The sequence below is a fragment of the Juglans regia genome, chromosome 11, assembly GCF_001411555.2.
Source record: "Juglans regia cultivar Chandler chromosome 11, Walnut 2.0, whole genome shotgun sequence".
Classification (NCBI taxonomy): Eukaryota; Viridiplantae; Streptophyta; class Magnoliopsida; order Fagales; family Juglandaceae; genus Juglans; species Juglans regia.
The window spans coordinates 19126795-19198883 of NC_049911.1; the positions used below are offsets into that span (position 1 = coordinate 19126795).

The 72089-nt window shown below is 37.2% G+C and overlaps 1 protein-coding gene and 1 non-coding gene across 2 annotated transcripts; both read right to left on the bottom strand.

Annotated features, from left to right (window-relative positions):
- Positions 1 to 8949: 8949 nt before the first annotated feature.
- LOC108982156 (probable E3 ubiquitin-protein ligase ARI8) lies at positions 8950 to 47327 on the bottom strand. The gene is made up of 15 exons (XM_035695500.1): positions 46829 to 47327; positions 33875 to 33999; positions 33509 to 33614; positions 33303 to 33393; positions 29921 to 30093; positions 27077 to 27181; positions 26794 to 26882; positions 13371 to 13478; positions 12999 to 13089; positions 12763 to 12852; positions 11659 to 11706; positions 10900 to 10971; positions 10731 to 10830; positions 10527 to 10653; positions 8950 to 9656 (listed from the first exon to the last, which is right to left on the bottom strand). The coding sequence occupies exons 1-15, from the start codon at positions 47048 to 47050 to the stop codon at positions 9383 to 9385; spliced, it is 1821 nt and encodes a 606-aa protein (XP_035551393.1). The 5' UTR covers positions 47051 to 47327; the 3' UTR covers positions 8950 to 9382.
- A 23401-nt stretch (positions 47328 to 70728) lies between these two features.
- Positions 70729 to 70835, bottom strand: LOC118343891. Its single transcript, XR_004797678.1, has one exon. It is a non-coding gene; the product is annotated as a small nucleolar RNA R71 (small nucleolar RNA).
- Between the last annotated feature and the right edge of the window lie 1254 nt (positions 70836 to 72089).

Here is a 72089-nt window from a genome sequence, read left to right on the forward strand (position 1 = left end):
ACTTTAAAATATATTTCCAATTCTTTAAACACTTTCTTATAAAATGAACCTTTTACTAATATATTTATTTAATTAAAAACTAACCTTTAAAAAATTTAAGCCCAATAAAACTGTTGTTGAAATAAAATAAGATCAAGCCTGATTTGAAATACAAGTCCATTAAAGATCATTAAAATCTAAAATAGTTGCAAATTCTAGCCCATAAAAATATTACTACAAGAATCCATCTACGTAAGCCCATCATACGCACATGAGGGCCTAGGCCCATAAAAAATCTAAGGATTGCTTCTAGAAACAGAAAACACGGCTAAGCCAAAAAGGAAAACAGAGAGTTTGAGAGAGAGAGAGTCTGCGATGAACTCACCAAGAAGGGGCTGAATACGACGGCGGCTCTGGGTGGTTGGAGTGACCGGCGACGCGACTGGGGGTTTCCTATTATGGTGCGACACCGAGTGAAGGAGAGAGAGAGAGAGAGAGAACTGTAAAACTGAAATCAAAAGAGAGAAAATTGGCGGTGAGCTTACCGGGAAAGAGTTGGTTCGACGGGGCTGCAATGGTTGGCGTTTTCTGTGGCCGAGGAGAGGGTGGTCTGCTGCTGTGGCCGCTGGACAGAGAAGAAAACTCAAGCACAAGTGAGTTTCTTCGTATTTTCGTGTGTTTGAATCATATATTCTTTATGGGATTTAAAGACGATGGGGTGGATATATGATAGGATTTTTTTTTTTATGAGAGTTGATCTCCTACTAGGACTCGGATTTACACACTACGGGATGAGAATGAGTTTGAGTTTGAGTATGAGGTTAGGGTTTCAAATTTGAAACAAATTGGGATGAAACTAACGGGTTGGTGGTTTGAAGTGTTTAAATCTAGAGGCTAAAAAAATCAGAGATGAGGTTTGGTGGGCTAGAAGGAAAATAAACCTTAAATTTCAAACCACACTCTAGTAAATATAATCCGATACACTTTAGATCCATATTAAAACAAAACTCTAGCAAATTTTAAATAACAATTATAATAGAAATTATAAAAATAAAGTAAATATAAATTTTGATAAAACTATAATAAAAATTTAGGAGGAAAATTACTTATATACCCTAAAACCAAGACTGGTATGTTACAAGACGTGGGTTGCGAACAGAGCAAGGGAGAGAGGGAGAGACTCGGGCTGTTGGGCTAGGCGTGGAGGAGAAAGGGGCTTCGACGGAGAACTAGTGACGGCGTCGAGGTGTGGGTGGTGGCGAACAGCACCCCTAGCTGCGGCGATATAGAGAAATCTGAGAGAGAGGTGAGGCCAAATTCGGGGGAGATCGGCGTCCGCTGGAGGGGAGGAGAAGGAGGTGGCCAAGGAAGTGGGGTCGTTGGTGACGGGCTGTGCGCAGCGAAGGCTTGAGGGAGAGGAGAGATTGGGGAGAGAGAGGGGGGAGACAGCTGGAGGGAAAGGAATTAGGGGAGTATCGGGGAAGGGTGGGAAAAATAAGGCGCAAGGGGGAAATATTGAAACCAAACTATTTGCGGTGCTTTTATGTCGCCTCAAATAATCATTAATTGGATGCAAATAAGTTGACAGGTCTTTTGCGGTGACAATATGGCTTTTTACCACCAAAGTTTTCGCCGCAAAAAGTATATATTGTGGCGATTTTCTTGTTCAACGGAAAGAAAATGCTACTACAGTAAAAATATTTTTGTGCAACGACAAAAATCACCGCAAAAAGTGAACAATGATATTACATTGGAGATATATTGAATAAATTAATGGCATTTAGCTAAACACCACCACTAATTAAAATAGCGGCATTACTACAAATGCCGTTGCTAATACGTTGTCAGTGCATTATATAAATTGGCAACATTTATTTAAATGCCACCAATAATATGTTGCGACAAATTGAATACATTTATGGCATTTATCTAAACACCACCACTAATTAAAATAGCAGTGTTACCATAAACGATGATGTTATTACATAGACGGCGCAACATATAAATTGGTGGCAGTTATTTAAATGCCACTAATAGTACGTTGGCGACACAATGAATAAATTAATGGCATTTATCTAAACACTGCCACGAGTACGTTGCCACCGCATTGCATAAATTAATGGCGTAATGTAAATGCCGCCATTAGTTCGTTTCCTGCACATTTTTTAAATTAATGACATTAATATAAACGCTGCTAAGAATACGTTGCAAGTGCATTGCATTAATTAACAGCGTTTAGAACGCACCAATAATATGATATAACACAATAAAAAAACATAATATATAAATTAATAATAAATATTATATATAATGGGTCATTATTCATATAATAAAAAAAATTACAAATCAAATCACATGAAAGTTCTTCATGGATAATTCTCTATGTTAAAGGAATAATAGATGAAGTGGCAAATGTCCTTGGGAATGAAGCGGATATATATATATATATATATATATATATTTATATATATGTTAAAGGTTTTAAAGAGTAATATACGTTGAAGGAAATGAAGAGTAATATTTGTTAAAAGGAAATGAAGCGGATATTTTGCTGCAAAAAGAAAACAAGAAATCAATACAACGTGCACATTGCTTAAAACACCAGATTCACTAATGTTCTTGCAGATGTGTTGTACAAAAATACAGGACTAGGATCTACTTTTAACTTCTGTACGTTAAAGATATTTTCATGTAACACTTACAATTACTATCATTCTCTCTCAGATCCAATCATTCATTCTTGGTTGCCTTTTGGCTTCTTTCAAGCTAGAAAATAAATCGGATAAAAGAAGCAAAAATTAGGTTATTAATAATAAATTGGAATTTAGGCATACATGTTGATAAATTCTGAGAATCAGTAATATGCTAGATGGCAAGCATGGAATAGATCCAAACTAATACTACAAATTGTTTATTTTCAGTCTAGATGGGAATAGAAAACATAAGCCCTCACCCTCCATTTCTTTCTAATACATAAATTACCTATTTACTTCGAACTTGTTAACATAAACATAAAAAACAAATACAAACAATAAAGAATTTAGAAATCGCAACATAGGACCAACCATTTAATTTACCTGTTCAATGTTTTTCTGACCCTAGTGAATGCATTAAGAAAACATTCGATTTGTCCCCCCGCTTATTAGCATATTCTATGGCTATTCTCTCCCTTTCAGCCCTTGAGATGTAGGAGGTTCTGACCCACCATGCAGTCCCCTAGAAAGTTCAACAAACAAGCATGAACATGAAGAAGCAAAGCTTGATGAAGAGCATGGACAGATGAAAAATGAGAGAGGAGTTACGTCTTTGTAACAATTTCTGCAAAGTCCATGAAAGCAGAACCAAACAGGGGCTGTTCGACGAACTCTCCATGAGAGCAGCTACGAAGCAGCAGCAAGGTGGCGTGGAGGCGGCAATGTACTGTGGAAGGGAGAAATATTGTGATGAGAAAGAGAGAGAGAGAGAATGGAGAGAAAAAGCATGATGTGAGGGAGTTTACACATAAAACGACGTGGGAGTTACGTACGGTGGTGCTGAACATCAACTAGACGGTGGAGGCTTGCTTTCCGGCATCTTCTGTTGATGTTTGCAGTGGCGTCATGGCCCAACTGCAGCAAGACATGGCCCTTGATCTGTTTGGAGAACAATGCTCTGTTCTTCTTACTTAAAATAGAGGCTGCAAATTCTGTACTTATATGCAGGTGGTTGTTGGTTCGTGGCGTTTCACATGTGGCTTCCGATGTAGCTTTCCAAGTGTAGAGGGTGGTGGCATTGGTTGGAGGGACTTCCATTGTGCATGAAAGGAATCGGCTGCATTGGGTGGTGGTCATACTCAGTTGTGATCTGTCATGGCTCTTCTCGTGATGCAGCGGCATGGAGCATCGGAGATGAGATAAGATGAGATGAGATGAAATTAAAGTTAAAAAGTTGAATAAAATATTATTAGAGTATATTTTTTAATATTATTTTTATTTTGAGATTTGAAAAAGTTGAATTGTTTATTTTATTTTGTATTGAAAGTTGGGAAAGTTGTAATGATTAGATGAGATGTTTTCCCAAAACAAACGAGCCCTTAAGTTTTCATTAGTTTCTGTATGCTATAGTTTTAGGGAAATTATATATGTGCAGTGGCGAAACCTCTCTGTAATTGAAATGTTAATATAATATTTTTTATATTATATATAATTATATTATATATATAATAATATTTTATTATATATATTATATAAAAGATAATGTTATTATAATTTTATGTTAATATATAAAATAAAATCATTATAATCTTAAACATGAATATTTATTTCATCATATGCTTTAAATATAATATATATATATATTAATAACATTTTATCACTTAATAAGTTCTCAATATATTCCTTTTGATAAATTATATTAGTAAATTAGTAATACTAATATACATTAGTATGTAATGTATATTAATTATAATTTATACTTTATGGTCTTATACTAATGCTCTAATACTATTAGTAATATACTTTAAGTCTATATATAAATTATTATATAAATCACTATAGTATTAGTATAATACTAATATCACTTATGATACTATTAACCATAGTGATATAGTAATACTAAACTATTAATGATATAAACATATTATCAACACCGTACTTTATTGCCAATCAAAGATCACTATGGTGCCAGAAGTGCAATTTTATTTATTTGAAATAGTTAGAATTTTTAGAATGTGATATGATCTGCACCATTAGACTTAGATGAATATTTAGGATTTTATGGCATAATAAACTCATTATCAATTTTCAGACGAAACTCTTGTTTGAAAATGTGTTTTGCTTATTTTGAGACCCTTCGGAGTTGATTTTTGATAAAAGAATTGCACAGTTAGGCTAGTGTGTATATGTAGAATTGAAAAGTGTATAGTTTATTTTCACTTTTCTCGGAGTGAATAGTAATCTCAATAGTAGCACCAAGTGTAGTGTTTACAAAATCATAGTGTGGAATGTCCAAATTAAGATAAAAAAATTTTATTTGGACACATTGCAAGATCTTAACCATACTTGGTGAATAGTATTGGACATTTGGCACCAAGAGGAACCACGAGATGGATTGTGAAGGAAATCAAGGTGTGACATCATGCCACTTAAGCAAAACCTTATTTCATCCAACCATCTAATTTGTGCTAAACCAAATAGGGTTTAACCCTAGTGAAACCCTAAATACTTAGAATCCAATTGAAACTCCAAAAGCTTGGTTGAAACAGAAATCCTAAACAGTTTCCCTAAACCTTAAAGTTGGCCTCCAAACCCTATTTGATCCAATTTCTAGCATTGTTTTTAATTGCTTGATTTAATTAAATCACTTCCACATGCTATTAATTCCTTAAATTCATGTTATGACATCACTATCCAGCCCTTTAAACCTTGGAAATTTGATTGGGTCAAGAAAAAATAGATTTGAGCTTCATAGCATCTCAAACCCTAACCAAACCCTATTTGAACCCCAAATGAAGCCCACTTATTTAAGGCCCATGAATTTTGACTACCTTGGCAAAGCTTCTTGATGAAGTTTTCACCCACCCATGGCAGACCATTCACTGCTCCTAACAACCCCAAAGTCGTGCATGATGTGAAGGCCAAAGGCCACCTCACCACCACTCTTCTCTTGGAAGTTTCATTGGCTAAAAACCACTCACTATTTGCACATTTTTGTGACCTAATCACCATCCATCAAGGTTTCACTCAAGCCCATACTTCCCATTTCAGAAGTGTATTAGGCGTGCAAGTCATCCCTTCACTTACTTCATCCCTTTTCATTTCTGTTCTTGGAGAGAAAACTTTTAGAATCTCTCTCGGGCAGTTTTCTGAGCCTTTTTTCGTGCCATTTTTTAAACCCTTGTAAGTATTTTCTCACAATTCTTCCTTCATGAAAGTTGTTCGTATATTAGTATAGTTTTCGTGGATGCCTTGTTTGTCTGATTCCATTCTTATTTGATTGGTCAAAAGTTATTTTAACCATGAAGAGGTCAATTTGGGTGATAAACTTGATAATGTGTTATATTTTGGAGTTTTTGACCAAGCTAATGGACAAATCTTAGTCTGAAATTTTTATGGAGTGTTGTCAACATGTTTATATGAATTTGTTTTGGAGATTAGTTACATAATTAAAGATTTTGATGAAATATTTGCTTAGATCTAAAAGGTTAGAAACTGGAAGAGGAAAAACAGTTTCTATTTTAAAAAAGTTTGGATCTGTTGTGGTCTATTCTTACTCCATTGGCTTTATTATTTTTGTTTGATGATTATAAGACTTTTATATACATGTTAGGATGCCTGTTTGAAGAATTTAGGTGTTTATTTGTGAAGATATGATTTTTATGCAAGAGAATACTCAGTTAGGTCAAAAGTTTGATGTTTTTGGCTAGATCCATGTCTTGGTTTCTTTTTAACCATGTGATTTTAAGTTTAATGCTTGTATCTACTTTAGGACATATTTTTAATCCATATGATGTTTTTGGTTTGAAGATTTCATCAGGGTATGTATCGGATCAAGTGTTTGATCAAAGCAAAATTGAGAAAAAATTTTGTTTTGACTAAGTGTTGGAGCCGAGTACTTCAAGTAAGATTCTGTATTTTTTTCTAATTTTTATATGTTGATTCAAAGCATGTTAGTCCTTAGGAATGTGTTATGAGAATGTTAGAAGAAGTTTTTGAATTTTTAGAAATTCTTGGAGATGTTTGGAAAAAGGTCAAAATAAGGGTTTGTATTTTAGTTAAAAAGTTTGGATCTTTTTACTAAAAAGTTTTGTGATTTTGTGAAGTGGATTTTTGCTGGTTGTGTTAAGCATACTTCTAAGTATAGGATGTGATGATCTATGTTGCAATATTTTGGTTTATGTATGAGCGTTGAAGTTGGATAAAATTGCAACAAAAATCAAAGAAAAATGGCATTTGGAAGTTTCGGCCTTATGATGTTTTTCATAGTTATGTTTGGTTTTAATTTTTTTCAAGTTGATATTTGAGTTTAGGAAAAAATTTAAATGAGAAATGTAAATTTTGGTGGTTTTTGGGATTAGGATGTAAAATCCTTAAGTTAAGGGTAATATGATGTTTTTTAACATGAAGAAAGTAAAATGGTAATTTTATTCTAGTTAGCTTTTTTCATATTTCAAAGTTATTAGTGATAAAGTTTTCTAATATTTAGAACTCTTCATACAGTTTCTCATGTTTTTCCTTGTAAAACACGATGATCACTTGATATGAACCCGCATTGGTTCCCATAATTACTGTAAGTTAGCTTCTAACTTACTGTTAGATTATCGTGTATGTATGTTGGTAAGGAAACTACTATTTATATACTTATGTTATCCTATATACCATGCTACATCATGTATGTCTATTATGCATGTTATATTCTGTCACGACATATGTATTTGTCACATAATATATTCTGTCACGTAATGTTTATCTATTATACAATATACTTGTCACGTAAGGTAATCTGTTATACATTATGCCATGTCACATAATGTTATCTATTACACGATATGTTATGTCATGTAATGTTATCTGTTACACGTTATGCCATGTCATAAAATGTTTGTCCGTTATATATTAAGTCATGTCACGAAATGTGTCTATACATGTGCCTTGTCATCAGATGTTTGTTTGTTACATGTTATGCTATGTCATAAAATGTTTGTCTGTTACATGTTATGTCATGTCACAAAATGTTTGTCTGTTTCATGTTATACAATATCATTCATCTCACGTACATGTCACATACATCAGGTCATATGTCATTTCACTTCATGTCACATCATGTCTCGAGTACAAAGTGTTTCAAAAACAATATTTTCATCTCAATCAAATCAATTTCAAGTTTTAATTTCATGCATTATTAATTCACGTTCAATTCGAATTCTTATTATCGGTTAATTTATACTATGGTCAAGGAATATATGATTTGTTTGGTATTGTGGTCAAGGCATTTGCGTTGCCTAGTACTACAGTGAAGGAATATAATCTGCCACAAGTACAAAAAGGATAATTCATGGTGAAGGTGTAAGAGCTACCTGAGTATTCTCATTTTCTTAATCAGAATGCATAATGTCAGTTACACGAGCTAGCATTTCCAGTTTAGTCTAGTCCACATTTAGTTTAGTTCAGTTCATGTTTAGTCTTAGTTTAGTTCACATTTAATTCAAATTCAATTCATGTTTAGTTTCCCGTCGAACTTTATGTCATGTTTAGTTCACGTTAGTTTAGTTATTCTCATGTCAACTCAAATGTCAGTACACGTCTTGTTAAAACGTTAAGTCATGTCAAGCTTTTTTATGATCATGTATGCATTCATGCTTTTATTGATATGCATGTATCTTTAACCTGTATGTTAAGTTATCTGTTAACTTATTAAGATTTGTAATCAAATCTCACTTAATAGTCTTTATTACCATTTCCCCCCAAAATGATAGACAATGTGTCAGGATCTGGAGAATCCACGCATGAGAGATTGGACGAGGTCAAATTAAATGTGGAGCAGATATATAGATGATGGAGCCTAACCCCCATTTTATGGACGTCAGTTTGGATATCATAGTTGAGTTACGTGAACATCTCAACGAATTAGTACAATAATTTTTATTTCCAAACTATAATTATGGAGCGTTATATCCAATACTCTATATGTTATAAACTTGTTGGATAAGAACTGTAACTTTTTGGATACTAGCTATCACATGAATTTTATAAAGCATGTTTATTTTTAAGATATATTATTTCTGGTACTTAGTATTGTTGAAAGAAAAAAATTATCCGTTGCGAATATTGCATATTATTTAATACATATTAGATGCATTGCATCCTTAATTATCATTAACGAGAACATGTAACCTTATGTTGCATGTCCCGACACTTCAAATTCCATCAAATTCCAAGCCGAATTTGGAGGCATCACATGGTATGCGCTGAATGGGATTTGTAAACGAAGATATATAGTAAAAACATTTATTATATTCATACAGGGGCCAATTTAACTTATTGTCCCCTAGCTAGTTCATTCTTACAACTGCCGTGGAGCCTTAGAGCTTGCTACAGCTAGAATTACAGATGAATGCATTTGCATGGATCCTGATATAGCCACGGTACAAGTTAGACAGCAAACAGCATAACCTATATACAGCTCATAATCCAACAACACAAGACACTGAGACAGAGTACCGTTATTTCTCGTATTTCCATCCCACCCTTACTTTTAACATGCTTCCTCGTGTACATAATTTCAGAGGCGAGTGACAAAATGACCAATAAAAATCCTCCTCCATGAAATTCCGTCAAGGCTGATTCACCATCACAACCGCCCAGCCAGCAGAGGCAAAGCAGATATATCTGTATCCGGGTGGCATAATTTGCCCAGACTACGAGGTTCACCGGCGCTGATGGCACATCAGGCAGATGGAGGTTGACTTGACATTTGAAAATGTGCAATGTTCACAGGACCAACGGCCTGCATCATCGATATTTCTATTGGAACTACTTGATCTTGATGTAGTACCCTTGCCCCTCCCACCTCTCCCCTTACTGCTCCCACCTCCCAAGCTCTTTGAGCTTGTTGTCATGCTGCAGGCACCATGGGAGTCCACATCCGACAGACCATTTTCCAGAGCTCTAACTAAATTCTCAAAGTAGTTCCGAGTCACACTGTTTCAATAGAAATTATAAGACAATCAGTAACATGAAGAGCTACATTCAAGTAAGACTTAGACTTCGTTTGGATCATAAACTCATCTCAACTCATCATTACAACTTTTTCAAATTCCAATACAAAATATAATAAAAATTCAACTTTTTCAAATCTCAAAATAATAATAATATTAAAAAATAATATTCTAACAATATTTTGAAGTGGTTTGGATTTAAAGATGAGTTGAGATGGTTTGTGAATAGTAGAATGAAAGTTGAATTATTTATTATATTTTGTGTGTAAATTTAGAAAAGTTGTTTTGAAATTTGAAAAAGTTGAATTGTTTATTATATTTTGTGTGGGAATTTGAGAAAGTTGTAATGATGAGATGAGATGAGTTGGGTTGCGAATACAAACGAGGCCATCATCTCAACTCAACTTAGTTTAATATCCAAACACAGCCTTAGGCAAAGTAGAAAGGATGGTTGAGAAAAGAAAATCAGCCTCCGACAAATTAACAGCTTCTGAATTCTAATGCGCCAAGTGTCTCACTATTCATGGAATGCTGTGATGGGCTTTTGACTGACAATTTAGAGTGAAAGATGAGTTCAGAAACCAGACCTGACAAAAGAACAGTGTTGTGGCTTTTTACTACCTAGGCTAGGTGGCATTTCCAAAGCTAAATTGCCATTTTCGACTCTTTGAGTGATAAAATTTCCAGAACTTATCTAACACCAGTTACACCACTAATACCTTCACCCTACTCAGCATCTTAGCTTAAAACTTTACAATACCATCAAGTTTTACACAATCCGAATTAAGTTAATTCTTAGCCGAGGCATAGTATCCAGACAAAACCTCTAGTAAAATTTTCTGTAGAAAGTCACCTGGTCAGTCCAGCAAGTTTTGTGCGGAACTCATTGAAATCCTTTAATGGACCCTCAGCATTGAGGTAAACTTGTAGCTCCTTCTCTGCACATTGATGAAGTCGCTCCAACCCAGACTCAGCTTCACCTGCATGACAAACAGATTTTAAACAGGACGGGGCAGGCAGAGGTAAAGTCTGCTTCAAGCTGGAGGAAGTGACGTACCTTGCAAGTACTCAAAGAACTGCCTCTTAGCATGTTCATGCTCAGGTAAATAATAGCCGTAGGCATACGTCCATTTCAGAACTCGCCTACATTCAACTATCTGCATACACAGCATATTTGATGATGAAGAGTCCACCTTCTGTCATACAATGCAGAATTTATGATATACCTGTAGCCAGGCCTCCGTTATGAACTTCAGCTGTGACACAGGTTGGCACTGTATGTCGCTCAGCTTTTCAAGCTACAATATTACAAGGACATCAACATTCCTCAAAACTCAAAAACAGAAACAATGAATACAGGAAAAATGCTGCAACCCCCCAACACTATCCAATATCCATAGGTTGCTAAAATTAAAGATTAACAGTCTCAGGCAACGACACTTTCGTGCAAAATTAAATAACATCTGAACAGAAACTAAAGAAAAACAAAGCAAAAGATCACATTCACAGCCATGCAGATACCTGACTTGGGTATTGACATCATACACAAACCAGAACTAATCAGGAAAATATCAAATGGAGGAGTATTTCAAGAATTGATTTTAATAGAAAAAAACATTCAAGAAGGTTTGAATAGGGTTGGAGAATAACTTGACCTCAGTTGTGATTATATCTTAAAAGAAAGACAAGACTTCTAAAACATATATATACAGTTTATCAGTTGAACTGACTATTCATCTTGTATGTTTTTAATCATAATATTCATACGATGATTAGTTATTGACTTCTCATAAAAAAAACGATTAGTTATCGACCAATGAAACTGTCACCTCCTCAGATATACATGCAGATTTTCTTTTTGAGGAAGGCTTCACATTATGTGGAAAGTGATGCTGTCATAAACCCACCTATTTTAACTGACATCAAAATAAATCAACGTTACCAGCTCACTGGCCAACAAACTGATGGTAATCATTTTCGCTTACATGCACAGCTTGCATCTGCTGCAGGTCTGCTAGTGCTTTTTGCCTAGACTGCAAACAGAAAAAATAGAAGTGAATTACTACATGATTTGTTTTTCAATGGTGAATACAAACTCTATACCAGTATGTTTCAAGTTCTCATATTAGTTACAACCAATGATGCTAATGCAGCTTTGGAAATATATTGCCATAATATATATATATATATATATATATACATACACACGCGTGCGCGCACACATATAAAGATGTGTTGATTAGGTAATGTCGAATACATGGAGATTGGTATTCATTGTGTACCGGTCTCAAGATCTTGGGGCAATGGGACTTTGATTAATCAGTGTCCAGATTTTCATCTTTTCCCTAGGCGTATATTTGAATATTTAAAGCAACTACTTAGACGTGAGAAAATAAAATCATATCAAGAATAAACCAAAAGGATCTAGCAAGATTTTGATTAAAAACAAAAATAATTTTTGTCATAAATGAGAGTGTGTGGCAACATTGTCTAATAAGAATAGAGACCAATTAAACCAAATATATGCCCACAAAAATAATTTTTCAATGATACACAAGAATACACTAGTTGACAGAATATACCATGTTCCCAGCCCCAAATGATTTTTACAGAGTACATCGAGGTTAGTACAGGGCAACTCAACTCCGTTTCCTATATGCCTTATGAAGGCAATAACTTTTATAGATCAGGGTTAGCACAGGGCAACTCAACTTGGCCACAATGCATCAGTTACTATGATCCATCTATGTCATTCCACTCAATCCAAACAATAGTAAAATTAGGATTAGATCCTTCATATTGAAAAATGATAATACATTAAAAATAGCACTTCCCAAATAGACTTTCTACCAATGAGATGAAGGCAATGATGATAAACTTGCAGCACTTCTTTCTCACAAATGGAGAGGGAGAAACAATGCAAATCAGGCAAATGTCACGACCTACACATGATGTTTCGTAATTTCTGGCTTCAATCCATATTAGAAACTGACATTTGTTTTTGACAAGTCAATTTAGAAACCAAGTATTGCAAGCATATGGATACCAATTGTCTCAATATTGCTTCAATTTGACATATTAGCACATACCGATTGGTTGGTTGCCCATCTTTCATAATAATGAGTATACCTCTCTAGGGAGTTCTTGGCCATCTCCCTTCGCTTTTCAGCTTCATCATACTGCAGGAAACAGTATAGATAAAATTCATCAAGCATTCACTAAATGTGCTCTTTGGTAGTAATGCCACGACATTTTATAAATACCAATAGGAAAAAAGCAAAAGTAAATATATAAAAATAAAAATAAAAGGACAATATAAGTATACCACTCCTTCTTGCTTTGCTGTTTCATAGCGATTACATGCATAAAAACCACCAGTCCTCTCACCATGGTCTGACCACGCACCAAGGCAAAGCCTGAAAGAATAAATAATAAAATAAATGTAGAAAAAGAAGGGACACAAATTTCATGCAAGGCATATTATGACAGAGAGAACATATGCATAAAAAAGAACATAAGGCTTTCTAGTGCCACAAGATGCTGAAAATAAAACACTTCCATTAATATTTAATATCAAGTGGATAATATCCCCGGAAAAAATAAAAAAGCAATCAAGTCCGCACTTTGGGTTATAGTGATTCTGGAAAGATACATACAGAATCAAGACAAGAAAACGATACAAAGTTTGAGACCTTACCAACAAAACTCAAATTTACAAGGTGGCGTGCATGTGATATGCATACAGCCTTGGTTTTTCTCAATTGGCCGCTTGCATTTTGGACAAGGCTTGGAATTCGCCAATATCCTGAAATTCATCAAAGTCATAACTTATCACGCCTGGAAAAAGTATAATCAATACTGATAACCAAAAAAAAAAAAAAAAATTGAGTAAAAATTTGTGCAACATAACATGATCCAAATACACCAAGTTGTAGGATTTTCTCTAAAAAAAAAGATGAATTATGAAAAAGCAACAAAAGGAAACATTAAATAATCTTATCATTAACAATCAAATGATGGTAATGCACTCATTTATTTATAAGAAATCATCAATATTTCTAGATTCTAATTTTATGTGCTTATTTTAACCTCCTATGTAAGTTACTCCCGTAAGTGCACCATTCAACTCATCATGCTGAGAAAACGTTTTGGGGATGCTACCTAAGTTCACATGGAGAGCATCTAAAAAAAAGAAGGAAAGTCCTGAAGGCTAGAAATAGAACAAGAATGAACGGTCATCTAAAGATGAAAGGAAAAAAGGAAAAACTATGAGAATTTCCACCGTCCTCTCACAGTCCTCAAAACCCCGATCATTTATTTCCCTCCAATGTATCACATCGAATAGAATGGAATCATTCTCCATAATGTTTCACTATGAAGATTACTAGCCTGGCCTTTCAAACATGCCAAGAAATCCACCACTTGACAAGGCATAATCCAATTTAGCCCAACATGTCTCAAATTCCAATCATTCCTTTCCCTCCAAATGATTGGAATCTTTGGAGGGAAATAATGGAACCTTTTTCCATCATGTTTCAATATGAAGATTACCTGTCTAGCCTTTCCAATATGTAGGGCTGAGCAAAAAATCCGACAATCCGACTCTGAATCCAACTCCGCTCCGGGTCCGCTCCGACTCCGACTTGGAGTCGGAGTCGGAGTCGGAGTCATTGAAGAACCAACTCCAACTCCGCTCCGATCCACCTCCGACACTCCGCCTCCGCCTCCGCCTCCGACTTGGCTCTCTGACTCCGCCTCCGATTTTATACATATTTTATAAAAAATATGTTTTTCTATATATTAATCATTTAAATTTTATACAACTATATCTTATATAGTTAGTTAAACTCAATAATACACTAGTTAAATAATAAATTTATACTATAATATATAGACTAAATTGACTAATAAACAATAATAGTTTAGTATATGACTATATGTAAATATCATACTATTACAAATTTACAATATTACTACCATGTTACATGTAAGTTGTAATACTAAATTACTAATGTATAAATATAATAACATATAATACTAATGTATATATATGTTGGAAAATAGATAATTGATTCCCTCAATCTTTGGTATATTAGGAAACCTATATATTTGTATCTTTGACTTTCCTAGGATTAGGGGATAACCATTAAGGAATCCCACTGATATAGAAATCTGTTTTAGGAAGGAAAGTTTCCTATTTTATTTCCTTGTAATTAGCTCTGTAAATCAGCCATGTAATGGTGCATATAGTCCGTGTAAAGGCTCCAATTGAATAATACAATTGATTCATTTTTTCCCACATGGTATCAGAGCTTTAGGCTCTTTTCTGGGATTCTTGGCCTTCATTGCCGTGAATCAATGTCTGAAATCAAAGTATCCAATACTATGGCACAATCTGAGGACACCATTTCACATCAGTCATCCGGTGACCTGCAAAACATTCAGGCAGCATATAGGCTGAACGGAAAGAACTACTTGAAGTGGTCCCAATTTATTCGAACCTATTTGAAGGGAAAGGGAAAGCTTAGCCATCTCCTAGGGACTGGACCAAAGGAAGGAAATCCACGGTATGATGCGTGGGATGAAGCAGATTCTATGATTATGTCATGGTTATGGAATTCGATGAACCCAGAGATTAGCAACACTTGTATGTTTTTATCCACAGCTAAAGAAATCTGGGATGCGGTTCAACAGACGTACTCGAAGGCCCGTGATGCAGCTCAAGTATACGAGATCAAGGTCAAGACCAGTGCAACTAGACAAGGAAATAAAACTGTAACCGAATATGCCAACTTGCTGAAAAATCTGTGGCAGGAACTTGATCATTACCGGTGCATAGAGACTAAATGTGCATCAGATGCTGCCATCTTAAAAGGTTTTATTGAAAAGGATCGAGTCTACGACTTCCTCGCAGGACTCAACGTAGAATTCGATCAGGTCAGGGTCCAAATTCTCGGCAAAGAAGAGGTACCATCTCTCAATGAGACTATCTCTCTGATTCGTGCTGAGGAAAGTCGCAGGGGAGTTATGCTGGAACCCCAAGTTCTGGAAGGTTCAGCCATGGTGACTAAAACAGAACAACAACCAATACAAGAGAACATGAAGAGAGATCCATTGAGAAACTCGGGACGAGATAACAAAGATGCCCTCTGGTGCACTTATTGCAAGAAACCACGGCATACTAAACAAAATTGTTGGAAGCTGAATGGTAAACCACCAAGCAAAGAATGGGGTTATCAAGGAGGATCACAGAGGAATCCAAACCAGGCCTACTTCACCATGACTCAACCCACAAATCAGCAACATCAAGAAAATTCCCAAAATTTGGTTGAGCTCAATAAGGAAGAGATTGAGAAATTCAGGGGATTTTTGGGATCATTGGAGAAGCCTACTGGTGCATGTTCTCTTGCACTCTCAGGTGAGTTCTCTATTTCTCAAGGATTAAATGTCTCGGATGAACCTATTAGGAATCTATGGGTTATTGACTCAGGAGCCACAGATCATATGACTCACTCTTCACTACATTTTAACACTTATACCCCATGCCCAAGCAATCGAAAAATAGCCGTTGCCGATGGTTCTCTCACTACAGTAGCTGGTCTAGGGGATATTCGTGTCAATCCATCTCTTATCCTAAAAAATGTTCTTCATGTCCCCAAATTATCCACCAACCTAGTATCCATCCAAAAACTAACTCAAGATATTAACTGCAACGTGGTTTTCTATCCCTCTTACTGTGTATTTCAGGACCGGGATTCGGGGAAGAGGATTGGACTTGCTAGGGAGAAGGACGGGCTCTACTATCTTGAGGAATCAGGCATATCAAATATTTTCAGGAATAAATTATCTCTGTCACTGTTATCGTCATCCAATAGAGACAGCATTTGGCTTCATCATTTTAGACTAGGGCACCCATCATTTGGAGTTTTAAAAACTATGTTTCCTTCATTGTTTAAAGGGCTGAATTCTGAACCTTTTTTCTGTGATGTATGCGAGTTTGCAAAACATAAACGTGTACCCTTTCCAATAAGTAATGAGAGAAGTTCAGTTCCATTTGCTTTGATTCATAGTGACATATGGGGACCCTCCACAGTTCCAAATGTTTCAGGTTCACGATGGTTTGTCTCTTTTATCGATGATTGCACTAGAGTCTCTTGGATCTTTCTCCTCAAAAACAAATCTGATGTAAGCAGTGTGCTCCCAAATTTTCATAACATGGTTCAAAACCAGTTTGGTGTTAAAATCAAAAAAGTTAGATCGGATAATGCACGGGATTATTTCAATCGTATCTTATCTCCTTACTTCCAAAAAGAAGGCATTATCCATGAATCCTCTTGCATTAATACCCCACAGCAGAATGGCATTGCTGAGAGGAAGAATGGTCATTTGCTAGCCACAACCCGAGCCTTCCTTTTCCATCAAAATGTTCCAAAAACTTATTGGGGGGAGGCTGTACTCACAGCTACATATATCATCAACCGACTGCCATCAAGGGTGCTAGGGTTTAAAACACCAATGGAGACACTTTCTCAGTTTTATCCCGATCTAAGAATAACAAATCATCTCATTCCACGAATTTTTGGTTGCACGGCCTTTGTTCATATTCATAGCCATCAAAGAGGAAAACTGGATCCAAGAGCAGTTAAGTGTATTTTTGTGGGGTATTCATCAACCCAAAAAGGGTACAAGTGTTATCATCCACCTACCAGGAAGTTCTTTGTTTCTATTGATGTCACCTTTGAGGAGCAAAAATCATACTTTACTCAGCCTTATCTTCAGGGGGAGCCCTTGTCATTCATTGAAGATAAGGACAGAGATTTGTTTTTACTTGAGTTACCATCGAATCCTTCAATTCCTCAAACCTCAAACTCAGCCCCTGAATCTGTTCAATCCCCTTCCACAGTCCATGAATCTGTCCAATCCACTTCCATACTTGCTGAACCATCTCAAACTGTGACAGAGAATGATGAATTTCGTGACTCTAGGAGATTTGTGCAGGTTTACTCAAGACGAAGAGATCCGGACCCTAATCCTGAGCAAAGTCCAGCTTCAACTCCAGATCTTGAGAATGAGGTAAGTCCCGATATTTCTCCTCCATCAGCTCATGATCATGATCACGATCATCCTATTGCTATTAGGAAAGGCACAAGAGAATGCACTAAACACCCATTGTACCCTTTATCAAAGTTTGTGTCATTTAGAAAATTCTCACAATCACATAGGAGTTTTCTAGTCAGCATAAATACCATTCCTATTCCTAATACTTTATCTGAGGCATTATCTAATGAGAATTGGAGAAATGCTATGAATGAAGAGATGCAGGCACTAAGAAAAAATCAGACATGGGAAATTGCAAATTTACCACCCGGGAAGAAAGTTGTGGGATGCAAGTGGGTGTTTACAGTGAAGTACAAGTCAGATGGTTCCTTGGAGAGATACAAGGCCAGACTAGTGGCAAAAGGATACACGCAGACCTATGGGGTTGACTATCAAGAAACATTTGCTCCAGTGGCTAAGATGAGTACGGTAAGAGTGTTGCTATCACTAGCTGCTAACTTTGACTGGTACTTGGAGCAATTCGATGTAAAAAACGCCTTTCTTCATGGTGAGTTGGAGGAAGAAATATACATGGATGTTCCTCCGGGCTTCAAGGGAAATCTGAAAAATAATAAAGTGTGCAGATTGAAGAAAGCACTTTATGGTCTTAAACAATCACCAAGGGCTTGGTTTGGAAGGTTTACCAAAGTAATGCTTGCCACTGGATACAGACAAAGTCAAGGAGATCATACACTCTTTGTTAAGCACTCAGATGTAGGGGGAGTCACAGCTCTTTTGGTATATGTTGATGACATAATTGTGACAGGAAATGATGAAAATGAGAAGGAAGCCTTGAGAAGGTGTCTTGTCAGAGAATTTGAGATAAAAGAACTTGGAAGACTAAAGTATTTTCTGGGAATTGAAGTAGCTCATTCCAAAGAAGGCATCTTTATTTCACAACAGAAATATGTAACTGATCTTCTAAGGGAGACAGGAAAGTTGGCATGTAGACCCGTCTCCACACCAATCGAGCCAAACCACAAACTTGGAGAGGCAAATGAAGATTCAGCTGTAGACAAAGAAATGTACCAGAAACTGGTAGGAAAACTTATATATCTTGCTCACACACGGCCAGACATTGCATATGCCGTGAGTGTGGTTAGCCAATTTATGCACAGCCCGAGAGAAGTTCACCTACAGGCAGTGTACCGTGTACTACATTACCTAAAGGCCAATCCTGGCAAGGGAATTCTATTTAGAAGAAACACCGGATTGATTCTTGAAGCATACACCGATGCTGATTATGCAGGCTCACCAGTTGATAGGAGGTCTACTACAGGTTATTGCACTTTCCTTGGAGGCAATCTTGTGACCTGGAGGAGTAAGAAGCAGAATGTGGTAGCTAGATCAAGTGCGGAGGCAGAATTTAGGGCAATGGCTCAAGGAGTGTGTGAATTACTATGGCTCAAGATAATTCTAGAAGACCTTAGAATCAGATGGGAAGGACCAATGAAATTATTTTGTGACAACAAGTCAGCCATCAACATTGCTCACAATCCTGTTCAACATGATAGAACAAAGCACATTGAAGTGGATAGACACTTCATAAAAGAAAAGTTGGATAGTGGATTAATTTGTACCCCATATGTGTCAACTAATGGCCAACTCGCAGATGTACTCACAAAAGGGCTTAGCAGTGCAGCATTCCAAGGACTTATCTTCAAGCTGGGAATGAAGGATGTATATTCACCAGCTTGAGGGGGAGTGTTGGAAAATAGATAATTGATTCCCTCAATCTTTGGTATATTAGGAAACCTATATATTTGTATCTTTGACTTTCCTAGGATTAGGGGATAACCATTAAGGAATCCCACTGATATAGAAATCTGTTTTAGGAAGGAAAGTTTCCTATTTTATTTCCTTGTAATTAGCTCTGTAAATCAGCCATGTAATGGTGCATATAGTCCGTGTAAAGGCTCCAATTGAATAATACAATTGATTCATTTTTTCCCACAATATAATATACTATAAACACTAAGATGCATAATAACATCAACATGTAATACTAATGGATAAACAATAATCTATAAATTTAGAATAACATATAATACTAATGTATAATAACTAAAGTATTATTCATATAAATTTTATATAACAATATCTTGTATTAATTATATTTTTTGACTTAATAAATTCTCAACATATTCCTTTTGATAAATATATTAGTAATACTAATATACATTAGTATATTAATTATATTTATGGTCTAATATTAATACTATTAGTAATCCACTTTAAGTCTATATATAAATTACTATATAAATCATTATAGTATTAATTACTAATACTATATTACTATATGATACTATTAACTATAGTGATATACTAGTATTAGTATAAATTAGTATAGTGATTTATACTAATAGTATTATATAGTTATACTAAATTAAAATCACTAAAGCAAATACTAATATATAGTTATGCTAATTACTATAACTAATACTAATACTAATATAGACTATAATTATAACTTATAGTATTATACCTATACTAAATCACTATAACTTATACTAATATAGTTAGACTAAATCATTATAACTAATACTAATGTAGTTATACTAATCATTATAACTATATATAGTATTAATAATAACTAATACTAATATACTAATACTATTAGTGTATTACTAATATTTATATATATTAATATATATATATCAAGTATAAGAGATTAGAGATTTAATATATGTATAATATTAAATCACAAACATACTAATAGTATGATACTATAGTATTAGTAATTATACTATAAGATATAGTAATAGACTAATAGTATAATATAGTAATACTATATTATATATAAAATAGTAATACTATTTTTTGAATCTTCATTTCATATACGGTGCCTTTTTTTTTAATATTCATATATAATAATATATATATCATATATTTTTTGTGAGTCTTCATATATATATATAATATAATTAAAAATAGATTCATAGTAATTATAATAGTATACTATAGTAACTATATGGTGCCTTTATTTTTAATCTTCATTTCGTATACGGTGCCTTTGTTTATTGTAGTGATTAGTTGGATGTGGATATGAAATCATGGATGATGGGAGTACATGTAAAAATAGGATTTTCTTTTTATTTTTAATTTTTGAATGTATGTTTGTATGTTACTTATTTTATTTAGTTGTATTTTTTATTATAATCAAAAGTTTAATAAGTGGGTCAAATATGAAGTTAAAAAAAATTAAAAAAAAAACAGTCCAAAAATCCAATTCAGCTCCGACAAGTCGGAGTCGGAGGTGAAGCGGATTCTCTACATCTCGGAGTCGGAGGTCGGATTCGACCTTCGACAAAGTCAGAGCTGGAGTCGGAGGTTGGGCCCTCCGACTCCGAAACAGTCAGTGATCTAGTTTAGCCTAAATAGACTGGAAATAGAATTCCATAAACTACTAGCAACCTCATAATGAAGCAAAATGTGATCCAACATTTTCCCACTCTTTTTACATATACAAACAATCAATCACCAAAACATGTCACTTCCTTCAGTTGCCAAAAGTGAGAATCTTCCCTAAAGTGGCAATCCAAAGAAAGAAACCACCTTATAAAAAGCTTTATTCTGCAAAATATTCTTCCAAAGCGCCAATCATTTACTGCTCCTATAAAAAAGGAAAACAAATTATCCGACTTTTGAGTATCAATAGGGATCTCTAGTAGATCACTGCAAGACAAACTATAACTTTACCCTTGAATCATCTCCCACCTCATATCTAGTAAAACAGGAAAACTCCCCCCAATTCCTCCCAATGTTTTTCGAAAAGTCCAAACCCAAATGTCCCATTAATCTTGAGAGAATAATCCACCTACACAAACAGCCATATTTTGCACCACCACTAACTCCAAAGACACCCTCATAATTATACCATTTTGGACTCAATTGGACATATTTAATTTTTGGATCCCCCTCTCTCCAGCCAAGATCCCTTGACCTCATCAAGAGACTCTTTTTTTATAAGAAACTTTATTGAATGAAACTAGTCGAAGCCTATGTACAAGGAAGTATACAAAAAAAGCACCTAATTACATTCTAGAAACCTGAAAAGAAAATAAAAACTCATGAGCATTCCCTCGAACAATAGCTGAAAACCACTGCAGCAAAGAAGACAAACAATTTCCAGAAATCCTCAATAATTCGCTCATTGTCGTTGAAGCACCTCTCATTCCTTTCCATCCATAGACACCACATTATACGCAAAGGAATCATCCTCCACGCCGCTGCAAACTGAGAGCTACTGTGCTGCCTATTCCAACATGCTAGTAGATCCACCACTCTCATTGGCATAACCCAACCCAGATCTAATAACAACACCAACCCATAACTCCCCAGCCACCTCACAATGTAAAAGTAAATGATCAATCGATTTACATTTTTCTTACACATGAAGCACCACTTCATAACAATCTTGCCACGTTTCCTCAAATTGTCAACCATCAAAATCTTCCCAAGTGCGGCTTTCCAAGTAAAAAAGGCGACTTTAGAAGGCACAAAAGCCCTCCAAATACTCTTCCACAGAGAAGAGAATTGCTGCTGAACAGACAACACCTTATAATAAGATTTAACTGAAAAGTTTTTGCTCCCCGTGTGTTTCCACAACATTCAATCCCTCTCATTTCCTCCTATATTAAAAGAACACAAGAAACTGAAAAAATCTGCAATCTCATCAAGTTCCCAATCCCGTACATTTCTATTGAAAGTAACATTCCAATGCACACTCTCATTTCATTAGCACGACTCAACAACTCTGAAACAGCAGCCTACTGATTTCCAACCAAGCTGAAAACAACGGGGAAAACATAATGAAGAACTCTCTCACCACACCATTCATCGAACCAAAAATGAATTCTTGCACCCTCTCCAACCCCTTTCTAATATATTTCCATAAGCACACACCATAAGATCCCCTACCCTCCTTAGAGCATTATCCCCACCAATCACATCCATACTTTCGATCAATAACCTCTCTCCACAACGAATCCCCTTTCATTTGATACCTCCACAGCCACTTCCCTAACAGTGCCTTATTAAAATTACTCAAATTTCACATCCCCAAGCCTCCATTCACAATCGGACAGCACACCCTATGCCAACTCACAAGATGGAATTTTTCTCCTCTCCCATGTCACCCCACAAAAATGCTCTAAACAACTTCTCAATCCGGTTTGCCACACCAACCGGTAATGGGAATAAAGAAAGATAATAAGTGGAAGATTGGAAAGGGTGCTTTTAATAGGGGTTAATCTTCCTGCTTTAGATAAAGATATAGACGCTTCCAACCCAACAATCTTTTCTCAACCTTTTCTACAACACCATCTCATATATTCTTTACTTTGAATGAAGACCCCAACGGAAGCCCAAGATATTTCACTGGAAGAGAAGCAACTTTGCAGCCCAAAAATCCGCTCAATGGTTAATATTCCTCACATCTCTCACCGGTAACAATTCCGACTTGCCCAAATTCACCTTGAGGCACAAGTCAACTTCAAAGCACAATTATACAGCCCTTAAAGCTTGAATCTGTTCACTGTCAGCATCACAAAAAATGAGTGTCATCCGCAAATAATAAATGGGAAATTGAAATAGCACCGTTGTTATTATTTCCCACTGCGAAACCAAAGAGAGAACCCCCCTACAGCAGCCTCTACCATACGACTCAATGCCTACAACACTAAAACAAAAAGGAAGGGGGATAATGGACCCCCTTGTCTCAAGCCCCTCAAACTCTGAAAAAAACGACAAGAGTTGCCATTAACTAATACAGAAAACCACCACCTATCCCCAAAGCCACATCTTCTTAGCATATAAAAAAGAAAATCCCAACACATATGGTCGTATGCCTTTTTTCATGTCGAGCTTGCAAAGAACCCCCGGAATACCTATCCTCATCCGGCTGTCCAAACACTCATTTGCAATCAGAACCGAGTTCAAAATTTGACGTCCCTTAACGAAATCATTTTGAGGTTTAGAAATGATTTTATCCATCACCATACTCATACAATTAGTTAACACTTTCGAAATAATTTTATAAATCCCGGCTATCAAACTAATAGGACGTAAATCCTTCAACTCTTAGGCACCAGCTATCTTAGGAATGAGTGCAATAAATGTAGCATGTAGGGACTTCTCAAACTTATGACAAGAATAAAATTCTTGGAATACCCGCATAACTTCTTCTTTCACTATATCCCAACACTCTTGAAAAAAAAAGCCATAGAGAAACCATTTGGACTCGGAGCTTTATCTTTACACATTCCACTCACCACCTGACACGCCTCATTTTCTTCATAAGGCCTCTCCAACCAGCTGGCTGCACAGAAATCCAGCTGGTCAAAATTCAGACCATCCAACTTAGGATGCCACTCCTCTGTCTCGATTAGAAGATCTTCATAATACTGCATAATGTGATCTTGAATCTCATCAGGAGAGTGAAGCACATTGGTACTGGAATGAAGTACCTCAATGGCGTTATTGTGCCTATGTGAATTAGCCATCTTGTGAAAAAACTTAATGCATCTATCCCCCTCTTTCAACCAAATCACGCTTGATTTTTGCCTACAAGAAATGTCTTCCATCAACAAAACCTTCTCAATTTTTGTCACCACCTCATTCTTCCTTAACCATGATTCCTCATTTTCCTCCCCATCCTCCAAATCATGCAAACTCATCCCAAAGCAGATTTTTCTGCACTTCAGTATGCCTAAAGACTTCATTATTCCACTTCTTTAAATCAATGAATTCTTCTTACTTGTCAAAAAAAAATCTCATGTGATTATCAGAAAAAGTGCCATCTACAGACAAGAAGCCAATAGAACTGTTTCCTCAATTAGAATTGTCCACTATGTGAGAAAATATTGTACATGTATCATTTTCCTTTAGCCACATTGTTCGCAATTTTTTTCTTGAACTCACCTCCTCCAAAGAGTGATTCCCTCTTCTACTAAAGCATCCAAATTGCTAACCTTGTTAAGAAGAATTTCTTTTGTTCTTCCCATGCTTCCAAATACCTCCTCATTCCATATTTTGAAATAAGCTTTCAATACTTGAGTATGAAATCAACTTTAGGGGCTCTTCAAAGAAGACTACTAGAGTTTCACCTTTTCCACAAAACCCTCAGTTTTCGGCCAATATTCACTTAAAACTCCTTTTGTCACCAAAAATATGTCCACAATCAAGAAGACTGGGAAATTGATCTGAGCATAGCCTCAATAAACTACTCTAGGAAACTACTAAAAATTACCCTTTCTAATCTTGGGATATGTGGAATTGGTCAATTCTAGACCAACATCTCAGTTATTTGACCACGTGAACTCGCCTCCGACCAAAGGGACATCAATGAGATTTTCTTCAAAGATAGAGTCCGATAATCCACCATAGCTGGAACAAGTTTTGCTTCCACTCTCTCTCACTAGGGCACTAGGGAAAGGAGTACCATTGAAATCCCCGCAATACACCATGGCAAGTTCCACTAACTCATCAAACCAACCAAATTATCCCATCAATTCCAACATATCCAAAGTAGGGCCTTAAAGACCTGCACAAATCAATTATTTCCACTATCCTTCTATCCCACATAAGTAGAATCAACACCAACCGACAAGCTAAGAATTCCACAAACTCTATGGTACACCATGCATCTTATGCTCCAGCGTAGTTTCCTAAAGACAAATGATATAAACCTTCAACTTCCTCTACTGCTTGATTTGAGACTGAACAATTATACAAGAAAGTTGAATGGTAAATTCATTATGGATAACACCATCATGAATAAAAAAACAACTTAGATGACCATCTCAGCGCTTTTAGTATTGGCTTATTAATTGTCATCTTAATAAAAAGACCAAAATACCAGGCCTATGTGGGGGGTGTAAAAAATATTGGTTGGGCTGAGAAAACCAACCAAACCAGCTGGTTTTGGTCAGTCCAGTACGGTCCTTGGATTGGACAGGCCGGTCTGTTTAACCTTCAAGAAAATTTCAGTCTTCCATACGGTCCCAGGGTGGAGTTTTTCCACTCTGGACCGGACTGGACCGACTGAAATATATGATTATTTTTATGATTACTTTTATAATTATTATATATGTTATAATACAATTTTTATGTAACAAAATGGAACTCGTTACCAAGTACATTTATGATATTTTTTTGTAACCTAATTATTTATGCTTAGATATTGATATAATTCTAACTTAGCTACTTAAGTAATCAAAATGTGAATTGTCACTGTGTTTTTTTAATATTTTTTGGATTGGACTGAACACCCCGATACTGGACCAATAGAAACAGGTCTGGTCCGGTTTATAGTTCTCCACAGTCGATCTTGGGGTGGGAAAGTGGTGGACCGACTGAATTGATTCAGTCCAAAAATACATTCTAGACTGACTGAACCGGACCGATTACCCCCTACCTATGCCTTATCTAGAGATAGATTAGTGTTTTAAAAGCAGCTCCCTCATGCCTTAAGAAGCACTTATAATTGTATGAAACAATCAAAGGGTGAAATGGAGTAATATTTTCTTAAAGTTATATTCCGATGGGTCTTGGTAACTTACAAAAAAGAAAAAGGGTCTCGTTCTGCTATTCATTTGACTCTTCTAGATCTTTTCTTAATTCTTTAGATCTCCAGATTTTTAGATTTGGATTAGTATATATTTCTTTATACTAGTGTTCCCTTCATATACTTAAGCTTATGCCCCCCTTACCTTCAGCAATTTCAAATATATTTTATTACTTATAAAATAAATAAATGAACCCATCATGCCTTTGTGAATGTGGCAAGGGATTTGCCTAGGTCTTGCAGTTCCCATGGCAGTGCTTGGACTATGACTATCCCTCCTCCTCTTTGTCCAAATGTGTCCACCATACCCCGACATTCATGGTTTATTCCAATCCAAAATCTAGCGGCCCACAGGAAGATTCCCATCATTTAATTACTCCTCTTTTAATGGTTCCTTTTACGAACATTTAAAAAGTAAATTAGAATGCAGAAAAGGACCAAGCCTTTGTTCTATTACCAGTTCATATTTTCAGATTCAGCACTATTCTTCAATATCCACTTCGCCACAGTACCACAATCGACTGGACGATGAGCTTCTTCAGTACACTGCAAGGTCAAATTCTTATCAGAAATAATACCAGAAAAAAAAGATGACTACAAGTATGTCACTGAGAGAACTTACATTTTCTTAAACAAACAAAACCAACAAAGAGATAAATAAAGAACTCAGAAAGAATTATAACACTTACTAAAAACATTTCAATTAAGACATAATAATAAATCAACTCAACAAAACTTACACTCCAGCAAAAGCTATATGAGCAGCGGCAAGTAACATCATAGCTTCCACTGCCAACAATAAAATCCACAGCATAATCACACCCTGGAGCTGGACACCATTTGGTCTAAAAATAACCCATATTATGATTAGTATGAATAAAATAAGTAAACCACACAGTTGATTGAGACAAATTTGAGACAAGCTTAGTGTTTCTAAGCAAAGTCACAACTCACGACCTCAACTGCAACAACTAGGGAAGTGGTAACAACATGCAGAAATGATGACACAAATCAAAGCCAGATAAAAAAAGGGGGAAAAGAAGAAAGAAAAACATCTCAATTGCGACTTTTTTGTTGCTGATGAATTCAGGTTCAAATGACGAATTACATGAAACAATACATCAAAGTACTCAGGGAAGACCTTTACAGATTTGCCCAAGCATAATGAAGCAAACTCTGAAAGCAACAAGTCCCAAGAAAGATTATTTATTAGACGGATACTTGCAACATTGATTCAAATTGCTCCAGCTACATACTGAGTGCCTTACCAATTTTGTTTTCTATATGAGGAAGGCAAAGATTTTTACTTTTCCACACTATTCCTCTAAAATGTGTATCATTTATGAAGGGTTCAGTGTCAATTGTAGGCCATAAATACATACTCGACAACATGTTTTAACTTACTTCCCCCACCCCCCAACCCAAAAAAGAGAACGAATAGAAAATTGGGGGAGAAGGCATATATTAAAAATGTTGGAAGATATCTATATAGTATAAAAAGGACTAGTCAAATAATCTACTTGGGGATATAAAGGATACCTAATCAAAGTTCCAAATTTAAACTTACCTTCCTATTTGTCATTGTTATGGAGACGCTTAGCAGAATGATTTTTGCCTAGGTGAACAGTGGATTTATTGATGGCTTCTCAGTTGGCAATCCTACTAGGGGCTCCATTAATATATCTCACTTATTGTTGCAAATAATACACTGATCTTTTGTGAGGCATAACAAAACCAAATTCAAGCATTAAAGACATTATTACTTTGTTTTGAAGCAACATCAGGGTTGAAAGTAAATTTTTATGAATTAGAGTTGGTGTCAGTGGGTAATGTTCGCAATATCCGGCAGTTGGCTAATACTCTTGGATGTAAGCTTTCCTCTCTTCCCATAATTTACCTTGGTCTTCCCATGGGGGCAGCCGCAAGGTCTATATCGATTTGGGAGACAGTGATTGAGAAGATTGAACATAGATTAGCAGGTTGGAAAAGATTGTATCTTTCAAAAGGTGGCAAGATCACTCTGATTAAAAGTACTCTTTCTAATTTGCCAACATACTTTTTATCTATATTCCCCAATCCCAGCAACTGTGGCGAACCGCATCGAGAAACTTTTTCGTGATTTTCGATGAAGTGGGTTAGGAGATGAATTCAAGTTTCATCTAGTCAAGTGGGATAAGGTATGCTCTTCAATCTCCTCTGGTGGGTTGGGTATTAGAAAGTTGAAGATTTTCAATTTTCATTCGAGCCTTACTTGGTAAGTGGATGTGAAGATACAACATGGAACCAGAAGCCTTATGGAAGTCGATGATTGAACTTAAATATGGGTGATAGTTCAACTAGAGGGAAGTCTAAAGGGAGGTCATTGTGAAGACGGGAATCAAGGTGTTGGGCTTGGTGTTCGGGTAGAGTTTTAGTTCTACGGGAAACAAGGGATTGGGGTCAAGACTGATGTACATTGGGTTGGTTTTTTTATGGGCTTTTTGGGTCATTAGGGGCTTGTCGGGTCATTGTGGGCAATGTGTTTTCTTGTATACATTTAGTGTACTTGGTTTTTGCTTTTGATATATACAATATTTTTACTTATAAAAAAAAATATAACACATTAGAGGAGGGTGAGGGATTTTTTCTAGGCACACTCGGCTGGTGTTGAGTAATGGGTCTAGAACAAAATTTTGGACTGACTGGTGGTGTGAAGATCACGTTCTGAAGGATTCTTTCCCTTCAATTTTTAGAATTGCATGTGAGAAAGATGCATCAGTGGCTGATTGTATGAAGGTCTCTGGGGACCTAGTCCAATGAAACATGAATTTCATCAGGGCGGCCCAAGATTGGGAAGTTGGCAACATTGAGGAGTTTTTTGGTCTTCTATACACCATGATACCGAGAACAGAAGGCGCTGACACGATGTGGTGGATACCCACCGGTAAAGGTATATTCTCGGTCCGTTCTTTTATAAGATTCTCACACAACCACAGAACAATGAGTTCCCATGGAGAAGGATTTGACGAAATAAGGCGCCTCCCAAAGCAACATTTTTTGTATGGGCAGCAACATTGGGTAAGATCTTGACATTGGACAACTTATGGAAACAAAGGGTGATCATAGTATAGTGATGTTGCATGTGTAGGAAAAGTGGTGAAATTGTGGATTGCTTGTTGCATTGTGAGGTTGCTAGAACGTTATGGAATGAAGTGTTCAGCAGGTTAGATCTTGCTTGGGTGATGCCTGCCACAGTGATTGAGCTCATGGCCAGTTGGACCAATCTACAAGGTCTCCTACAAATCTCAGCGGTGTGGAAAATGGTTCCGATATGTATTCTGTGGTGCCTATGAAAGGAGTGAAATGACTGGACGTTTGAAGACAAGGAGCGTTCATTTGAAAAACTTTGATTGTTTTTTGTCAGCACTCTTTTCCTATGGGCCACAACTGTAGATTTTTCGTGGCCTCAATTTTCATGAATTTCTAGTTTCTATTTCCTCTTTCTAAATAGGTGTTACATTTTGTATACCATCTTGTGTACTTGGGCTATGTCTATTAATATCAATATAATCCTTTACTTGTAAAAAAAAAAAAAAAATCCTTACCTTCCTATTGTCTTCAATATAAGATCTGATGAAGTAGCGAGAATACTTCTCCTTGTCTTCATTAGATGCTAACATATTAATCATGTCTTGACCAACAGCAGCAACACAAGATGGATCCGGGCATCGCAACATCAAACATCCAGGACCATCATTAATGGATGTGCTAATATAACCTGAAGAAGAAAACAAAAAGATTAAAATTGAAAAAAAAATAGGCGACGGGAAAAGAAATTGAAATGAAGTCGACATTTGAGATGAATTCCTAGACGGCTATCAAATTATTCAAACGACAGCAGTCTTAAATGCAGTTCAGTAAAATATATTGGTGTTCAAAATTGAAGTTTTCATCTGCTCAATGTTATACCTCTCTGCCATGTATCAATAATTGAAACTAAAAAGCCACTTTTGCTTCCCACAATTAGATTAATAGATAAAAATTGAGATAGGCTAGGAACCGGACGTGGTGCTATATTTACACCCTCCAATAGAATTGTGACACATACTTTTCAAGAAGTGTAAAATAGAAGCGGATGCAGGTAATCAGTTCCCGTGTACCTCTCTCTCTCTCTCTCTCTCTCTCTCTCTCCTCCGAAGTTCTGATGTTCGCTCGCTCTCCTCGAGCCAAAGCTCTCAATTTCTCTCACCTCTCAATTGCGCTCCCTCTCTCTCCCCTCAAGCCATCGCAGCTGGTTCTCTCTGTCAAGACCGAAACGCCACACTCAGTTCTCTCTCTTTGCATGGGTTTTGTTGCAGTATATAAACATATGCCAATAACCCCATCAAATCAACATCGCCATAGTTGTCAAGGAAAAAGCAGTCTCGGCCATTAGCTTCCAGCACCGACGCACAGGTCTCTAAAAATAAAAATAAAAAGCACTGGCGCACATCCGCTCACAGCTCTCTGTCTTCATCTCTCTTCGGCATTGGTTGGTTGAAAGCGAGGGAATACTTCTGTTAACGGTAAATTTTTCTTCTGGGTATTCGCTTATTTGGTTTGATACAGTGTAAAGGTTTCTTCTTTTTCTAGTTTGTCAAAGATTTACCAAGTTTATTTATGTGAGAATTCATCATGGGATTGGTTGATTGTAGGGGAGAAAAGTAAAGGATTTAGGATCGGTTTCAAATTACTAAAAAGAGCAGGATTCTTATTATTACAAATTTTTAATATTATTATTATTTGAAGATTTGAAAAAATTAAATTGTTTATTGTATTTTGTGTGATAACTTAAAAAATTGTAATAATTAAACAGATTGAGATGAAACCAGACAAAATGGTTTTTATTCCAAACTTAGCCTAAACAACCCACCTCTATCTCCTCACATTGATTTTGCGTGTCTTTTTTAAGTTGTTGCTTGGATACTGTTGGGAGTTCTTTATGCCATTGTAGACTCATGTCTGCAGAATTCTCTCTCTCTCTCTCTCTCTCAACACCTCTGATTTTTTTCTCTCTTCCTGGAAGGGCGTAAAACACATGCACACCACATTTGGAGATCTGTCGACCGAAAGGGAAAAGGGCTGGTTTTGCTCCTCTCAACTCGTAACCACTGTGAATAATGTAAACACCCTACGTGTCAGTTTTCTATTGAAGGAAAAGAAACTGACAGGAAAAACTTATCGGCAACAGGGATGCCCAATCTAAAGAAGGATCCAAAAAGTGAATTGAATGTTAGATGCCATGGTCATTGGGTGACTCCTATCAGGCTTTTCGGTGGGGTAAATGAACTTGAATCAACTCTTCGTGTCTCATCTCTTTTCATGCAGATGGCTCGATGTTATTCTTTTGCAGATGACACATTGTTATTCTGTAAGGATGATCCAGAGCACTTCTGACATCTGCACTGTTTGTTCCTATACTTTGATCCCATTTAATGGTTTAAAGTCAATTTGGCCAAATCCTGTCAGCGGTGTGTATTAATTATATTAGGGTATTGGCACTATTCTTGGTTGTAGGGTGGCGCCATTGCCCATGAAGTATTTGGGTCTCCCTCAGTGGAAAAACAATCGACAAGGGCGGGGGAATTTTATAAGTACATTAGATTTCAGGTAAGAGATGGGTCAAAGTTATATGTTGACATGATAAGGAGATCAGGCCCTAAAATTAGTTTATCCACAATTGTTCCGCACCTTCTGTTGTAGGGAGGCTTCAGTGGCTGAGTTTAACCAGCATACAAATGACATTCCACAATGAAGTATCCCCATTATCAAATCAGTATAATCAGTATAGGATTGGGATGTGGATTCCACCTCTTCACTTCTAAAGCTCCTGTATTTTCTCAGATTGAGGGAAAATTGGAAGAATAGTGTGGAATGGATTCATTCTAGATCCCTTGGAAAGATAATAAAATGACCAAATTCAACAACTCACGTTTTTCAATAACCCCATTCATTGAGATAGATTCCCGATGACCATAACCATTTAAATAACACTTGTTAAGATCTGAACAACTCTAATTTAGCTACCTCAACTTTTAGCACAATCATGAACCCTGTGGGCTGCAAGTAAAGCTCATTTTGACAATTGCGTAGGCCAACTGCAAAACATCCTCCCTCACCGAGCAGACCAACATAAATCACAAGATTATACTTTAAATTATTAATTTTTCCAGTTTTACCGCTTTCTCAGTTCCCAAAGTAGCGAACCCTTTAAAAAGAGAGACATGTTGAAAGATCAACTAGTGAAATCATTGTACAAATAAGCTGACTGCCATTAATAATATCCAGACTTGCTAACATCATATCACAGCTCATCATTGTGACATTCCAAGATGATTAGTAATTGAGAAGGCTAGCAGGATCCTATGCACAAGAAACGAGGATATGCAAGCTATGCTTTACATCTTATTTATAATGCATTTGACACTCATAATTCATAGACACCAAATAATTAAACTCAATTTTTCAATTTTTTCTGTAGAAGAAAATAGATTTTAAAAACTATTAGACTTTGAAACAAATTTAAAGGCCACATGCATTTTTCGGATGAGAAAAATCAAACAATAATAAATCTAGATATGATCTTTTTTAGATAAGTAAATCTAGATATGATCTTTAAGAAAGAAAGAACACCAAAATGTGATATTCAGGAAGATGGATAAATTATAATGGAGGTTGAAGAAAAGAGGGAAACATCTTTAATGGTATCATTCAAAACGAAAACCTAAAAGAGAATTTTGTGACTGGAAGTCCTTGTGAAGTAGTAATAGGCTGTTGGGAATGCAAAAATCCTACTGGTCTGGTCTTTAGTTAAAAACGTATCTGCACTAACCAAATTACTCGAACTGATGGGAGAAGCAACACTCATCCCACACTTTTCCACATAATTATAGTAGAGATGATAATTCTCATGGAAGTTATGTAGAGTGATAATGTAGTAGAACAAACCTGCCCAGCATGAATTACAAAATGGGTGACCACAAGCAACCGCCTGAATCCTATCACAAGGATAAGTATCAAAGCATATCCCACAAGTCAGCTGTCAATGCAAGAAAATATATAAGAAGAAATTTATGATGAACAAAGTAGTGAACATCCCAGCTTTCAAGTAAAATGCCCACAAACTTGATTCACATAAAGTATGGACTGCTCACTTCTCTAGCATTTGGATATTCAACAACTGGTCTCTCCAATAAGCCAACAGCCCTTCGAACCTTCTCTTCATCCACAAACCACTCATCATGCACTTTACTAACACTCCTGTAAATACAATGGATATAAAAATTCATAAGAATATCAGGGTACAATACAAAGCCCAATAACCTAGGGCATATTGTATACAAACAATATGCATAGACCATGCAAGGTCTTTGATAATAAACCAAGGGTAAGCTTTACTTGTACACTTAGACCTATAATTATAACTAAAAGCAACTTATAAATATGATTATAATGTTCTTCCAAAAGAAGTAAGAACCTTATAAAATAAGATCAGCTTTATATCAGTCAAGGCATTTTACCAATTATAGTAGCGGAGCAGTATACTAGCTGCAACCTTTGAAATGGAAAGCACAGTGGCTACCCTCATAATATCATCCTCTTGTCGTTGGTGAATATCCATTTCACTCAAAATGGTATAGTTTTGCTACAACAAGAAACGAGGCACACTTAGGACAAAAATTTTAAAAATATAGGAAGCAAATAAAATACATTTCGTCTTCTTGAGTATGCATGCACACACCTATATATGTTACTTCTTGTGGGAACCATGGTGTTAATAAACAATGAAATAGCAGATGATACATAGATCCACAGTAAAACCCAGATATGTACACTTTTTGATTGATGATGACCTATAAATTACAATGAAGTTCCACGACCTTTCTAATTTCAGTTTTGAATCCCAAGAGTGGACCATACCCATGACTATAGTGGTACATGAACATAAAATTATGGTCTGACATTCTACAAAGTAATTGCGGCAAACAAACACAGCAGAATTTCTTTTGAACCTTGTGTCATTAATACTGCAAGCAAAGTGCTAACACATTTCACGTAAAAAGGTAGATCACCTGCTTTGAAATGGAGAAAAACAGCAGATCACCAAATATCATTTCAGATAAGTAACATCCGCAGTGGAATTCCAGTAATACCATGCATCAAAATTACGTACAAGAACACGACCTGACTACCTGAGTTCACTATCATCTACAATAGAACGTTCCATAGTAAACTTCACATCATTAGGAAATTCCGCTCAAGAAACACTTTTTGAAGCAAGCAGCCATGAAATTCATAAGCACTCAATATAACATATTCCTATTCCACAGTTCAATGTAATTTCACGTTATCACTAAAACATATTCCTTCTCTCTCTCTCTCTCTCTGCACTTGGTTCCGATGAAATAATTCATCTTTTTGGTGGAAGATTTCTCATTTAATTGCACAGTTAGACTAGTAAATGGGAATCAAGCTGCGTACACATTGAAGCCAAGGAGCTGGAGTTGTTGGCAATGGAAGGAATATCGATGCCCTGTTCCACATGGGAGAACTGGTGTGGAGATGATAATGAGGATGCTGAAAACGTAGGCACAGTCAGTATGTTCAAAGGATTTAGTGAAGTCCTCTAGGGTCGAAAAAAGAATCTTCATAGTTCAAAGATGTTCCAACTGCCATGGTTGATTTTTGGACCCAGAGGAATATGGAGGTGGTGATCGGAGAGGCCTCATCATCATAATGGTGGCACAGATTGTTTTGGGATGGAAACAGCTCTTGAATGAACTTCAACCAGGAGCGGTCTTCTTCCAGAAACGGTGTGGTTGCAGAAATAGGGTTCAGGCATCCGGGAAAGCCCATTATGGAGCTGTATGGCAAGGTAAAGTTGTTAAATCTCTGGAGCTAGAGACGGTAAACCCTCAAGATGAGGTGCCTGTGGCATCATGGAAGATAGATTTTGCCCTTGCTGGCAGAGCAGTGTATGGGTGGGGCCCAGAAAATGCCCATTGGCCAACGGGCAGTGTTCAAGCCTGCAAAAATCCAATAGGAAGCATTGGTGCAGAGGAAATGTGGAGCCAGCTTGATGAAGGAACACAACATGATATGGACATCCAAGGGTATCTGGATATTTTTTTTTTTTTTATATAAGTAAGAAGTAATTTTATTAGAAACGAATGTATAGACGAAGCCCATGCACATGGGAAGTATACAAAAGAAAGCACCTAAATACAAATTCTAGGAAACAGAAAGCAACACCAGAAAATCATGAAAGGAGCTCCGTGAATCATTAAAGCAGAAAACCAAAACAACAAAGAGTGCACAAAGAAATTCCAGAGTTGCTCCAAAGTACACCCCTTGTCATTAAGGTTGTGTTTGGGTAGTGAGAAGATCTCAGATATTCTGTGAATAGTAGTGAAAAGTAATAATAAAATAATAAATAGTGAGAATACTCCACCACCCAAACTAGCCCTAAAACGCCGCTCATTCCATTCCATCCAAATGCGCCACATAAGACAAAAGAACCATCTTCCAAACCGCGTCCACTTGAGAACAACCATAAAGCCCATTCCAACACACAAGAAGATCAACCACTCTCAAAGACATCGCCCAAGCCAAGCAGATTCAACAAAAATTGCCATCCAACAAAGCCCTTGCCACCTCACAATGCAAGAGTAGATGATCCACAATTGCCCCTTTCTTTTTACACAGGAAACACCAATCTATAACTATAAAATCCCACTTCCTTAAATTATCCAATGTCAAAATTTTCCCAAGAGAGGCAGTCCAAATGAAAAAAGCAACTTTGGAAGGCACAGGAGACCTCCAAATACACTTCAAAGGAAAAGGAGGACTATTCTGAAAAGTCAACAGCTTATAGTACGAACGAACAGTGAACTTTTTACACCCCTTGGACTTCCACAACATCCTAACCTCAGCATTACCACCAAGCCTCAAAGAATATAAAAAGCTGAAGAAAGCTGAAACTTAGGGTAGGTTTGGGGGGTGAGATGAGAATTTTGTGTTTTGTTTTGAAGTTTAAAATATTAAGTTTTAATATTATTATTGTTTTGGGATTTGAAAAAGGTATATTGGGATTTAAAAAAGTTGAATTGTTTATTATATTTTGTATGGGGATTTGAAAAATGTGTAATGATGAGATGAGATGAGATGAGAATTTTGTGTTTGGTTTGAGGTCCCAAACCTGCCCTTAGTCAATCTCCTAATCCTGAACAGCTCTAGTTAAGCCAATATCCCACTGAGTCGAGCCATTAGAACGACAAAGCAAATCAGATACAGCAGCAAACCAATCTGAAGCCAATCGAAAGATGGCCGAAAACACACTATTGAGGTCTCAATCACCAAACCACATGTCAAACCAGAAACGGATCCTAGATCCCTCTCCAAGAGACACGACTAACAAAACTCTCCCAGCCCTTTCTAATGAACTTCAAAGACCCACACCATAAACCCCCCCAAACTTCATTAGAACACCCAAGCCCCCCCCCCCCCCCCCAAAACCAAAACCCCCCCAAAAAAACAAACACTTCCATACTTCCGATCAATGACCTCCCTCCAAAGCGACTCTCCTTCCGATTGATATCCCATAGCCACTTCCCCACTAAAGCTTCCTTGAAAATCCTCAACTTACGAACCCCCAACCCTCCAACTGAAATAGGAGAACAAACTTTATTCCAACTAACAATATGGTATTTAGTTCAATGTTTTGAATACCGTACCGGATGGCGTACCGGTCAAGGCACTGGAACGAAATATTTCGGTACCGGTACCGTTTCGTGTACCGTTTCGGGATAGTCGATATATGAATAAATTATATATATAAATATATATAACATTTATATTCTAAAATAATAGTTTATATATGAATAAATTATATATAAATACATACATATATATAAATTATAAATTGTCTAGTATAAATTGGGGGTCAAAAAATGAACTTGTAGTTTGAAAAAATGGAAGAAAAAAAAAATGAAGGCCGAAATTTAGGCCGGTACAGGCCGAAATTTAGGCCGAAACGGCCGGTACCGGCCGGTATTTAAACCGGTACGAAATACATGTATTATCTGTACCGGCCCAATGGCCGGTACGGCAAATATCGGCCGTACCGGCCAGTACGAAACGGATTTTAAAACTTTGATTTAGTTTCCTCTCCCATACCACCCCATAAAAAAACACGAAACAACTTCTCAATCTAGTTGGCCACTCTGCAGGCAATAGAAACAATGATAGAAAGTAAGTGGAGAGATTGGAAAGGGTACTCTTAATTTATACTTGTCTCTTTTGCCCCTCCTTGTTGGTGTAACTTGGTATCTTGTGAAGCTTCAAAGGGGTTCCATGTAGGGAGAAGTTGGCGATGAGTTTAAGTTGCACCCAGTCAGCGATCAAAGGTCTACACTGCAATATTGTCAGGCAGTTTGGGGATTAGAACTTTTTCACACCCAGGCCAGATATCTGGTGATCTTTCGAATTGTAGGCCCACGGGCCTAACTATTTCTTTGCTCATTGATTTATTGTTGCATATGGGTGAGTTTTAATCATTGATTGGATTTCGGATTTCATATATGCCAATGAAGGCAAGTCTTCAACAAGAAAACTTGCCTGACATGATCACTAGACAGTTTAGAAACTTCCTAATTTGTCAAAGAGCAGAATTTCTCATTTCTAAGCATATTACTCAAGTTTTTGACAAATTAATGACCAAGAATAGATTAGGAAAGTTTGTCTGATTTAGAGTTACGGAAATTACCAAAACGAGGACTTGGGACAGATTAGAAAGTTCTCCCAATCCGTCACGGCAGCAGAATTTTGAATTTCCCTAGCATATTAGGATTCTTTCATTGGCAACGGTTGTCCGGGAACAAAGTCTCGACTGATCCCGGGAGTGCACAAGCCCTCGGTAAGCAGTTCCCACAAGTGCACTTCGGGTCATTCAAAAAGAAATTCCCCTAGTTCGATGGCTCCTAGAAATTGTTTGCACTCAAGGTTCGAACTTTAAACCTAGAGGGAGCATACCACCAAGACCAAGGCTCTTACCATTTGAGTCAGCCCTTAGGGGTTTCAGAAAGTTGAGGTTGACCAGAGTTTTTCAAGCTGTCGCCACAGCTGCCAGCAAGTATATTAACTCCATTAAAGGCTGCCGACTAACAGGGACTATATTAGGAAGTCTCTTCCACCAGATTTTCAGGAAAACCTTCCTCAAGTCACACTGAAGCTCTCATATTCTTCTCCCAATCAAGGCTGCTACATATGCCCAACAAAACCATAGTATATCTCTAATAAAAGTTTGATATAAGGGACTGCCAGGATCATACCAGCAGCCCCTATGCCCATATATCCCCCCTTAGGTCCAGAAACCCTAAACTTTTGTTCTACCTATGTGAAACCCTAGCTGCCGCCCCTTTACACTAACCCTAGCAGCCTCTTAAGCCTTATTGACCAACAAGGCAGCAATAGAGAAACACCCCTTGCACCTTGATCTTCATAAGTCACCAAGAGAAAAGATCACAGCTCCTCTCATCCATTATGCCGCCACCCTCTTCTTGCATACACAAGAAATCCTCCTGCCAATTAGCCCCTGCCACCGTAGGTAAGTTGAAGCCTCCATAAGCATCTTCTTGTATCTGAGTGCTAGGTTGACCCCCCCCAAATCCTTATGCTTTAGGTTGCCGAGAAACAGGAAATATTTTTTTTTTTTATATAAATAAATAAATTGTATTGATCAAAGAAAGGCAAAGCCAGTACACAACTCTGATGCCCTAACTATGTAGGCACATTAGAGGCAAGAAAATCATGAAGGGCCATGCCATTAAAATCCACAGCAATAGCCCAACTACATAGAGTTCTAAAAAATAAAACTTTAAGCTCCTCCGACGATCTTTCCTGGTCTTCGAAAGTCCTCTCATTCCTCTCTTGCCATAAGCACCACATAATGCAAAGAGGGATCATCTTCCATATTGCTTTAATTGGTTGCCTGCCCCTTATGTTTGACCAACTAGCCATAGCTGCCTCCACAGTCATTGGCATAACCCAGGCCATATCCAGACGAGCGAATACCTCATTCCAGAGAATACTTGTTGTATCACAATGCAGGAGGAGATGCTCTACCGACTCTCCCCCTCCTCTACACATGCAACACCAGTCTGCAATAATAATCCTCCTTTTCCTCAAGTTATCAGTGGTGAGTATTTTACCCAAAGAAGCAGTCCATACAAAGAAAGAAACTTTAGGAGGTGCCTTGTGTCTCTAGATCTATCTCCAAGGGAACTGAGTATTAGACTCTTGAGAAAGGGCCTTATAGAAAGAACGAACGGAAAAAGTACCTATACCTGCTAGAGTCCACCACATAACATCCTCTTGCCGTCTGTTTTGTCTCATAGAATATATATGAGGCCATAGAAATCTTCAAGGGTGCTTATTTCTCAATCCCGTGCCGCCCTACTAAAATTAATGTTCCAAAGGATCTGTCCCCCCGATATCTCCATAACTTCCGCCACTGAAGCATCCTTAGCACTTACAATCTGGAAAAGAGAAGGATACAAATCTTGTAAAGCCCTATTGCCACACCAAACGTCTCTCCAGAATTTGATCCTCAAGCCCACACCCAACTAAAACTTAACATAACTGCTAAACACCCCCCATCCTCTTCTTCTGTATTTCCACAAACCAACTCCATATGCCCCCTGACTTCTCTAGTACACCAATCGCCCCATAAGCCACCATATTTCTTTTCAATCACCAATTTCCATAAAATGTCTGGTTCCCTGGCAAATCTTCACAACCACTTGCCTAATAACGCTCGATTAAATACCCTTAGATTTCTAACCCCCAAACCTCCACCAGAGATAAGAATTCAAATAGCCACTATGAGAGCAATTCAAAAGTGAGAAATCACTCTCTTTTTGTGTTTCGAGTCCTATGCTGCCTCTCATGGTATATTGCCTTCCTACAACCCTATTTCTTAAGTTCTCTCCGTCAAAACCCCTAGCAGGAATCCCCTAAATTCTGCTGCAATATAGGTGAGATTTCTTTTCCTAAGCATAGAAAATCCCATGTGTTATATTAGGGAAGTTTTGACACATAACTCGCATCTTAGTGACTTTGCAGGGCATAGCTGCCGTTGAAGCAGCCAAGGCTTTCGTCCAACACCACATTGGGTTGGAAAAGGTGAGAAATACCCAATTCTAGAAGCACTAAAAATCTAGGTTGCTGACAGCAACCCAGATAACCCTTAGAAACACGCATTAGAGATTCCTATACATACTACTTTGACATCAGAGGCATGGCACACACAAAACACATGCTGTCAAGAGCCTGACAGCATCAAAACATCCCATAAAACTATGATTTCCCATGCTTGACATGCCTAGAGTTAAGGACACACAAAGCACATGCATAGCAGCCATTCACAGCAAGTAAAATGTTTTTAAGTATGTTTTTGTAACTCAGAAACCAGACTTTCCTTAAAAGCAGAGGTTTCAGCATATAGAGCATCGGCATGAACAATTTTTCATTAAGTCATGATTTCCTGCCTTTTTTACACATCAAGTTTGATTAGTTCACCGTTATATGACACACACACAGCATACCCAAAACATGATATGCATAGTTATTCAAAAATTTATCAAACTCTCCAAGTTTTGAAAGGGGTTGCTGTTAACAACCTCAAATGATTCTAGAAGTCAAGTTTGAGCATTTTAGCATTTGTTTTACCCAAAGGTCAAGAATCGCTCATAATGCATCAGAAAGGATTGCTGTCAGCAACCCCAAGTGGGCCAAACAGCTGATGTTTAGTGGTCTGCATGCATTCTAACCTATCAATAAATCATAAGAGGATGTCTACACATACATACACAGCATATAGTGATGTTTAAGAATAGAATGCATGACCCAAAGTTAGCTTTTGCTTACTGTCACTAGGTAGACAGCGGGTAACACTGGAGTATAGGTTCATACCTTAGTCAAATAGTAAGAGATTGACATGGAATATGTATGTAACTTAATAGGTGCTTGATTGACATGCTTAGTGATTCTCAAAGCTAAGGAGGTAAGGTAGTGGCATGATCATAATCTTTATGTGTGCTGTAATTATTTTGTTTCAATGTTAGCCCCTTTTATGAACCTTCGTCAGATTATGACAATGTGCTTGTGGATGCAATTATGTAAGGTATGCTGATTTAGTTGTTTGTTTGGAATGGATGTCGTGTCATGAAAATCACTCTTATGTATGTTAAGCTTATTATTGTCATAAATGAACGCCATGTCACGATAACCATGCTTATGTTAATAAGACATGTTTACTGCTATGACATGCACATGAATACGACACGCCATGAACATCATGAAGTCAACATGTTCACATGCATCATGATATGATAAGAAAGAAGCCATGTGAACAATAAGAAAGCTCTAATGCTTGGCCTTATGTTATGGGTGGATGTGTAGCCACAAACCTAAGTGTGGTCCAACATAGGCTATGCTATGATTTATGTGGTCAACAACAATTTGACTGATGCACATATATTATGATAGCCACTATGCAAGTGAAAGACAAGATTTACAAGTCATGCATGCAACGTATTAGATGCATCGAGTCGATCATTCACCCATCCATGTTTCATGAATTTCCTTGATTACTTCTTAAATTCCGCATATGTTACTATTGAATGATCCACATGCTAAATATATATATAAGTATGTTTTTAAGGTTAAGCCTAAGGTCAAATTAAGTTATGTTTACAGCATGATGTGTTGTTTACTGAGTCTTCGACTCACTTTTTGTTTATTTTTTGTGTTTAATTTCTCAGGTGATGATGACATGGACATTGAGTAGGAGGGTCAGGAGTAGATTTACTTTACTAGAGTCTTCAACCTTATTAATAAGTGTTATTGCCACATTGGACTGATTTATTTTTGCATCATTATGTTCTTATTTTAAGTTTTATGAACCTTTTTCATGTCAAGCTATTTTTATGATCCAACAAATGAGACATTTTTTATTTTTTACGAAGTCAAATCTCTTTATCGAGCGTAAAGTTATATAAGTAAATTCCTAACCTACGGGAAGGGGTGTTATAAACTTGATTTTAGACATTGCAGCTTTGCTATAGATATGGTTGTGGTGTTGCACCATAGGGAGGGATGCTTTGGGGCACTTCGTGGTGGTGTTCGTATGAGGTTGGTGGGCCTTATGGTGTTGGTGTGAGGAAATATATCAATAGGGTGTAGCGCATCTCTCATCTCATGTGGCATGAGGTGGGTGAAGGGTCTAAAATCAGGTTTTAGCACGATGTGTGAATGCGAGCGCCAGCCTCTAAAGACCAGCTTCCTGTAAACTTTATAAGATCAGCCCAAAACTTTATTAGATCAGCCCACGGTTAGGATATGGAGTTGTTGTATTTTTTTTTTTTTTTTACAAGATACTCCTTTGGGTTGAGAAGAGGAGGTGGGGATCAAATATGTTCAATTCCATCCAAAAGGAGGATCTTTTGAGGTTAAATCTTTCTACAATGCGCTTATTCCTCCAGTTGGCTTTCATTTTCCATGGAAATGCATTCGGAGAAATAGGGAGCCTTCAATGGTAGCTTTTTTCGCTAGCCACCTTAGATAATATTCTCACAAAGGAAAATTTGAGAAAGCACATTGCAATGACAAATTGGTGCTCTATAGCAAGCAAATGGGGAAAGCATTAAGACACTCATGCTTAGGCGTCGCTCTTGTACATGTCCAGTGTACTTGTGCTATGCCTAACAATATCATCAATAAAATTCTAGTTAAATGATAAAAAAAATGGGGAAAGCATTGATCACCTTTTGTCACATTGTGAGCTGGCTAGTGAATTATGGGCAGCAACATTCTACAGTGTTGGTGAAAACACTAGGCGCACTTAAGTGCAAATGTTGTTTAGATCCTAGGCACAAAGTGCAAAGTGCAAGCATGCTCCTGATAGTAAAGTGCATATTTTTAAAATTAAGTTATAACAACGAAAAGTCAATAAAAAACAACAACAAAAGGTTTAAAAAGCAAAGTGATAATATATTTAGCCAAATAGCTCAATTTAATAGTGCATTATGCAATATGAAAATTCACAGTATTAGATATTAATTAGATGATACCTTGGGAGGATGTAAAGCTAAGAATTGACAAATTAAGGGTGAGTTTGGTTGCCAAACTCATCTCAACTCATTTTAACTCATCATTACAACTTTTTCAAATCCCAATACAAAATATAATAAACAATTCAATTTTTTCAAATCTCAAAATAATAATAATATTAAAAAATAATATTCTAACAATATTTTATCATCTCAACTCAACTCACTTCAACATCCAAACACACTCTAAATAAAATTAAAGAAATTTTAGCAAAACCCCTCTGTGCTATAGGGTACTTAGGTTTAAGATCTTGTAATTTTTTTTTTACAGAAATAACACCTTCATGGTATGAGTTAATTAAAAAAACAAGACCCTCTGTTAATTTTGTCATCCATCAATGTGACTCAAAAACACATGGAACACACACATTTCCACGTGTCAACTTTAATTTTTCTTAATAATTAAATTAAATCTTTGATAGAAAAAATAAAAATAAATAAATTTTTTTTATATAAATAAAGTGTATATAATAAAAACATATTTTCATTTTAAAATATCAAACTTTTAAGAAAATGGAATGGTCATTTTGGTCACCCATGTGGTGGCCAAGCTTTACTTAAACGTAACATTTTATATAATTCTCTTGTGCTTTACAAAATATACACATTGAACTTTCATGAATTCCTGGTATCACAACTCCCAGTTTACTTGGGCTTTACCTATTTCTATGAATAAATCTTCTTGATTAGTGATTACCTATAATAAAAAATAAATTTCTGGTATCACTAAACTAGCACGCAAAGGTGATGCTCTTATATATGTCCCGTATACTTGTGATCTTTCCTATTCTTATGATCAGTAAAATTTTGTTTACCGATCAAAAATAAATATACACATATATGATACTTGATAGCCACTCATCAAAACAAATTATTTGATAGCCAAAATCAAATTAAAGTACAAGGTTAAATCAAAATATACCAAGAAGGCCATGAACAAAAAGGTCAAGAATTGTAGGTATTGACTTCTACGCTAACATAAGCAATCATATACGAACCCATCTAGAAAGCCAACTTGAACTATTTTATCAAGTTCAAAGTGTAGGTATCTATGACAATGTGGTGTGATGGTACATAGATGACCTTCAAAGGTGGAGCTGAAGAACATTTGGAGGTCTCAAGTGATCACACCCCATTCCCTTGGAAGAACATTTGGAGGTCTCGAGTGCCCTCTAGAGTTGCTTTCTTTGTTTGGAATGCCACCCTTGGGGAGATCTTGACCATGGACAACTTGAGAAAGAGAGGATGTGTAGTGTTGGATTGGTGCTACATGTGTAAAAAGAATGGAGAATCGGTCGATCATCTTTTACTACATTGTGATGTAGCAAGGGGGTTGTGGGAAAAGATTTTTCGAAGGGTTGGTGTGGCTTGGGTAATGCCTATGAGGGTGGTGGATTTGATGGGTGGTTGGAGAAAATTGCAGGGCAGTCATCAAGTGGCAGCAATTTGGAGAATGATTCCATTGTGTATCATGTGGTGTATTTGGACGGAAAGGAATGCGCACTGTTTTGAAGACAAAGAACGAACAATGGTGGAGCTAAAGAATTTTTTTCTACATACTTTCTTGCTTTGGTTTTCAGCTATTGTATTAAATGGGGATGATATTCATGAATTCTTATCCTTAGTTCATCGCTCTTAGAATGTATTTAGGTGTTCTATTGTATATTTCCTGTGTACTTGGTACTTGCCTATTTCATTCACATCAATAAAGTTTATCTCTTACTCATAAAAAAATATATATATATATACTTCAAAATATTTGTTACATCATTTCCTGGGTCTTGAAATAATATTTTCTGAGCTTTAAGCTTACAAAAAAAAAACTCCAAAAAGTGCACTTAAGCTCACTTCTGAAAATTTTCTTCGCATTTGGTAAGCAAAACACTTGGGTCTTGGGGCTTTGCGCTTAAGCGCACTTTTAACAACATTGTTCTACACTTTTGGGATCAAGAGGATCATGCCTTAACAAGTAGTGAAGTTGTTGGGATGCCGGCAAAGTCCTTGTGGCAAGTCATAGAAATTTTGAAATTTGAAAGGGGGTCTTTGTGGTGCATTTGGTAAGAAAACAATGCCCAAGATTTTAAAGACAGTGAGAGAACTACGACAGAACCAAAACCAATAGTGCTCAGCACCCTTTGTGATTGGATGGGTGCTAACATAGCTCCCAATTCTCTAGCTTTCTAGATTTCAAAGAGTTTCGTTCTTTTTCTTCTTCTTCTTTTTTTTTTTTTTTCCTTTGATCAGTAATTAAGGATTTTATTGATATGACTAGAGATTGAAAGAATTTTTTTTCTTCTTCTTCTTGATAGTTGGGTGTATCCTTTTGTACACTTCCTATGTACTAGGGTTGCGCCCCTCTTCGCATCCAACAAAATTGCATGACATAAAAAAAAAAAATAGTCATTTCCATTTACTTCATTAAAACTGTCCTTATGAACTTAATAGCAATATCAACCCCAATTAACAGTACACTAGCAATAATGACTCAAGACTTCTAATAAACTAATCAACATTATCACAACCAAAATAAAAGGGCTAAAATATATACAGAAAGGATCAATGTCCAAAGGTTATCAATGCCCAAACTAATAAAAATCCAACCAGTAATCATACTAAGCATTGTTAACACTATCACAAATCACAATTGCCCAATACAAGTTAACCAAAAGTGGCATTACCACAACAAATTAGGCTTCAAGTTCAGATTAAACATATTCACCCCAAAAGGATTAAATTATTACAATTCCAACAAACCCAATACTAGAATCAATCATATTAACATCCACAATATATATATAATCTTAAGATTCTGAAAAAATAAATTCTGATCATCCGAACAAAAATACAACACCCAAATCAAGCAGAATTATCCTTGGTAGATCAAGCTCAAAATTATTATGACCCCTGTTAAAACCAGCAGAATTCATACTACAACACAAGAAAAGCACAAATTTTTTTCTTTTGTATAGGTAAGAAAAACTCAAAAATTCTAAAAACGAATATTAACCCAATTCCGTAATACGGTAGGAGAAACATTACCGCAACACAAAAGCTCAAAACTTCTTACAGTACCTATTAACCCCAGTTCTTAAAATTAAGCGGCGCTAGCATTACCACAACTTAAACCCTCAAAATTCTGACAATCTCAAATCGGCCAAGTACCAAGAATGAAACAGAATTAACTTTGACACAACCTAAAAGCTTAAAATCTCATAAGCCAAATTGAACCCAGTGATCAAAGCCAAAGGCAATAACATTCCCACAACCAAAACACAAAAGGCACAAAACTTGAACAAATTAAGACACCTGGTGCCGGTGCGAGGCGATATCGTCGGAATCATCAGAAGCATTGTCGATGAACTCGTAATCTGCCACGTCAGCGTCATCGCTGTCGAAAGCGAAGGCGTTGGCAGTGCCATCGTCATCGCCACCGCTGTAAAAGTCGTCTTCGTCATTGTCGACCGATACGACGTCCTGATCGTCGTCATCGTGGGCGTCTTGCATGTCGAACTCATCCTCCGATTCCATTTCCGCGGGATTTTTCAAATTGGATTGGAATTTCACCGCAGAAGATTGGAAAATTGGGAACCCTAGAATTCGGGTACCTTTTGGGAATTAAAAAGGTAGGGGATGGGAAGGAGGGACAGGTATGAAGTTTCGGGTGAAGGGGAGGGGCGAAACGGGGAGAGAAGTGGAGATTAGGAAGTGATGGAATTTGGGGTTTGATGATGAGAGAAATGAGGGAATCTGACAACATGAGAGACGAGATAGAGATGGGTTTTTAAGATAGGTTTGGAATAAAACCATTTTGTCTGGTTTCACCTCATTCTGTTTAATTATTAAACTAAATATAATAAATAATTTAATTTTTTTTAATTTTTAAATAATAATAATATTAAAAAATAATATTTTATTTAATTTTTAATTTTTATCTCAATTAATTTTATTTCCACTTACTATCAAAATCTCTCCGAAAAGTATGAAATCACCTAATTGATTATTCAATATTGTGTTGTCCATTAATTTATTGTTAAGTGTTTTTCTAACAAAAATTAATTAACTGTTGTGAAAAATTATAATCTCAAGTCGGTCTACAGAGTATATTTAGCAAAACATATATTTGATATAATTTGATCTAAAAAAAATTAAAATTTAAATCTTATAAATTAAATTTTATCATTTAAATAATATATTTTAATGTACTATTTTAAAAATAGAATAACTTAATTGCTTACATAACACGATTTGATTTATAAGATTTAAAATTTAAAATTAAAGTTTTGTAAATCAAATCGTGTCATGATCTTCACATTAATTTATAAATAGAATGATACTTTATTTGCGTATAACAGAGATTGTTTATTTCTTAATTATTCTGAGATTATTTTGGCGGCTGATAAAAGAAAGAAAATGTGATAAAATGAGAAGGGGAATTTTTTAATATTTTTATAATTATTGTTTGAATTGAGAGAGGAATAGTCCTAAACTGAAATTTTCTCCGGCATTTTATTTATAAAAGCTAAAGACCAACATTACCGATGAATAATCAATATATGATTTTCAAGTGGGTGTTGCTTCTTTATTTTATTTTAATTTTAATCTTTTTTTTCCTTCTTCTACAAAACCTTTGATTTCTTTGTGATATACTGGATAGGACTTTTTTTCTTTTTTTGATAAACCGGATCATAACCCTTCATTAAGAGAGGACTTACAAAGTTGATTTAAAAAACAAGCCAATTACAAACGTTAATAACAACTCAGTACACTTTCGTGACTAACATGGTCTAGTCCAGACGGTAAATCTCTAAAGACCTAGGTCTTAGAGAAATTATCACTTATGTCCACGACAGAGGTTACAAAGCCTCATACCCCGACTAATCAGGTTACGGTTCACCAAACCCCGTTAATGCGGAGGGAGACTACTACTCTATTTGGACCAAAGTCCGAATGCACTATTTTTTTTTTTTAGATTTTTATTATTCTAGAAACAACATTATACAAAAGAAAATACAGAGAAAAATACTGCACAAAAAAGAGAAACGCAGTGCACAGAGGCTGTTGTGGCGCGTGCAGTACACACGCCACTCTGGGAGGAGAACCAACAGTCGAGCTTGGAGATCTGGGGCTCACAAACTCCAGAACCGTCGCGCATGGCGTTGGAAGAGGGCTCTCCAGTGGTGCGTGAAAACCACGTGCTGAATGACGCCGGAACTTCGAGCCGCGCGTGTGAGCTACTCGCTGCTCCGTTTGGTGCCGCATTCGGTGGTCTTGAAGATCGGCAGCTAGGCAACACCATGGCGGAGCACGTGCTGGCTGTAGGCGGCGGAACGACCCCGAAACTATGATTCTCCCTTATTTCGCCTGAAAACATACAAAAAAAAAAAAAAAAAAACAATCAAAACAACAAAAAAATACTACACAGATGAGAAGAGAGGGAGGAAGAGGAGGAGGCGGGAGGGAGGGAGGGAGGGAGGGAGGGCCTCCCTCTAGCCGGTTTTGTGAAACTTTTGATCTCTTATTTATGCGAAATTAGTCCAACCCCTGAGAATCATATCCTAAGTTGTACTCTTTGATCTTGTAGATTTGGCCTCTCGAGCCTCTTCATGGGTGCGAGAGGATTTTTTGTATTTTCTGGAAAGGACTTAAACCATTGGCACAACTGCCTAGTTGTCAGGCTGGATCTAAGACTTCAATGGTCCATATTTGTTGCTTTCAGCTACCAGACATTTTATTACTAGGATCAAAGTTGGTTTTGGTAATTTCACTTTGAGCTTTTATCATCATCCCTATTTCAAGTAAGCTATAAAAATAGTGCAGCTCTCTTTGCAAAATAGGAAAATATCTGTAATTGTAGTTTTGGAATATAAGATTAAATTCATTTGTTGTCAATTTATTGACTCATATAAGAAATATGACATTATTTTCACATTTAGGATGAATTTGTGGTCTTTTGTTATAAAAATGAAGTATTTCATACAAACTTTGGTCTAAGTTATATTTCACATCACATATTGATATAGTTGAAAGAAATAAGGGATGATTACATTGCGGCATGTTTTACATTTTCTACTCAAAGTATTAAAATTGCATATTGCATCATCAAATTATCAAAACGTAACACTTACTCTTTGTTCATAATTGTGTCAAATCACCTATTTATTTTGACTATTAGAATTGGACGAAGGCCTGAGTATAATGTATTTGTTTTGATAATTTGTCACGCAAAGTATTCAACTTTTGATAGTTTGATGGTTCAATTTAAAATAGAAAATGAGAAATGTATTTGTAATAATGTCATATGGTGTAGTTTTTGTTACATTACAGCATGATTAATCCTCCATCTCCACTAATGAACCTGAGTGGGGCCCAGAACAGGCTCTATCCCACCAAAATTTTGAAAAAAATAGAATGTTTGGTTATTTTGTCTCTAAACTTTGAAAGAATACTTCAAATTTTAGGGTTGTTTCTACTCTATTAATTTTTGCCCTTTCAAACAAAATTGCGATCCAACCCATATGTTTGTTCCACTCTTTTTTATCTTCTTCCCTTCTATCTTCTACTTTTAGAGAAGTGTTACGTTTACAAAAAGATCTCATAAAATAAAATTCAGATACATATATGATTAGACGTGCTACATTAGATTTTCTTTACAGGAAAAATATATTTACAATTTAACACACCATATCTAGTCACATCACTTCGGAAACTTTATTTTGTGAGATTTTTTATTGACCAAACATTTCTTCTACTTTTATACTCTTTCTCCTACTTTTATACTCTTGAGTTAAAAGATTGAGAAATGATATTTACAGTCGTGAATATGTAAGTGCCGTGTAGTCGTTTTGAAAAAAGTGAATAAATATGATACCTACATGAAAAGAAATTAATTTTTTAATAGTAGACCCCACTCTTTTTCAAAACGATTGCACGGCGTTTGTACATTCTACGATTGTATGTAGTATTACTCTAAAAGATTACCCTATGACTTAGAAGTTTAAACTAAAAACAAGTAAAAATCAAATAAAAAAGTAGTCATTTTTGTTATTTTGAGCATTACATTTATCATTCATATTATTTTAATAGTGAGAAGCTAGAATTTTATATAACCTCTGTACTACAAACCCAACAAGATCCTTGCCATAGGTAAAGAACGTTGTTATCAGCTAGAGATGCTTTCCAACTCCACTCAAATTCTACCTTAGAATTCAAAGAACAAGTCGAGTCTTGATAAACACTTCACATAGTACTACAGATCAAGACTTCGAAATTCTACTTAAATGCAGAACAATCCCAAAGATTCAACGTGACTCGTGAATCGTTCGATATGCGAGACGGATGGAAGATTACATGTAGACACAAGATCAATCAAAACAAGTAACTCCAAATACCTTTATATATATAGTCAAATGCATGTGACTTGATTGTCATAATCTACGGCCTCCAAAATAGACGTCTGGAGTTTGAATCTCCCCCACACCCTCCCCCAAATGTATAAAAAAAATACCTTTATATATATATATATATATATATATATATACACACACACACACACACACTTTGCAATTTAGATTTTAAGGCTATGTTTGGGTGTTAAATTCATCTCAAACTAATTGTTGATAGGACTCATTACTTTTTTAACTTTCTATATAAAATTAAACATATATCAACATATTTTATACATTCAACCACATATCTCAACATATTTCATACATCTAAACACATGTTAATGGCATTCACAAAAAATTACTATTCACAGATCACCCCAAATCATATAAAATCATCTCAACATCCAAACACACAAAGGCAGTACTCCTTTGTATTCATTGAACTTTCTATTTTGACTTTGAACTAATGATTATATCATCCAGCAATATTATACGTACGTCATTTCATTTTGAATCCACGCAATTAATATATAATTTGTTACACCGGCCTAGTACTCTCTCTTCTCTACGAGGCAAAGAATATTTGCCTCGTTTCTCATCCCAAGGTTGCCTCTCTTAACAAGAATGTTCAGGCATCCCAAGGTTGAAGAAGAATATATAGTTCTACCTTCACGATTAGAATATCAACTTAAAATTTGATTTTATGCACAACCGTAGACATCATCCCTGAAACTATCGGCACAAATGGTTACTTAAAATATTCCAAGAACAATCCCTTCAGATCGAGGATTGCGTTGCATGCAGACAATTGTAAACATTACTCCTCCAACTACACTTCCAAGAGAAAGAATTAAGGGATTGGCACGACATAACCTTATATAAAGATCTGACTTGAATAACCTTATATAAAGATCTGATTTGAACTTCTTATTCGTAGAGTGAGTCCAAAGCAACTTGTCCTCGTTGCCACTACCAATGTTCGAAGCATAAAACATCTTAAAAGGAATAAAAAATATCGCTCATTTTCCAATTATGGACAGCTCTACTAAATCTCACATTTCATAATAAAGAACAATAATAGTTGCCTAAATAATCCGCCATAAAAGCATCTTGATCGTGAGCAATTCTCAAACTCCAACCCTTCTAAATAGATTCTAGCAATCTCACACCAAGTGCACCTCTTACTTCATTAGAGCAAACCCCCCAAAAAAAAAAAAAAATTGCTTTCATTCTTGGCATAAATGACGATTGTCAAAAGTGCATCCCCCTTCTAAGAATAATACCATTTTCTGAGAAGTGCCTTATTAAAAGTTCTCAACTTTCAAACCCCTAAACCTCCCCTTGATATTGGGATACAAACTTCATCCCAATTAATTAAGTGGAACTTATTTTCATCCTTAACACCATTCCAAAAGTTTGCATGAAAGATCTTCTCAATTCTGTTGGCCACTCGTGTAGACAAATGAAGTAAAGATATAAAATACGTAGGGAAGTTAGATAAATTGCTCTTAATTAAAGTAATTCTTCCATCTTTGGACAAATAAATCATTTTCCATCTTGCCAGCCTCCTCTTCTCATGACACCATTTCAAATTATCTTTGACTTATAAGCAGCTTCCAAAAGAATGCTAAGATATATATTTCATAGGCAAAGATGACACTTTACAACTAAAATACTAGCCAAATCTATAATAATATGCACAGAACCACCGATGTAACTTCATCTCAAAAATGCATTTAGCATCTCTAGCCTCCACTAGCAGGAAAGCCTCCAGTACAAGAAATACTCTGTTTTCCCACGATTTTTTCCTCCATGACTACTGCTAGTGGGAAATAGTATAGTGGGATTATAGCACAAAACCTTTTCGACGCAATAAGTTTTGCCAGATAGCACGAGATTTCGTGCGTCAAGTGAAAAGTTGTGGCGAAAAACAACATTTGGCGACGAGATTTCATTCGTGTTAAAAGGTTTTAGGAATTACTAATTTCTAAAACCAATACAAGAGCTTATTCCACAGTTTGCACTTCTAACTGCTTCGCAATTTATACTCGCTGAGCCCTCAACTAGCGATTCCCCCTTCACCTTGCAACCTCACTACCAACGGTGGTTTCCTTGCGTCGATAGTGATTTCCTTGCGTCGCTGCCCTTCGACGTCCACGAGATTGCCGATAGTTGCCACCCCGTTCAACCTCACTGTCGCTAGTTCCCCCACTCACGACTAGGACGTTGATTACTTTCAACTCCAATAAAGGTGCATCTCTCTTTCAAATCTTTGCCTATTGATGATTTATCTCCTTAAATCTTTGTCTCTCCCTCTCCCCCTTGGTAACTCTCTCGTCTATTGCTGCCTCTTCTATGTGTGTATATCTCTGGTTCATGAGCCCGGTTTCTTCTTCATAGTTTTTTATTGTCTTTGTTTAGCCACGAATATACATAATTTCAACAAATATTTGTGTCTCATTAATTAGGTTCTAATCCCTTCTGAATCCAACTCTTTTATTGAGTTTTGAAATTTTACCCCTTCCAGGTGTGGTCGGTTTGTGGTTCGTAAAATAGTTTGAATTGATTGGATTCATGAGTTTGGGAGACCAACATATACATTTGGCTGACATCAAATGTATCGAGGTTGTAACATACCTCTACCATGGTATTGATTGTTCATCATCAACCCGTGAGATACTACTTCATTCTTAAAAACTCTAGAGTGGACAGATAAGTTCCACTAGAATAATCCCTCATTCTAGCATTGAAGTCATGGCATTTAAAAATAATTTCATGCTTTATGCGACAAAGAACATGTATTTAATCAAAGGCCAATGTCAATGTAATGAGAATAAATATTATGTGCAACACCAGTAGTTAATAATCAATCATTTACACAGTATCAAAGAGTGGGAGTCGAAGGTAATTATTTACATGCAAGTACTCATTTAATAGCACTTGTTTTGTATGCTCGTTGTCTGCATTCATATACAACTATGGTTTAGAAACCAATTAGAAGTACCTCTAGACTTGAAAATACTTGCTAAACACTACATAAATAATTCAATCTAAATCATAAGGATTCTAGTAAAAAGTCTCAAAGTTCGTTGGTCCATAAACTCTTTATTAATACATAAAAACTCAAACTTTGTCAAATTTCGGACCTAAGGAATGATTGAACCTCAAGCTGTTTAAACTTAAAGGTTCAAGGTAAGGACTGAGTGTTTCTAACGTAACCGAGCATTTTACTAATGTTAAGGAAAATATTCCTTCTAGAACAACTGCACCATCACAGTCCTCATAGCCAAGTGAACCAAGCATAGTATCGTAACAAATTATTCTTCCAGAAGCTGCCAGCTGCTATGTGCTTGAGCTACACCTCTGCATTTGTAACAAACTAGAAAGAATTAGTCCATAGAATATTCATTGTAAATTCATTTTAGCATCTCACTATAAAAGGCCTTTGTGTAATACATTTGGAATCAATGAGAATATAGAAACATTTTTCTATAACATGGTATCAGAGACCACACAGGACTAGCGTCCAAGGCTGCTTCTCCAACTCATTCTTCTCCCACCCTACCCATCACAAATCTTTCCCACACCATCTCTGTAAAACTCACACTCGAGAACTATCTCCTATGGAAGGTCCAGCTTGTTCCCTATCTACGTGGCCAATGACTCTACAAATATGTAGATGGCTCTTGCCCACATCTAAACCTCTTCTTGGTAATTCTTCTCCAAATCTAGAATATGATCTTTGGATCCAACAAGACCAACTCATAATGTCTACGATAATTTCCTCTCTCTCAGAACCTTTGATTGCCCAAGTTGTCTTTTGTACCTCTGCTCGTGCCATATGCATTTCTATTGAATCCACCTATGCCTCGGTTTCCCAAGCATGATTAATTCAAACTCAGCTCCAGCTTGCTTCATTAAAGAAAGGAGCTGATTCAATTTTCATCTATTTTCGCTGTGCCAAAACTTTAGCAGACACCATGGTAGCACCTGGGCAACCTCTTACACCTGCTGAGTTTGTTCCTTATTTGCTTGCTGGACTGGGACCTGACTATGATGCTTTTGTCTCATCTGTTGTAACACTTCTTGACCCTATTGCTCCTGAAGAATTACTTGGCCAATTACTATCTCATGAAGCTAGACTACATCACTTTGAAACGAGTCACTTCCCTACCGATGTTTTTGCCAATTTCACAGCTATATCCACCTCTGCTCAGCGTGGTCAAGGCCTATTTTGTGGCCACAATCCTTATTGTGGTCATGGTGGTGGAGGCAAACACACTCCTAATCGTGGTCGTGGTGGTTTCTCAAGTAATCACGGACCTAGTTCTTCATCTAATACTAACCCTCTATTGATTTGTCAGGTTAATCGCCGAGGTCACTCGGCCCTTACATGCCTCTATCGTTTTAATCATGCATATATTGACTACCTGCGACTATAAACTTCTCCAATTACCCCTTGGATGCAAGCTAGTACCCCAAAAACCGCTGACACTAATCACATCACAAATGATCTGGCCAAGTTGAATTTGCAAGCTATTAAATACCATGGAGAGGATCAACTAGGTGTTGGTGATGGAACTGCCATTCCCATGGTCATGTTATTGATAAGTGCTATAAACTCCATGGCTTTCTTCCGGGGTACAAGCAAAAGCCTCGGTAGCATTCCATGGCCAACACTATTGCTCTCAATGACAACTCTCCAGCAGCCTCTACATTCTCCTTGACTAAGACACAGTATATGTAGTTACTGTCTATGATCACTTTTAATCCTCAACCTAAGCTTGATGATTCCAGCCATGTGGTCAATACTATAGCTTCTTCAAGCTTTTTATCTGGTATTGCTTCTCCTCTCCCACCTCTACATTTCTTCTCATTGGGTTGTGTTCCTTCTTTCCAAAAAAACCTTATCTCTGTCTTCCAACTATGCATTGATAATAATGCCTTTTTTGAATTTTTCTCTGATTCATTTTGTGTTAAGGATTGCAAGTCGGGGAACCCTCTACTTCCTGGGATCACAAATAATGGTCTCTACTCCTTCTCACCATCATCTGTCTATCCCTCTGCACTAACCAACACCATCTCTTCGGTTCCACAATGGCATTCTCGACTTGGCCATCCCTCCATCAAGCTTGTTCACTTTATTTTATAATAACATGGTCTACCATATGATCCTTCTCAATCTTCTTCCTTTTGTAATGCATGTGCCCAAGAAAAGTCACATAGGCGTCCAGCTCACACACGACCACATAAACCTATTGCACCTTTCTATTTAATTTTCTCAGACCTTTGGGGGCCATCTCCTCATATATCCAATGATGGTTATCAATGCTATATTTCATTTGTCGATGATTTCTCTTGGTTTATGTGGCTTTTCCCTTTAAAATCCAAATCTCAAGCTTTTGATATTTTTTTTTAAGTTTAAAAGCACATGTTGAACTCCAATTTAACACCAAGATTAAACAATTCCAATTGGATTGGGGAGGCGAGTTTCGACCTTTCTGAAATTATCTAGCAACTAATGGTATTATCCACCGTACTACCTATCCCCATACCCACACTCAAAATGGTATAATTGAAAGAAAACATTGTCACATTGTCGATACGGGATTATCTTTTCTTTCTCATGCGTCAGTTCCTTTGAAATTCTAGTCCTATGCCTTTCTTCATGCAGTTTATTTAATTAACATGTTACCTACTTCATCTCTAAATAATTCATCTCCTTTTCTCCTTCTTCACCAAAAACACCCTGACTATAAAAATCCTTGCCCACCTTCGGTTCAAAATGTTGGCCTCTCACAAGTCCTTATAATCATCACAAGTTCGCATACCATGCTATTTCTAGTGTCTTTTTGGGCCTTTGTCCTCTTCACAAAGGTTATGTTTGTTATCACATTCCAAAGGCCATATCTATATCTCCAAAGATGTACAATTCAATAAAAATTCTTACCCATTTGCTAACATTCCCAAGCCCATGCACACTGCTCAACCCACCCATGTTGCATTATCTCTTTTTAACCTCAACCCACACTCGTCAATACCATCTTCGTCTCCCTCAATTATGGGCCCCCATCCTTCCACCTCCACTGTTTCATCACCACGTACACAAAGTTCTTCTCCCATGGTTGCTCAACAGCCTGTGCATTCATTGGAAACTAGATCATGGACTGCTTCCAGTCGCCCCCCGCAGTTTACAGATGAGACCATCTGCTGGCCACCTCCTTGAGCATTTCTTAGCAACAAAACAGCCATACCCAAATCCCCGTCGTGCTTTTCCATTGCACAACAATATGCAGAATGGCGTGAAGCCATGTCAAAGGAGTTTAATGCCTTGCTTGCCAACAACACATGGACATTAGTTCTGGCCTCTCAAGCATCTAATATTGTGGCATGCAAGTTGGTTTTTTGCACCAAACGGCTTGCTGATGGGACTATTGAGCGACAGAAGGCTTGTTTAGTTGCTAAAGGATTTCTTCAATAATCTGGTATCAACTTCGATGAGACTTTTAGCCCAGTAGTTAAGGCCACAACGATTCGTCTTGTACTTGCACTGGCCATTTCTCAAGGATGGGTCACTCGACAATATGATGCCCAAAACGTTTTTCTACATGGCCCCTTGCACGAGACAATGTTCATGTACCAACCCCCTAGTTTTTCACACCCACAGTTTCCTTCTCATGTTTACAGGTTGAACAAGGCCATATATGTTCTTTGCCAATCCCCTCGTGTGTGGTATTCGCCCCTCATCTATCATCTAATTGATCTCGACTTTACCATTTCAACAACTGATCTATCACAATTTTTACGCACTACTAGAACAACTACTATCTTTGTCTTATTTTATGTCGATGATCTATTAGTTACAGGTTCCTCACAGCAAGCCATTCTGTTAGGCACAGGTTCCTCAATGCCTTCAATGGCAACTTATTTGAGGATCCCATTCTGTATCGCAGTATCGTTGACTCATTCCAGTACCTCTCCTTCACCAAACCCGACCTTGCATTTGTTGTTCGCAAGGTATGCCAATTTATGCACGCCCCATGAGTTCCCCATTGGCAAACCATCAAACGCATCCTAAGATACCTTAAAAATACTTCTCATGTTGGTCTTCAACTCTCTCCATCTCCAAATTCAAATCTAATTTCCTTTTCCGATGCCAATCGGGCAGGATGCCCTAATGATCAAAGATCAACTAGCGGCTACTGCATTTTCCTCGGCTGCAACTTGGTCTCATGGTCTTCAAAGAAGCAGCCTACAATAACACGTTCATCAACCGAAGTTGAGTTTAAAGCCATAGCCAATGCCACTGCTGAGGTAATTGGGCTGCAACATCTCTATCAAGACCTTGGAGTAGTTCTCACACGTGCACCTCTACTCTACTGTGATAATGTGGGAGCAACTTATTCAAACCCCATTTTCCGTGATAGAACAAAGCATGTCAAAATTGACTTTCACTTTGTCGTGATCGGATCCTCAACAAGTCCTTGAATGTCTACTTTATTTTTGGAAAAGATCAGCTCGCCGACATCCTAACCAAACCTTTCTCGGCAGCTCCTTTCACTCATCTGTGTTCAGGTCTTCATCTTCAATCATTACTGCTTGACTTGAGGGGGGATGTTAAGGGAAATATTCCTTCTAGAACAACTGCGCCATCACAGTCCTCACAACCAAGTAAACCAAGCACAGTCTCATAACAAATTATTCTTCCAGAAGCTACCAGCTACTACATGCATGAGCTGCACCTCTGCATTTCCAACAAACTAGAAACCATTAGTCCATAGAATATTCTTTGTAAATTCGTTTTATCATCTCACTATAAAAAGGTCTCTGTGTAATACATTTGGAATCAATGAGAATATAGAAACATTTTCTATAACAACTAACACTTGTTAGCTTTCATTTTCTAACATATAACCCAAAACGAAAGCTAAAAACAGAGTCTCAGGTTCAAGCTAAAAATGAGTACATGGTTCTTGTGTTGAAAAGCTAAAAATAGAATTTCGTTTCGTCAACCACCCAGTGCTCACCTACGCAAGTTATTAACCTCAGTTTATGCTTTAAAAATGACACTCAAAGATATACGATCTCACTCTAGGTCTTGTCCTTCAAGAATAATAGATTACAACAAATCAAACACTAAACAATGGCTAAAACCTCCCAGTACTGAGCAACAAAGATTAAAAATATCAAGAGAGGAGTTGTCGAGCTTACAGTGTAAGACCCTCGAGTGCAGAGACTTTGATGGAGGTCTATCTAAGCTTCCCTCTCTCTTTTTATTTCTCTTTTACTCTCTGGTTTAGTGTGACTAAGAAAGTTGACGAAGTGGGCGAGGTTCAAAAGTGTTTGGGTGTGGAGTTGAGTAACTGTGTCGACCAGCAGCAGAAAGAAAGAAAAAGAGCCCGCCAATCCTTTATATAGCCTTTAGTCACGATGCCAGGTGTGTGCTGCATTGTCAGTATAGTTTTGAGTGTCAAAATATTCAATGTGAGTTGTCATGTGCTGTGCTGTGCAATGTGTCAATTCATGCAACATTTTGATCACGTAAGGGCTTTGCTGTGCATTATTATAATAGCTTAAGGGCTTTGAAATACTGAATTACTTGTCACGTTGTGCCTACCTCATGTGTTGCTTGCCTATTGTGTTGCTTACCCAACATGTTGCTCACTCAGCATGTTACTCACCTCTCTTTGCCCACCTATTGCCCACCTATCGTCCTCGTCACCTGATATATTGCCCACTTCCTATCTTTGCTCACCTGAAATTTGCTCTCATGTTACTTGCATGCCTTATACTTTGTCCGTTCAAAGTTAGCTTGCATGATAGTTGCTCACTCCATGTTGCTTGCATCACACTTTGCCAGCTAGTGACTTGCTCATTCACATCTTGCTTACCTTGCTCACACATGTTTTTGCTTGCCCAAAACTGTAAATCCATCTTTTTCTTAATTTTTCTTAAGTAGCTTTTAACTAAGGTCGTGGCTCTCACAAGAGCCCTCAGGCAATGCACCCATAACAATGACAAAAAGATGAAACAAAAGATCCTATTGTCTCAACTCACGAGAGCTATTAAAGAAGTCAACATGGGTACCATTCACCAGAACCAAGAATTTGGCAGTAGTAATGCAATGCTAAATCCACACACACCCTCTCTCCCAAAGCCATACCTCCCAAATAAATACAACAAAAAATCTTCAATTTACATGATCATATTTCTTCTCCATATATATCTCGATTGCATAGAACACCTGACACTCCAACTCTAATTCTACTTTCTAGGTATTTATTACTGATGAGTACGGAATTAAAATTTTGTCTCCCCTTGAAAAAGGCGTTTTGACACTTTGGAATGATCATCTTCTTCATAATCGAACTCATGCGATTGACCAGAACTTTGGGTATGATCTTATATACCCCATTTCACAAGACTACTAGGGAGATAATCCCTCACAACTATAGCCCCCAACCTCTTAGGAATTAGGGGAATACAGGTCGCAATAAAGTTTTTCTCAAACATTATAAAAGAGTGAAATTCAAAGAAAACTTTCATGACATCTACCTATCCCAACAAGCCTGAAAAAGAAACTATAAGAAAACCATCCGGACTATGAGCTTTATTATTAGTCATCCGTCTTATCACATTAAGAACCTCGTCCTTTTCAAAAGATCCTTCCAACTAAATTGCACTCGAATGATCAATAGAAACAAAAGTTAACCCATCGAGCTTGGGCCTTCAAGGGAATTGCTCCGAAAGAAGCCTTTCAGAAATGAAAAATATGATCCTTGATCTCCAAATGGTCGGAAAGAACATGAGCATCAAAGTGAAGTACCTCAATGGCGTTGTTTCTCTAGTGATTAGCAACCTGATGGAAAAACTTAGTACACCTGTTCCTTTGTTTCAACCAAAGGATTCAGGATTTTTGCCTTCATGAGATCTCCTCCCTGAGTGTGGCTTTTTCAAGTTCAGTAGCTACACAACTTTTTCCCACCATCTCCTCATCCAAAAGAGCCCTCATCACTTTCCTTTCTTCCAATCCCTATAGCTCTTGAAAGAGAGACTTCCTTTGATTATCAATATTCCCAAAAAATTTGACATCCCACTTTTTCAAATAATTTTTCAAAAATTTATGTTTGCTAGACATAACAAAAATAGGGTGCCAGATTAATACTTATATGTGGTCCACCACTCTTTCACATTGTCCACAAAACCATCAACTTTTAACCATATATTCTCAAATATAGAATATATGTGCCCTTCATAAAGGACCCCTCAATCCAACAAAATAGGAAAATGATCTGAACATAACCTGTAAATTATCTTTTGACATAAATTAGAAAATTGAATCTCCCAAGAAGGAGATACAAGGAATTTATCCAACCTAGAGCAAGCCCTGTCGTCGGACAACTTGCAATCACACCTGACCAAAATAAAATTGAAAAGATACATATCAAAAATACAATCTAAAAACTCTACGATAGCATGAATTATATGAGGCTCCCTCGACCTTTCACTTGAAAACTGAGTAATGTTGAAATCCCTACTGATATATAAAGGAACATTCCATCGATTGCCCAATCCAACAATTTCATTACATAATAGCATCCCATAACTTCTCATAATTTTCTTTCAATAAACTTCAACTTAGTTTCCTAAAAGCAAACAACATCAACCTTACAATGCCGAAGCATATTCTTTACACAGAGGTGTTTACAATGAGTATTCAGCCCCTAGGCATTCCATGATAGTATCTTTGGTTTCATAAAGCAAAATTTGTCACCTTCTCCTTTGACCTTCTTCTACTTGCACTCTCATCCCTTGCATCATAGTTAATGGAATAAGCTAATCTCTTTAATCTTCTTTAAAGGCAGATCTTACCAAGAGAGGTTGACCAGCCTCGCTTGCAATTAGTATGCCCTTAAATTGAAACCTTTACATGAAATCCCCACACAATCTTGAATCACTTCAACTTTTTGCAAAACCCAGTTCGAAGAGAGCACTGCCCAGTTTAGATTCGGTGACAGGGTCATCCCCATATTCTTTGCTCCCAAGCCTACTAAATTTAGAACAGACCTTCTCCCTATGAAACATCTTCAAGTTAGAAGCCCCACAAAAACTCCTTCCAATTACTTATGTTCAACGTCACTCGAGATATACAATACCTTAGAAGTGACATCCATCCAACGATCTAAAAGAACATCCATCAACCCATCACTCAATAGACCTTGATCAATAACGTTTTCAACGTTATCCAACTTAAAGCTACAATTAGGTGCATCTAAGGAGAAAGAGGAATAATCAATGCCATTTCAGCTACCTCAACATATAAACAACCTTCATTAGACACCTTCTCAGTTGCTTCTTGATCATTTTAAATGCTGCTTGCACTCTTTGGTGGGATTTTCAATGTTTTAATGAGCAATCATTCTTTTCTTAATAAAACTAAAATAGTTTCATGACATTGGAAGTTCAAAAAGGGTCCTAAAATCAACTTGAAATATTCACAAGAATATTACAGTAAAAAACAAAAAGAAACTAATTGCATCATTTTCATAAAATCATAACTAAGTCTTCAAAAATTATCTCCCATTTTTTCCTCTTTTATTTCTCTCCCAATAATGAAATCAATATATGGTTAAAACTGCATTGCTATAGCTCATTCTTTCTTGTACAACTACATCCACTATCTTATTGCAGTTTCCATCATGGTCATATCTTGTTTTGGAAATATTCCTTCGATTATTCTTCATAACTAGTGTCGTAAGATATATTAATAAAATGGATGCGTTAAACAACTCAATAAGTAGGATGATCCGGTACTAGTAGTGTGGACAAGTGAGCAGATTATAATGAGTAGATAACATCGAGAAAATATTAGTGCACAATCAACATTCAACGTACCATAAGATAAATATGTGGAAGTGTGAGGGTGGAAGGGGTAGAAGGTCAGGAATTGTTGTGGCTTGAGGGATTTTTGTTTGATGGGGGGGGGGGGTTTTGGTGCAGATAATGACAAGGATGTTTTTCATGTTTTAGTTAGTTTGGTGTTTTGAGGGAGCCCAATGCATGGATCCAAGGGCCAGACTGATTTTTTGCTTTGAGTTTCCTCACATGGTTAGTCTTTTGGTATATGATTGAGGCATCTGCAATTATAGAAAAAATAAGATAAATGTTCGAGCCTGAAGGATATCTAGGCTGGTGCTTTTCCTTGTCGAGGGAGATGACATTCTAGAGTTATTAGTTGTGTGACATCATTTGGTGATTCTAGATCGTCTGGTTCGAGATACTCTCATACAATCCCAAGGTTGATTGCATTGCCTTTGTTTATCGCATCTTGGGGTAATCCATGAATTTGTATACGAAAGAGAGATGATGAGAAATCTATATCCAGGTTGAGAGGTTGGGTGGCCATTCGGGAAAATATGAATACCCCATATCTTCCACGGCCTATTTTTTAGAATTGTTTTACATCGGTTTGCTAATTAAAGGTGAAGAGGAAGCAGTTATTCTCTGATTTTTCTATAGAAAATTTCCGTATTGAACGAATTAATATTTGAAATGTTTGCATAGAAAAATTGGTGTTTATGAGAACTTTCCCAAGGAGGAGGGGCTTTGGAGGGTTGGAGCCCAAAATTTATTGGTTTGGTAAATCATCTCAGGATAGGTCTTTTGTTTTGGTGATCAAGAGATCAATGGAGTTGGATTGCATGATGGTTGTGGAAGGCCAAGAAGGCCAAGGAAATAGAGAGAAGCAGAGCTCTTCACTATGTTGAACAAATTTTCTGTTAGAAAAAAGAAAAGAAAAGAAAGTAGAACGCATAAAAAACGCATTGTATGTACCACCATCTAGTATTTTTGAAAATTATGACAAATATATATGTTAAGGACGTGTTTCACACCATGCCTTCCTCCATTGTTCACCTGAGACAAGAAAGCTTGATAGCCCGGAATGCCAGAAAACACTTTCGATGCCTAAATTAGTTTTTAGCTCCAGAGAGAGAGAAAGGGAGAGAGAGAGAGAGTGAGAATAATCATGCTGAATTGTACCATTACCAAGGCTTTTATACTTCCCTCTTCCAGTGGGATCATTGTTCTCCCTATGCCTGGGGTGTACGCCCTTGCTCTGGACGACATATTGTCGCATTTAATGTGGCAGTCTCTGTTGGGGGATCTGGACCCACGTTGAGTTTCTATACCCGGGGGCAACATCTTGTCACATTTAATGCGGCACCCCCTATTAGAGATGAGATCCCAACCCATATCGGGTCATTTAATGTGGCGTGGCTGGAGGCCTGTAAGGATTATCCTGCCTTTCTTGTGCTGGCCTTGGCTTTCTCCTCTCCATATGTTGAGTCTTTCAACACCGGCCTTTTAGCCTTGACAAATTGGGTTGGGGCCCAACTTGGCATGGGACAAATATGTCCTTCTAGTTGCCCTACAAATTCCTCTCATGAGGGTATGGCGGGAATTTTTAATGGTCACAATAGTTTTGTCCTCATCTTCATCAATTTTCTCGGTGTTATACATTCTCACATCTTGAGACTGAGCATAATGGTTTTGTGCCCACATCCCCTCATGTTGCGTGGATTGCGGGAACCGTTAGAGGTGTTTTCGTTCCCTATACACTTGTCAACCCACCATTAGGGCTTACTCGACCATCGTTTACCCTTTATTTAAACCCTCATTCTTGTCTTCTGACTGTCTTCCACCCGCCACAGATTTCACTTTCTTCTCCTGTTTGTCCCTTCTCCAGGAGTTCTACTCTTCCTCTTTTTCGTCCTTGCTTCTTTACTCGTCTTCTTTGGCTCCTAGAAGCATGTCTAGGTTGTCTTCGCGGGGTTCGTGTTCCCCTCGTCGAGGTGGGTCTTCGGTGAGACTTGAGTCTTCTTCTCGGCGAGACCACCCTTGCTATGATGGGCACAACTGGTCATCTACCACCAGCTCGGCAGACCTCAGGGTGTTGAGGGATACATATGGAGTCCTAGACTCATTTGTCCTGGAGGTCCTAAGCTCGCATCGGGGGGTCATCGACTCATGGGGCTTGCTGAGATGGTTGCTCTGCACACCAACTCCCTTTTGCACGGGCTGAGACTCCCTTTTGTCGCCTCGTTTGCGACGTTCTAGATCTTCTGGGATGGCCTCTACCTAACTACGTCCCAATACGTGGAGGATCCTGATGTTATATTGTGTAGTATGTCGCATGGTCTTGGAGCCCGTTGGCGAGGGATATCCAAACTACACCGCTCAAGAATTTTTTTTTTACGCACGAGATCTGATCCTTGGGGGGCAACATTTGCATCTTCCATTTCTGATCCAAATACCGTGTTGCTCAGTTTGAGGGCCACTATTTCAAAGCCAAAAATTGGCAACCTGAATTCTTGTTTGTGTCTGGCGAGGGGTGGGAATTCCCTGGTAGTGAAGTCAACATGCAAGAGTTCCCCCATCTGGGTTGCATAGGGGATTGTTCCTGATGACAAGGTGATCATCGTTACTCTTTTAGAGCTAGAGGAAGCTCGCATATAGACAATTTATTCCTAGGTCGATCAATGCCAAAAGGAGGTATGGACCGAAGCCCTCTAGACTAGAGAAAACATCGGCCGATTGTTGGTGATCTAGGGCTGATCTCTTGTGGTCGGTCGCCACTTTTTGAGGGACCCCGTCATTTCCCAAGGTGAGAGAGGCCTTCTGATGCTATGTTTGGAATGGGAGAAAAGAGACCTCGCCGCGAGGGTGAGGAGGCTCAAAGATCGAAGGAGACATGCAGCCGGTTGGAGCCTAAGCAGGGGGCTTCTGGCCCATTCGTACGTAGGGCAGTCGCGATAGGCTACGCCACTGCTAGTTGTCCTAGCCTCGGTCAGAGGGAACTCTCTTGACTTAGATGATTTTAATGCTATTATGGTGCAAGTTGGTACCGATCTAATAACGGCGTTGGGCTTCGAGTTTTCAGTGTCGGATGGTCAACTTGTTTCTCCATTCCTGGATCTCCCTTCTACCCTGCTTGGCTACCAAAGGTCGATGAGGACTCTCCACCAGAACCAGATAGATTTAAAGATAGCGTTCTTCAAAGCCCTACTCAATATGATTTCTGGGGTTTCTCAAGGTCAAATTCCCACAGAGTGCCTTGAAGGGGGCTAGTGGCACCCCTGTTGTTTTGGGTGATATTGCTCAGTCGGGTGCTTCAATTTTCAAGGCACCTTCCACAGTTTTCAGTGGCGAGGTGCCAGTCGTGCTTGCCGATCACAAGTGTCTCTCTCCTAATGACCATGTGGCCCTGAGGACAAGGTTTCAATTCATTCTTCTCCCTTCAGTGTGTCTTTTGGGCAAGGGGCCTCTTTTCTTGCCATCTTTTAGGAGGTGTCTTCCATGGTCCCTTCGAAAGGTGGTGAGGAGTAGGTGGACAAACCAAGTCTTATCAACCCCGCAGGTGATGGAGTTTTGGGTCTTGCTGACCCTGCGGGCGCTAGATCGTCATCCGAACCAGTCGTTGAACTAGCTGATGATCTGGGGCTTGAGGGAGACTCAATGACGTCGCCGCCTCCCTCACCTCGACCATTGTCTCTCGAGCCACTCTATGAGTTGAGGTCGGTAGGTCGAGGTGAGGAGCACAATTCTTTAGGATGATGGCCTCCCCACTCCCGATCTAGGGTCGAGTTTGTGCGCGAAGTGGCAAACCATCTCAAGGACTTTCTCTCTCCAGTAAATTTTCCTGCCATCTTTCACTAGGTTCTTCTATTTTTCACCATTGCTAATTGGTTGGCTTTGCTCAATAGGGAGTCGATGATCTGGCGGCTAGCATCGTGGATGGTCAGGTCGAGTTGGAGGGGGAGGCTCACTGATTGAGATAAATCATTGAATATTTTATATATCTAGAACCAGTATATTTTAATTATTTCATTATATTATTATTGGTTTTAGATGGAAAAGTAGTGTGAACTTGCTACTGTTCTCAGTGTATGAGCAGTTGGGAATTGCTGAGCTAAAAAAAACATTCATCATGCTACAGTTGGCTGGTAGATTAGTTAAGGTGTCGAGAGGTATTGTTAAGGATGTACTGGTCCAGGTGGACAAATTTTACTACCCAGTGGATTTTGTAGTTCTTGATATACAGCAGCCAGCCTCCATTATTTACCATATGTCTGTCATCCTTGGACGCCATTTCTTGCTACCTCCAATGCATTGATTAATTGTCGAAGTGGAGTACTAAAGCTCACATTCGTGAATATGACATTGGAAATGAATGTGTTCAACGCCTGCAAGATGCCTAGTGGATGCGACGATTCAGAGGTGCATGCTCTTGATATGGTAGATGATTTTGACGTTTCAAAGCTGTTATCAGTATTTGATTCTGAGAGTGCATTTGAGGATGACTCTCTTGAGCAGTCTGAGGCTCTTGTTGAGACAGTTCCTTCGTCATTAGAGTTGACAGATTTAGAGGGGCATTTGGCAGAGACAAATGGGTCTCCTCAGTTATCAGATGTGAGTTACATGAGTAGTTGGCGTAGGCCAATCTTTGAAGCTCTTGATTTACCATAAGTCATGAAGTCATCAAAAGAAAAAGTCCCCACACTGGAGTTGAAGACACTACTCGAGGACTTGAAGTACATTTTTCTGGGCCCAGTTGAGGGCACATTTCCAGTAATCATTTCTTCTAAGCTTACTTCGAAGTAGGAAACTAAATTATTGACAGTGCTGAGACAACATCAAGGAGCGATAGGTTGGACTATCGCAGACATCAAGGGTATTGACTCTTCAATTTGTACCCACAACATTTTTCTGGAAGCAAATGCGAGACCAGTTCGTGATGCACAATGGAGGTTGAATCCCACCATGAAGGAGGTGGTGATGCAAGAGGTGCTGAAATTGTTAGTTGTGGGCATCATCTATCCTATCTCTGACAGCAAGTGAGTAAGTTTGACACAATATTTGTTGGCTAAGAAAGATGCAAAACCACGCTTGATCCGCTAGATTTTACTACTTCAAGAGTTCAATATCACCATTAAGGACAATAAATGAATCAAAAATGTGGTGGCTGACCATATCTCCATATTGCAATCATACACCCCTTCAAAAGTCATATTTCTTCTTGATGATAGTTACCCAGATGAGCAGTTATTTGTGGTTCACAAATCTCTCTGGTTTGCTAACATAGCCAACTATTTGGTAACTAAGCAAATACCCTCTGAATGGTTCATCCAAGATAAGCGCCCATTTCACTCTGAGGTACGACACTTTTACTTTGATGATCCGTATTTTTTCAAATATTGTTCTGACCAATTGATTCGAAGATGCATTCCTGATGATGAGTTTTCATCTGTGTTGAGATTTTGTCATACGGGTGCATGTAGTGGTCATTTTTCAGCAAGAAAATAGTTACTAAAATTTTGCAAAACGGTTTTTACTGGCCTTCCATGTTTAAATATGTTTACAATTTTTGTAAGGCTTGTGAGCTAATAAATGTTATTTTTATCTGATTTTTATCATTCTTTTTATTTATGAAAAGTGTCATTTTCCCTTGAATACTATTGATTTTATTTTATTTCTACATATTTTTATTTGTTTTCTTGGATTTGAATGAATGAGAAGACTTAGTGCAAAATGAGAGCATTTTGGTACAAAAGAAGAGACTACGGATCTAGACCGATGAGAGGCACCGAGATTTGAAGAGAGCCGATAAGATCTGGATGAGGATCCTTGTCCCGTGGGTAGCAAAGAGATTTCTCTCGCCTAAAGGCAAGAAGACTTACCTCTCGATAGGCTAGGAGACTCGCGACCAGAAGGCGCGACCTGAAGGTGCGAGGACTTGGCGACAAGACTCTAGGTGGTTAGATTGGACGACCAGTCTAAACGACCAACTTAAGAGACCAACCTAAACGACATCATGGGCAACAACTAGAAAATGAGAGAGGAGTCTTTCATCCCGATCGGGAGTCATTCCACTAAGTAGGAGAGGAGAGGGTTGTCTGGTCTTTGTGACTTCCAAGCCCATTCATTTGTGACCTTCCAGCCAGTTATATTCAGAGCACACGACATCTACTTGGTGGGACCCTTCCGAATTCCGCAATCAATTTGCTGACCACCAAATCCTCTCGAACTCCGTAATTCAAGCCGTTTATTACTAAATCTTCCATTTTAGATAATTATCATATTCTTGGGATAATTTCCTTTTATGTCAACATCTGTCTTTAGAAACTATTTTTCAGATTTTTAGGCTAGATTGTAGCCGCATTTATTTTATTTCCGGATTTTATTTTTTACATCTATTTAATTTCGTCTTGTGGGATGAATAGAGGGTCTTGATTCTTAATCTTAGTTTTGGTTTTAGTCTTGGTTTGAGTTAGAGAGTTCTGAATCTGAGTCGAGAGTTTTTATGTTTTAGAGTCTCAGTCTGAGTTTAGAGTTCTAGAATTTATTCTTGAAGTGTTTTTTCGAGAACGCGGAACTGGAGGGTAGAGGCTAGAGTCGCATGCCTCATCAACTGACTTCAACTAAGAACACTAGTTTTATTATTATTATTTTTTTTAATTTCATTATGAACTAATTATATTTTCTAGAACTTCGATGTAGCCTAGCATTGAACACACAATTTATATTCCAAGTTATTTTATTTTTAATATTTTATTTTTGATTTAGTGTTTATTTCTTGTTCTTAATGCTTACAATTTTCTAGTTAACTATTATTCGATCTTTTGGATTGCAATGAGACCGAGAGGTAATTTGTGATTAAAGGTCTAGAATTAAAAACCATTAGTTGAGCAAAAGCAGAGATGCTTTACCGCGACTAATGTGATTTTCAAGAAAAATTCAAAGAACTTAGTGAGTCTCAAATTAGTTAAATTCACAAAGATATGAAGTTATTAGTTCGAGATATTTTTGATATTATTCGAGAGAAAATATTGAATAGTTAAGATATTTTTATCATCAACTTGGGATAATTAGGATTCTATAACAATGAAGAATAAACTATGTGACATTTGCTTTGTGAAGTCGAATGCTCTAGATCTATTATTATTATTTTTAAAATCTTAATTTTAATATTCTTTTCTTCAATTTAATTTAGATAAATCATTCTTCAAATTTTGATTTTTTAAATAATAATTAATTTAGTCAATTTCAATACTCAGTAGCATAATTATTCCATGTGGGTTCGATAACCATTTTCTTTAAAACACTTTACTACTTGTTACGATTCTATGTACTTGCAGATATATTTTTATGCGAACAAGTTTTTGGCACCGTTGCCTTGGAATTAATTATTTGTTATTGATATTGATACTAGCTAGATTTTTACTACATCAATTTTATTTGTTTAAATTAGATATAGGTTTGATTTTTTTTTTCCTGGAATTAGAAGTGCATGCACCGATCTAAATCATTATAACATACACTTTTCGATCCCGAGATTGAAAGAACCTTACGTCAGATCATGCCGCCTCCAAAGTTAATATGGCTGACTTGGAGCACAAGGTGTTAAGAGACTATGCGATGCCCTCGATCAATGGGGCGACGTCCAGTATAAGGCGGTCAGCTATACAAGCCAATAATTTCGAGATCAAGCCGGCCATCATTCAAATGATCTAACAAACCGTCTAGTTTAGGGGACTATCACAAGAGGATCCTAACGTCCATATTGTAAATGTCCTAGAAATTTGTGATACTTTTAAATACAACGGAGTGACAGATGATGCAATTTGATTGAGACTTTTTCCCTTTTTACTTAGGGAAAAATCAAAAGCTTGGCTAAATTCTTTGCCGCCTGGCATCATCACCACCTGGGAACTGTTGGCACAAAAATTTTTAGTGAAATACTTCCCTCTGGCCAAGACAGCAAAGATAAGAAATGATATCACTATCTTTACCCAATTTGAGGGTGAATCATTATATGAGGCATGAGAGAGATACAAGGATGTATTGTGCAAGTGTCCACATCATGACCTCCCAGCTTGGCTTCAAGTATAGACGTTTTACAATGGTTTGGGATCGAGCATTAATGAGTAAGACCCCTGAAGTTGCATATGAACTTCTGGAAGAGTTGGCGTCCAACAACTATTAGTGGGCCGCAAAGAGAGCAATGCTAAAGAAGTCAGCCAGCGTCGTTGAGCTTGACTCTATATCTGCAATTGCGTCTCAGTTGGATATCCAAACAAATAGGTAAAATGAATGTTAATGTTATTTAGACTAATGTTGCTTATGATCATTGCGCAGGAAATCATTCAAGTGTAGATTGCCATGTGGGGAATCCTTTTGTCCAACCAAGTTATGAACAAGCCCATTACATGTTCAATTTCGAACATCAAAACAATCATTATTCAAACATGTTCAATCCCAAATGGAGAAATCACCCTCATTTTTTATGGAGCAATAACCAAGTACCGATTAGACCACCTCAACAGTTTCCACAGCAAGAGAAGAAGCCGACACTTGAAGATATGTTCATACAGTACATGCAAAAGAATGATATGGGGACCCAAAACAACTCGGTTTCAATCCGCAATCTCTCGGCACAGATTGGTCAGCTCTCAAACATGCTTACCGGACTTTACCGAGTAACATTGTGACCAATCCTAAGGAACATGTCAAAGCCATAACATTGAGAAGTGGGCAGACATATGCCCAGCCACAGTTGGTAAATACTGAGTGAGATGAAGAAGGTGTTGAAAATGTGGAGTCTGAAAAGAAGGAAACTGAGTACGAGGTTAAAGAAACCGATCGGGAGGCGATCAACCAGCAAGCTGAGAAGACTAGAGAGAATAAAGGGGTTGCAAAATCCAAGAAATCCAGGGAGTTTACTTCTGAAACTTATTCTCCTTTAATTTATGATCCACCAACCCCTTTTTTGCAAAGATTAAAGAAAAATAAAATTGATAATCAATTCTCTAAATTTTTGAGTATATTTACGCAACTGCATATTAATATTCCTCTAATTGAAGCTTTAGAGAAAATGCCTAAATATGCAAAATTTATTAAGGATATATTATCAAACAAGCTGAAATTGGAGGAACATGAGACTTGATTCGCTTATTCTATAAGTTGTAGGACATGACTTGGATATGATTTAAGGTGTATATTTTGAAATTGACATAAGTTTGACCGAATGCCAGGTTTGAGGTTCTGCAGACTATAAACATATGAGATTTAGATATCAGTGGGTTTTAAAAAGTAACTTTAGGTTTGAGGTGTAGGAATTTGAG

Bases quoted from the DNA above. Each gene is read 5' to 3' on its own strand.
- LOC108982156 (XM_035695500.1), bottom strand. From the start codon at position 47,050: ATGGAATCGGAGGATGAGTTCGACATGCAAGACGCCCACGATGACGAC. The intron at 11,707-12,762 runs GTATGTGCTAAT...TTCTGTTTGCAG, and splicing joins GATGGGCAACCAACCAATCG to TCTAGGCAAAAAGCACTAGC. The intron at 9,657-10,526 runs GTGACTTTCTAC...CTATTGAAACAG, and splicing joins AAACTTGCTGGACTGACCAG to TGTGACTCGGAACTACTTTG.